Source organism: Echeneis naucrates, chromosome 17 (genome assembly GCF_900963305.1).
Source record: "Echeneis naucrates chromosome 17, fEcheNa1.1, whole genome shotgun sequence".
Lineage (NCBI taxonomy): Eukaryota > Metazoa > Chordata > Actinopteri > Carangiformes > Echeneidae > Echeneis > Echeneis naucrates.
The window spans coordinates 16,994,715-17,066,803 of record NC_042527.1 but is presented as its reverse complement, the minus strand read 5'-3'; the positions used below and the strand labels follow the sequence as shown (position 1 = coordinate 17,066,803).

Below are 72,089 nucleotides of genomic sequence, written 5' to 3'. Positions count from 1 at the left end.
TCTCACATCATGAATCAACATTTTATATATTTGTAAGGTTCTTTGGACTGAAATATGAACGAGAAATGCATTTTTCATAATATTAGACTATTCCAGCTCAAGTTTTCTTATTAATGGTTGTATATTCAACAACTGTAATCTGCATGCTGGCCTAAATTCACTGTTCAGCAATGTGAAGCACAAATCACCACATTCAGCAGCAGATATGCCTTACAAATAACCTCTATTTGTTAGTTTATACAAGATATTTGTATTTTATTGATCTTCACATACATTATACTTAAAATAATCCTGTTTTATTTGGTTTTAGCTTTAATTGCTTGTTGCAGCCTCTGCCTCTATTATCAATACGTTATTTTTATTTTTGAATTGAAGTGAAATTTAATGCTTACTCTGTTTGTTTTGTGCTTTCATTTTCCTTTGAATCTTTTTACAGACGACATTTAGTTGGATTCTTATTTCATGCCAGAACTTTGACAACACTGTTGTCTTTTTTGTGTTGCCACATATAAACTACAGGAATTGTCCGATTTTCCCACTTGGCAGGTTACCATCGCCTACCACTGTGTCACATCCGTGGAGTAAAAAAGAAACAGTTGAGAGCATGTCACTGTTGTTCCCCTGGTCAGTGCTCACACAGCTCACTGAAGGCAACGCGGCCAAAATATTCAAACTGCTGCCAAGACACCACATCAGTGGCAGGTCTACTGGTGGTGATGCACTTAGTCCCAAATCAGACAGACAAAGTGGATGATCCACATTGGAGGAAAAGGGGGTGCGGTTGGTTTGAGTCTGAAAATGTGATTCTTTGTTTTCCAGACCTTTTCCCTCCTCGTGTCACTAAAGAATAAAATGTAATTTGAAATATCAAGTGAGATTAGGCCGTAAGAACTTAGTGAAATCAACAAACAGAGAATCATAACTTTGCTCTACGTTTGCAGATGTGAGCAATGTAATTTCAGATCCTCGTGAACAAAGTCATCCACAGCTGAAAGCCTATCATGCCGTTCAAACATACAGCCAGGCTTTTCATGTGAAATGAAAAGGGTGGATCCTCATATCCGTCTATACCTGGCACTGCAGCTGCTCTCTACCTGCCAGCCTCTCTGAAGTAGGGGGAATATTACATGGCTCCTTTTTTAATGTTCTCTGTAAATCCGGCGGGGACATTACCCGAGCCCAGTCACCGCCGTTTGTGACAGATGGAAAACCTTTCCAAAGGGATTACGATGCCCTATCGTTCTCATTTCTTTTAAAGCCCAGGTATCAGTTATCTGTCAGCTGGGCTCTGGATTGCCTTGACAGAGATGCACGTCTCGGCTCGCCCCCTCGCAAGAGAACGGATGAAATTCCCTCTTATGACCACTCTGTCTCTGCCTTTCACAGCTGTCAGGAAACACAATGACAAGATGGCGACATTTGAAATGCACCCTAATAGTGCCCTGTTGAGCCTTGTTACCACCATCGCCCCTACCTAAGAAAGGGGTTTATAGTCTATCAACAGTGTGCCGCATTCACATTTGCCCCTCAAAATGGGATTAAATTTTAAGTACACAGCTGGCATGGCACAGCTTGAGGGGAAATTGATGGACTGGTCCATTAAGGAGGATATTGTTGACTTTTCTTTTATTGAGATATAATGTACAGTTGGTACTGGATGGATCCAGCCTGTGAATTCCAGCTGCAGTCTGGGGTGTTAGTTTATTGGCCTGCAAGGAATTCGGTGAAATAACGGGATACACAGAAAAGCACATTTAACAGCATGTTAGGTTTAGAGGCTTGAATATGATTTACATTTGTTTTGGCTTGGTTCGGTTTTATAGCGTCATAAATCGACAAACAACATACTCACAAAAATATGCACAAAAACAAACATGGAGACCGAAAAAATAGAAGAGAAGCAGCTAAAGACAATCAATCACTCAGCAGTGGAAAATAATGATGTACATCAACTCAAGCTGTATACTGAAGGAAATACCTGACTATTTACATTAAATGAAATTTGGAATTATTCCCCTCTATAATTAGTAAGATTTGACGGGAAATATGTTTGACTGATTTCTCCTTAGATGAAAATCTCATAAACATAAGGAAAGAGTTTGGTAGTTTTGCAGAAGACAAATGTAATAGCTAGCTCCTTCTGGGCCGACTACAGCAATAAAATGCTGCTTATAGATAAACACAAATACAAACCATCTAAAGCATTCCATAAAACATTAGACCAAAGAGTTTGTTTGTAGGGAATTTATTGTTTTTTGTTTTTTAAACTTTTAGATCGTTAAAGGACCAACACCTTTAATGGAATATGCAAAAGGGAGCTATGATAAAAGTTAACTGAATAAAATGAAATTGGCACATCGATCATTATAAAGCACTCAGTGTTGCAAAGACTACCTCTGCTGTCCTCATCTTTAATAGTTTGAATCAGGAAGCGTTTTCTCTCTTTTTTTTCTGTATAGAATTGTTGTTGACAGTTAATCAATATACAAATGTCCCTGCACACTGAAAATATCTTCTTGTTTCTGAAACACTTCGTCTGTTACTTCTGCCAGCTGTACGCCCACACTGTTGCACTGTATGCACACTGCGGTGTACCATACTATCCCCAAAGAATGTCCCGCTTATTAAATGTAGTGAACACTGAAAATGTGTTTTCTAGCATAAAATCTGACGTCTCAGTAGAAGTATGGAGAAAAAGCATTTCATTGTGCACCTAAGTTAAATATTCAAAGCCTGACGGGAACATCAGGTCATGGATTTTGCTCTTCTGTTATTAGAAACTTCGTAAACTTAATGTAACTTCATATTCTTCATTGTTATAAGTTATAAAACAATTTTTTGATGGTAATCAAAGCCGATTGAAAGTGTGGTTTACATTTAGACATAAAACTACACCCTGTGATAACATAAGGAACCCGCCCTCAAACCTTCTTGGGTGTGGGTGTGTGTGTGTGTGTGGTTTTTTCTTTTTTTTGTGTGTGTGTCTGTGTGTTTGTTTTGTTTCTTTTTTTAAGGAAGGTCTGAAAGGGAAGTCTGGAGGTTTTATCCAATGAGCACAACCCAGATAGCAAAATAAATCAAGTCTAGTGTGCCATTTGTGTTTCTTGTGGACTGGAGTTTCATATCTGGACCAACTCTATCACACACACAGAAAATCTTCCTGCTGCCAGCAAACACTGGACAATATCAGGGAGTCTGCCCAGATGTGGACATGTATGGGCCAGACTTACGCCAAAGACCTACACATTGTTGGGCCAGAAGTTTCAGCTAGATGAAGATAAATATCTGCAAAAACTTTCAATGGTTTAAAAAATATTTTAGCCTGGAAGAAAGTTCTGAGCCGACATTGCCATCTAAAACCACCATTCCTTATCCAGTGTAATGACTGTCTGCACAAAAGAATGAATGCATTTTTTAAGTGTTGACTTCATCAAGGTTAAGAAAAAAATCAATTATTTAACTTGCAGGGACACATAAGCAAAAAGGCAGTCGATATACTGAACAGCTAGAATAGTAAGCCTTTATACATGAGTTTAGGAAAGAAGTTCAATGCATAATTGAAAAAGATAAAAAAAGAAATTGTTCATTGAAGCCTGCATTTACTGTTCTATCAAGCTGGGGTTTTTTTTTGTGTGTGTGTGTGCATGTATGTGTGACATGATATGCCCACTTGTTGCCAGATACTAATTCCAGACTATCAACAACATTAGAAAGAAATAAAGCCAGAGGGAAGCTCATTTACATATGTTGCCCCCCTCATCCCTGCGCTGATTGAGAGTGGGGATCGTGTCTATATATATTCATTGTCGGCAGCTTCACCAGGGGTATGGATATACTGCCTTACATCTTTGACATTCATTGACATTCAGCTGCATCAAACCCCCAAGGTCCATTATTTTCTGCTCTCCCATTAGCTCCCACATAAGACAAAGAGAAATATCCACCAGGAGGTGTTTAAACAGCTCATTTAAAAAAAAAAAAAAAAGAACCGATTCAGTGCACAGGAGAGCATTTAGAAGTCTACTCTGCTGAACTGCATTAAGCAATAAATGTTCTAGTTTAAAACAGCAAAATCAAACCACCCTCTGCATGAAGGTGTCATCCAATACTTTACATCAGTGTTTCATTTATGCATTTTCACACATTATCCACATAAGGATCTACTGAGACCTTTCTTTTGACTGTGCATATCTGTCCATAGTTGACAGACATGCCAATTAGCATCAGTAAAGCTGGTGTAAAATAACCTGTTCTGTCTCACTTGGTTTATACAAAAAGGTAAAAGGTAAAAAGTTAATGGAGGAAAGCTTGTTGGTGAAGAAACGACACCTGAAGGTCACTTCATTTTGAATAATTTTAAACCCATTCATTATTAGTTTAACATTTCTGGTTCTTTTTGGATTAAACAAACAAGATACAGCCACTTTCTGAAGACGCTCTGGTAGTCTCATAGGTTTTTAATTCCTATAAATTTGGGCTTTTACTTTGGTGTCCTATTTCCCTCTCATGAGAAAAACAAAATTGTTCAAACTCTTCTTTCGGGCTGCTGGGTATTAAACTCTTTAATATTTAAATGATTAACTCTTGCTCTCATTTGAAGCTGCCATCAGGGGAAGATTTTGCTGTGCATGTTTAATTTATTCATTATGATTTATTAACTGTTTACAGCCATATATAACGAACATATATATGTGAATGCAATTTATTCTTGAAGAACTGGAAATGCTATTTTTCAAAATTTTCAGAGACACTTAATTGAAACTGAATGATCAAGATTAAAACACAGAAAAAAAAGATTATTTTACGAGTAGATCAAAACAAAACTGGTATGTTTTTTAAATTGACATCTAAAATTTAAGTCTTTTAACTGACCCAACTTCAGAAATAGTTGGAAAAAAGGAGTAACAGAAAGGGTAATCTTTGGAGACGGGGCAGTAATTTTGCTAAGTGAGTTATCAAAGATAGCCATTTAATCCCAGATCTGTCCCAGACAAGAACAGAGTACTCTTTTGATCAGGAAATGGGGCCAACACTGGGCCTTGAGAGAAATACCCAAATCCATTTTGGGGATTGGAGTCAATTTATGGAATGAAAAGATCAAAAACTATCTATTTGTCAAATGCATAGCTTGTGGTTATCTAATTCTGCAAGATATATGCATGAAAGAGACCATTGCTGCACCGTGGCCCTGACTCTGGGAGGATTTTTTTATGGTTCAAATTTTATTCACATTTTAGCCATCCCAAAAAAAAAAAAAAGCCCAACCTGCCAGCTTGTTCCTCGAGAGGCATTCGTGACACTAGGGAAATGTGGTGATTCAGTACAAGCACAAATTATTTTCTTTATTTCAACCACCAAAATCTTTGCCCTGATAATAACATAAACACAACTGGCTGTTTGTGTTTTTGTGTTTTCGTAAACATGCCTCACGCCATTCTCAGTTACGCAACCACCAGCCACAGAAATATCACAGCTTCAGCGGCTGCTCTCCATTATTGAAAAGAAAGGGAGAAAAACTGCAGGTGGTTGGCGTTTAATATTTAAGAGGTTTCACTGGATTCCAGCGCCTGCCTTGCATACTGAGGAGGGATTTCTGAGCAGACCTGGCCTGTGGACCCTGTGGCCTCCAAGCCGCTTCCGTCCCGCAGCACCACCCTCTCGGCAAACCAACACATCTTGCAAAACCAGTCCTGTCATCACCACCAAAGCCCGGTCTGCACCCAAACACTTGGCCTTCATGCTTTATTCATTTTCTATAACATGAACATTGTAAGTAAGTCTCTTGTCTGTCGGCCAAACCTTCCATTCTGGGATTAATGTAAAACCTGACAAACAAAGAGGATTCAGTAGTGGATGATAATGGATCAGTGCTATTTGCATTGTAATATGAATTCATTAGAGCTGACTACATCCAAGAGGCGGTTGCCTATTTCAGCACTGATGTGACGTTCGGTTTCCGGGGAAAACAATGCTTCCTCCTGATAAGGGATGGAGATGGAGGTGTCCTTGTTCATCTCAGGAGATGTTTATCATGGTTCCGGCACACTCCTCCTTTCTTTTCTGACAAATCAGCTCCACTTTTACACCAACATTTTATTTATTTTTTGAGGCTATGTGTCGGCACGCTCCCTAAGGACTCCTTATTCTGAAGGCACTCAGGTTTTGTCCTTTTCCGGAAGGGAAGATGGGATTTTTAATGTTAAAATGAAAAGAGATGTCACAAGGCGTTGCTAAACGCACTGGGACTGTATTTGATTGCTCTGCTCTGGCATGATGGGCTGTTCTCGTGTCTGTTTGGTGCCTATCACTTGATGCTGGTTTGCCTCATCATAAATAATGCAGTCTCCACCCTGCCCACCCAACAAACACCTAAATGAAGACGGTCTGCATTGCAGATTCGCAGAATGAGAAAGGTTACTTCAAGGAGCACGGCATGCCCAGAATGAGGAAACAACAGGAAACATTTGACGAGGACGTTTCCTTTTGAGGGCAGTGTTTACAAATATGTGTATTCTTGTTAGTATGATGTGTGTGCGTGCAAGTTTGTGTTGGTGTCAGCGTGCTAGTGTGCACATGTATCTGTTTGTGTGGGCGGAATAAATAAAGGTACCATACGTATCAGGGGTAGTATAGAGAGGGAGAGAACACAGAGCTTGATGGGTGAATATGTTAGTCTGTAAAATACAGTAGCTCTATCTCCCAAAATATCATGTTTTTCAGGGAGATGAGATTGACGGAAAAAAAATATGCAATGACAAGTTATCTTCCACATAAAAGTCAGCTCAAGCAATGCTCCAAAAAAATAATAAAAAAAAAAACTTGTGGCTGAGACATTCCAACAATCAAAAATCTGCTTCCCCTCTACTTTTAATCACCTGAGTTTCTGATGAAATATCGTAGCTGCAGGCGCGTCAATGCCTCTTAATACTGAGTAAAGACAAACCAACTGTTCTCTCGCTGCAGCAAAAAAGTGGGTGGCTGAATGTATAAACAGGTGCTGTAATAAATGTTGGTAATACATTTATAAATACTTGTGTGTGGGTCCATTTATAATAGATTATCCAGTCGGTTTTAAGTGTATTAATTAAACGGTAGCTATCATTGCTATTTAATAACCAATACATTTCTCAGTTATAAATGGTAATAAACTCATTAACAAAAGGTCAAAGTTGTCTCATTTTCTTAAAGATCATTAGTTAAAGTCATCAGCAATTTCCAGGAAAAAGGTCTTCCAAATATTATTTTATAAATGCAGTTCACAATAAAAGCACCGACGTTAAGTAGGTACATTCATTTGTCTATTAAACAACAGCTGAACAAATAATTCACAACCAGGGAAACCAGTCTAATCATAAATAACAACTGATCCATAAAGGAGCAATAAACAATTAATTAACGGGCATTAAAACCATTAGTTACGCCCTAAAGAGTGGCTTAGCAAAATTAAATTGTTCAGGGAGATAATGCAGATGATATGGAGGGTCGGTCACATGGACAAAATCTCCTGTCATGTACATTTTATTATGTGTTATAGTAAATCAAGATACATTGGGATTTAGTCCAGGCTCTGTAAAATCAATTCAGAAACAGTTTGAGGGTGATTTAATCACACATTCATGTCTGTTTTTAATAGTCCATTGAATTAAGGTATTTAATCACACTGGTGTCGAAGTCATTTAAAAATCTAATTTTCCCATAAAGCCACCCCGCTCATTCATTTGCATGGCACCACAATGGCCTCACATACCTGGAGATATGAAAGAGGGGGACAGCGGAGGAAATGTCTTAAATATCATCTCACAGAACAACAGGGTGAAGCTGCTTCACATTCTGCTGTGCATAAGGTCTCCACCCGCTGCTGCTCCTAATTTCCTTTTTGTAATTTGTGACAGAGAGATAAATGTTGACTTGACTGAAGCACATGAAAGATCTTCAGCTTTCCTTTTCACCCCCCCTCCCATGATTCAAACATTTCACTTTTAGAATCATTTTAGTTTTATTGGCATTGAAATCTATTTCATCGATTTGCCACTTCCTCTGCATTGATCTGTTGGAGGCAGAAGAACAGACCACGAGTGCTTCTCTGTTTATTGTTTTTAACTCAGTGTAATAAACTGGAATTGCTATGGACCAGATTTTTATCCTATAAATTGAAATAACGGGTATTGTGCTGGTCTTTGGACCTGGTCTTATCTGGACCTCAACTGGATTTCTTCAGAGAATCGACTGACTGGACCCCACCCCCGAGGCCTCAGAAACCACGCTGGGTATGTGGTAATGATTAGAAAATGTATTGTAAGCAAAAACCTCTTTAGGTTTATCCAGAAATAATGACGTCTAGCCACGTCTGGTGGCTAAAAATAAGTGGGATGATAATCTCTGACACAGCAGTGAGCCAATTTTTCTACTGTCATAATTTCAAGGAGAAATGAGCTGTTTAGAGGGAGGTGGTGGGAGCATGAGGCGTGTTATTTATTGAACTGGCTGGGGTTATTGAAGACGTGATCTCTCTCCCACTGATTCCACAAATTTTTAGGAACTGAGTTTCAGTTTGCCTAGGTTTGTTTTTTTTTTTTTTACCAGCCCGCAATGTTAACCTCAATGAAAAGTAGATTAGGCACAGGTGAGTAAGAGGACCTCATTTTACACTCTACACTAACCTACTGAGTCAATATTCTCTCAGTGCACCAAAACATTAATAAACGTGACTCCACATCAAAATATGTTACCCTCAATCAGGAGCACATTAAGTAGAGGTCAATGTCTACCGTGTCAGCTGCCAATGGTCCATGTTGGGAATAATGAACCGCTCCGAACATGACAGACACAAATAGCATGATGTATGAGCGGAACATGCTAAGCACACATTGTGGAGTCTTAATTGATATCTAGTTGATTAATAAGTCAGGACACAAGAGAACGCCAAATCAGTTAATAGTTTCATGTTTGTGGCACAACAGCCACGCGGCACTGCCTGTGAGATAGAGAGATGCCTGTATTGCCGAACAAAGAGTAATGAATGGCTGTGAGGATTTTTAATTAATGACGGTGGCAACATTTGTCTCTGCTGCACTGTGTTAACATGTGCCCAGTGTTGGTTGGTTACGCTCTGTTGCCCGTCTCCTGAGTGCCTTCACAAGACATAGTCAGCGCTACTGTTCTCTGTAATACAATCCAATTTATGGATAATTGATTCTGGGATATATTCCATCTAAGTCTTCCTTCTGGAGAGCAGGCTATGTGGTCACAACGACTGAAAACTCTTCAAGACATGAATTTCGAGCCAAGAAACAGTATCTTGGCCTGATTCATCCTATTGATTTTCTTTTTTATTCCCCCTGACGAAAAAAAAGAAAAAAGATATGATTTAGTAAACATTGCAATATGCTCCAACAACTGACACCACTGTTTCCAAGAAATGAAGCTTTAAACTCCACCAAATGTCATCTTGGCAAAGATCAAGACACACAGCAATTAAAGTGTTATGGACAGCCACATATTAGTATAAGCCCGTCGCACAGTTGGCTGGTGACTGTTGATCAACGCATCAATCCACCAGAAATCTTGCGAAGAAATCTCAGTTCTCCTCTGCAGCCACATAAAAGTCTAAACCTTGTCAAGACACAGCAAGAGAACCTCAGGGAATGTAGACCTTTAGGCATACTGTACCTAATAAATGTCAAGAGGGTCACATGGCTTTTTAGACATGAATCAAAACTAAGAGCAACCAAACCAAATGGTTTACTCTTTGCAAACAAGAGAAACTGCAGAAAGAAAAGTGTTTATTCTTCCTTTTCACCCTCACGGACATGCAGGTTTTTTTCTTACTTTCAAGATGAGCTTTTTTGATACCTCAAGCACTTTGATTCAATCATTGTGAAAACATTTTTAATCCAAGGTCATCATGTCACGAGCATTTCAGTAAGCCGGTAAAGAGTATGAGCTATCTGAAGTCCATAAAGCCACAATTAAACACTTAGCAGAATCATCTCATCTGTCTATTCAAGGCAGAGTGCAGGAAACAATCCTAATGTGTCAACTAGCCTATAGTTCAGGTGGGAATAGTTCACAGTTATCACCTCATTAGGGTTTTAATTTTGCCTTGATCCCAAAAGAAAGCTTTTATCCCCTCTCAAATATTCAGGAAGGCTGCTGATGAACTGATTTGTTGTCATGGTTAAAAATGACTTGTGCCATCCATCATATTGTGAAATGTAGCACAGCTCCCAGAGAGGTTGGCGCATTGCCCGCCGCTCTCAAGGCAAGGCATGCCAGGCTCCAGCTGCTTGTGTGCCCTGGTTTTCGGTGCAGCTGAGGTGCCACCCGCTTGCTCGCGTACCTGGCAAAGAATAGAAGTGAACCTCCCACGCAATAAGACTTTTGAGTCCAGATTCAAGGAGCACAGAGAGGGCAGTCTTTGGCAGTCTATGTATCTGAAAAAAGTAATACTACTTTTATGGAGTTTGGTGCAACTGAGATCGTTAGCGTTTTCCTGAACTAGATGTTAAGTTGCTTGCCAATTAGGGTTCAATAGGGTTATTACACCACACAAAACAGGAAGCGGGGGAACTGAGTAATCTGACACAGAACAGAGGCATTATGTATGTTATGGAAAGACCATTTATGGAAAGATCTGGCTACTAGTAAAAAGTAGAGGGAAGATAAGGAGACACAACAGGCTTCATGTTACCCAAGTGAGCCTAAAGAGTTCCTCCAGCAGCGCCACTTAAGCTATCCTGTTAATCAAATGGAATTGCCATCCCACTCCACTTCATTTGTCCAGCCTGATCTTGTGTTCATGTGTCTGGGCTTCATTACTTGAGGTGGACAGTGACTGCTTTCTCTAACTCTCTCTCAGACTGCTATGTGAGCCGCAGTGTCACGAACCACCCTAGCCTTTAACAATTTTGCTAACAAAGTCCAGCAAATTGAACTTGGCCCCTCAAACACACCAACCTCCACAACACTCCCAGGATCTTTGTTTGACAGAGCAATTACGGAAAGGCTTGTTGCCTCAGTCTGTCGCTCCAATCAGTCTGAAGCCAGTGAAGTGTCTGTCCCTCTGGCATCGCAAAAGCTTTGGCAACAGTTGAGGAGTTAATGTCAAATACCCCCGAAATTTTAATGTCGCTATTTCAGGACAGTGTCAATCGCATCCCCGTTTGTTATTAGTTTTCTGGCCATTTTGCTTTCCCTGATTTTCACAGATTTTGCTATGTAGCTAACAAGCAATTTGGAGGCATCATTGTTCTTGGTGCAGCTCAAATCAGTTGGCTGTTCCAAACCAGCAGTGCAAGGTCTGATGGTTTGGAACCAGACTACCAATTACCAAACACTCTAGTTTGATTTCTTTAAGACAATTATGCTGTAGTAGCACAGTTAAATGAACTCCCTGTGATGGTAACTATTAGAGGAAAGTAGTCATTTCACTAAGTTTTATCTGTTCCATTTCACCAGAGAAGTAAATAAGGATGTTTACAAGCTTAAATGTCTCAGAAGAGTACACACATCCAGAGAGAAACACACCCACGGACACACTGCTGTGGTTGAACTAATTCCAAAGTGTGTATCCTGACTCTCCCGTCTCCTTCCACACCCTGATCACTTCCTGTTCTTAGCTGCACTGCAGTGGCTTTGGCATACTCTCAAGAAAAGTATCGCACATTCCATGTAAACAGAGACTTTTATTTGCAGTAATAACCCACTCAAATCCACAACTATGCCCCTGTTGGTGAAAAGATACCCCGTCAGATGCCACTACAAGGTTGCTTGTCACTTTAAAGGGTGAAGTTCTGCTCCAAGGATCAATATGGCTTTTGGTGAAGCGGTTAGCATCAGTAAACATTACGTCACATGACTAACAACGCTCTCATCTTAACTCTCATCTTAACTCAACAATAGGTGAGTGATGTTTGTAGTAGTATGTGAATGTTGATTTAATTGTAGCCAGGAGCACTCTGAGATTCTTTATGTAAATCGCCAATACCTGGAAAAACAACTTTTGGGTTAACTTTCACTGGAAATTGGGAAGTTATCTAATATTTATATCCTCTCTAATTGCATGGCATAATTACAACCTTGGCCTTAAGAAAGGCTTTGGAATAAATTGAATTAATTTGGCAGCCATAAGTTGTGCCTGCATGCTGATTCACTCTGCTCCACCTCTGGAGGAAAAACTGATTAAATACACTAGTAACACATTTAAACCAGACAGAAATGCTTCATGAGAAACAGAAGCCCAAAGCCGGATGGAATAAAAAATAAAAAGTGTTATTCTGAATTCTTGTTGCAAGTGTGGAGAAAATCTCAACCCACACAACGTTTGATGGTAGCAGGGGTGAAAAGTGGTTTGACAGACGTATTCTTTCTCCCCATCTTATCTCTGCAGGTCTGAATGTTTCTTTATCCTCTCCCCATATCTGTCTCTCTGTCTTCTTTCCTCTTTCTTTTTACTGCTCACACACAAACACCCACGTACTGATCCTGCCCCCCTCCACGGGCTTCTTACATGCAGGTGGGGTCACGGATGATTAAAGCAGTGGTAGGTGGACTCCACTTTGAAACTATCAATAGACCCCCGGGAGCTGAATCAAACAGCAAACCCTCCATCTCCGTCAACCCGAGCTCTCGGCAGAACCAAGGGAGAGGACATGCAGAGGGTGAGAGGGCAGGTTCCACCTCTGTATCCTTGTTGTACCCTGAAGTGCACGGTCGAAAAAAAGCTATGGATAGATTCCTGACACTCCGATGTGGTTTTAAGTGGGCTTTGTGGATTCATTCAGCTGACCCTACAGCTTTTGAGCAGAGGGAGCCGAAGGAGAGTGGCGAGAACAGCCGTCTGCCACATTATTTTTTTTATTCCCACAACCCTGAACAACTGTTTACAGCAAGTGGCAATGTTCAATGAACCATGGTCTAATAGGCACTGCTGTACTGTTAATGCAATTAAAAAAATGGAGATAGAAAAGATGAAAACCTACAAGGTCACTGTCCACGGACAAATTGAGGCAAATGGCATTTGAGGTTGTTGAAATTTCTCATAACAGCGGTCTGAAGTTTTCCTGTTTGCACCAGGAGGTTTGTCAGCTGGCCAGGTGGTCTACAGTTTTCATCCAGACTGAAAGAGCCTAAGAGCTAGCCGATAGATTGCAGTTTTTCCAAAGACTGAGAACTCATTTTAATAACTGTGCTCTCGTGTCTCAATGAGGGAAAACACTTGTGTTTTTAAAAGAATTGCATTTGTTACTTGTGTGTAGATTGCAACAACACTAACAACATACCCTTCAGTCTTCACTGTATTCTGTGGCTTGAGCTAATCGGGACATTTTAGCATTCGGTATTGAACTCAGTACCACCTTAACACCAGCAGGTTAACATTGTCATTGTGAGCATGGAAAGCATGCCAATATTAGCATTTAGTTCAGAAATCTGCTGATCTTACAGCCTCACAGAGCTGCTGGTGGGGCTATCAGCTCTATTCCTCTGACTCACCTTCACTCAAAAAATTATTAAAATTATGAAAAGGCAATTTTATTGTTATTGAAACTGATCATTTTTATTGAAATATAATTGTTGGACTATAGGTCAAAGATCTATCTATCCATCTATCAACACAGCTTAGAATCACAACGAGAAGGCACAGTAATACATGTGATTGTCGGGGTGGTATGGTAGTATTTCCGGGAGGAATGATTTAATGGAAATGTCAAGAGCAGCAGTCGCTCCAAGCAAAGGCTGAACCCTCTGATACAATGTGAGCCACTCACCTCAGTGGGTATGAGAGACTTGTTGTCATTCAGCCCTGGTCCCGACCAAAATCTGCCTTTATTAGAACAGAAATAGCATCCTGATTTTTTTTCCCCCTCCAATGGGATTAGAGGTCTTTCATTGCATATTAATTTGCCAAAAATCAATAGGTTTGTGGTACTTTTCAGGAGCATTTTAAATACTTAGCTGCTCACAGCTTAGAGCCTCTGTAAAAAAAAAAAAAAAAAACTGAGGGAGAGCAGGTAAAAGAAGACTGGCGATGAGACTATTAGGCACTGAAGTATGGTTTCTGGAAGTAAGGAAAGAAATGAAAAATATAGACAGTCAAATTGACCTTTTCAAAACAAGATGATTCATTCTTACATTTTGAGATTATATGATTGTGGATGGATGAGAGGAAAGAACTTAATGAGAGCCACAAAGTGAAATGTTACTATAATAAACGTGCATTAGTCACAATCAACCGCCATAGAGTGCTTTTAATGAGTAACATCTTTTTTTTTACTGTCTTCACTAAAAATCCAGTGGAGCAGGTGGTGAAGTTGCCTGAGGGGCGCAGTGGCTGCCAAGGGCGCAGAAAAAAAAAAAAAAAAAGAGTGTGTTTCCCAACGCGTTAAAAAAAGCAGTTTAATGTGAGAAAACTGAGCAGGTCTCCAGAGCAGTTTGCACTTTTCTTTTTTTTTTTTTTTTGCATTCCTCGTTAAACGATTTACAAACAGCAGCAACTGGGAGATAGAAGGCAAAAAGAAAGAAAGAAAGAAATCTGGCTGTGCCTTTGACAGGACACACTCCCTCTGCACGCCCAAAGAAATATGAATGAAGGATTAAAAGAGTTTATTGCACCGACATGGGATACAGTCTACTCAATTACTGTGGTGACCTTCAGCTGGGCGCGGTTGCTTTTTTTTTTTTTTTTTTTTTTTTTTTTTTTTAATCGTGCAGTCCACACCAGTTGGCATTAGAGCACAATTACAATGCGTGTTCAAAGCGACCTGTCACCGCGGTTGTTCGCCGCGCCGCTTGGCACCCTGTAGTGGAGAGGGTGACATCTATGACTCCTCGCCAAGGGAGCCCGCAACACGCACCTAACTGTAGTTGTTCCTTCTGCTCTGCCTTCAAATTCCGCCCAATAATTATACCAACAAGTCCGGACTGAGGAGTTTTTTTTTTCCTCCCCTCTCTCTCCATCTCTCCCTCTCTCTCTTTTCCACGTCTTTCTCTTTTTTTTTTCTTTTGCAAGCGCATTTCCAGTCTCCCACATTGCTTAGATGGAAGGTAAGATCTTTATATTTATTTATTTTTTTCTGAAAGTGCGGACTCCTAAAGCGGTGTTGCGGTGGAAATAATCTGTCTATGACCTCTGGGCAGTTATCATCTTCCAGGAAAACAACCAAATTATAATGTGTTTTCAGACAGAGGGTGTTTTCGGTTTTTTGTTTTTTTTTTTCTCCCCTCCTATTCTTGTAACTTACGCTGCATCCTGATTGTGTTGTACAGTAGATTTCTGCCCCGAGGTCTTGCTTCTGTTAAGTTTCGGTGCGTTTTCATCCCACACGCAGCCTCCGTGTCTTTATTCTGGCTACAGGAATGTGATGATAAAAGCTTGCAGACTTTATCCTGATAGGTGTGATTTGCAGGGCATTAGGCAGCACTGGGGCTGGCCGCTGGATGCTGGAGACTGCTGCTGGAAGGCGAGGCTGAGGATTTATCAGGAAACTTCAACTAGAATATTTTAGTGTCCCTCCAAATGAGCCATTCCTTCGTTTACTGCAAGTTTTACCACGCAAGAGTCTAGAAATGTTCTCCCTCCATAAAGGCTAAATAACACACAGTGTATTTCTCAAGGTAAAATCACTTTTTACATTTCATTTCAACAGTGAATCGACCACAAACGGGAGGTGAAAAATGAGACCCTGTTAGAATAAAAGGCTCGGTTCGGTGCCGAAGCTGGAATTTAACAGCCGGGTGACAATGAAGCGGTGAAGTTGGGTTTTAACAGACTGTTGGTGTTATCTTTAGGACCCGGCGGAGCGCTAATATGTATCTGGACATCGTGGCTCCGTTTGAGGGAAGATCGTTTGTCTCTCCCCTCCTCTCCTGTCCACACCTCGGCTGAGCTGAGGAATCTATCCAACCTCTCCGAACCACCCGGAGTGGCCCCTCCGCCGGGACGACCCCCCCCCCCACCACCACCACCTTTTTTTTTTTTTTTTTCCAAAAAAAAGGGAATAAATAAATAAATAAATAAATACGCGCTGATGGACTCTAATGAATTTGGGGCCGCAGTTAATCCTCCCTGAAGCCTGACGCGCGTTCAGTGCTCGCCGCGCCGTACGCCATTCCGACGGAAGCCGCGCGCTGTGCAGCGCTGCGTAAAGCCGAGCGGCTCGCGCGGACACCAGACGACGCGCGACGGCGTTTTGTGAGCGCGGGCAGACCAGAGCAGATCGGAGACAGGAGAGTCCGCGTTTGTGTGTCCAAAGGGACAAAAAGTTGGAAGTGAAGTTGGCATTGAGAGAAAAAACCGACACGCACAAACTCCGCGTCGCCTGTTTATTGAACCGCCTGCTGGGAAATGAGAAGAATTTAGGAGAGGATCAGTAGAAGAAGAAGAGGAAGAAGCGGGAGAAGGCATGAGAAAGTGTTTCTGCAACTGCTCTGACAAATAACTTGTTGAGTGAGCAGTCCGTTCCAGGAGCTGCTGGAAATGTGAGTATTGTTGTTTTCAGCATCCGGATTGAGCGTTTTTCGCTCGATGATGATCGGGACTAAATGGGTTTATTAGAGAGGGCTGTTTGATGGGCGGATCAGGTCTGAGGTGGGTCAAAACCAGCCGATATACACAACACTGCAGGTTTATATCCACAGCGTTTTCCCATTTTTCCTCTTTGGGGAGTTTTACTCCGTTGAGGAGAATCTTCGATGTTTTGGGATATTTTAAATGTTAGAAATCTGAATTTGCATCGTGAACACTTTGTCTACAGCTGTGCCCCCGTTAACAAACCGCCGGTTTGTTCAATGAAATAATGTCACTTTAACCTGTTGCGCAGCAGGTCAGGTGTGCCTCGCCTCTGCGCAAAATGTGACCCAGAACATGCCGGGCACAGCCTCTATTAATTATCTGATCCACCGCAAGCTCCTGTCCAACGGTTGTTTTCTTTGCATTTCAATTAAAATTGAATCGGTTTCCGGAGGAAAACATGAGATTTGTGGGCTCTGACTCCATGAATGCTAGATTTCCTAGATATATATATATATATTAATATTTGCAACATGGTCTGCATTTTTGCATTTCAGTCGTTGAGGGGAAAGTCTTTGAATAATGCATGGCAGCAGATTTATGTGGCAGCGGTGTAGGCAGGCTGACTGGCTGGACTCCACACTGAGGGACCCTCACATTGTCACCACACCAACCACATCCTCTTCGGGAAAAAGGCTCTGTGAAGGGAAGCAGCATCTGCCTTCGTTGTAAATAGAAAAGGAGTAATGTGACTTCACTTGCAGAGGTTAAAGGTGCAGCCCGGAGACATTAACAGGATGCTTTATGTGTTCACAGATGAAGTATAGGAAGGCTGAGAGAGAGGGGGAGGGTGAGCAGGGCTAAGGCTGAAAGAGGGTCCCAGAGAGGGGGAACGATGGCGCAAAAAGACAATCGTATGCCAATACAGACATGTTTGTGTTTGCCAGTCGATCCCACTGTGATTCATATGGAAGGGCTGGTTCTTGGCTCATCAACACTGGAGGCATTACCCTGGTTATTGTTGCACTCATCAGCCAGCCACAAAGCATCAGTCTGCTCAAACTGGCCGTGGATCAGAAGTTATTGGTTGGAAGTCAGTAAAATCAATAAACACTAAACGAGGCGGCATTGTATGTGCACACATCCAAAATCCTGACCAGGTGCTCAACACACAAAGACAATACAGCAAAATAGAAATTGTGGAGGGACAAACCACAGTGGGATGATCAGTCCTGTCCTGTCATTGTTTCTTGATTGTTTGTTTGTTTTTAAAAACCAGCAGAAGTGCCATATTGTAATCACTGCTGCCAGTCCATGCAGTCAGCTCCCCTCCACACTGGCCCTGTGTAGGAGCGAAGAGGCAATCAAGACGCCGCACTCAGAGACAGAGAGCACTGCAACACTTTAGCGTGGATTACTATAAAATGAATAGAATACACTCGCCACGGTTTTTTAAGAGACTGGCTGGGAGTTCCTAACCAGAACAAGCCACGGGGCACGGCTGCCCGCTGACTTTTAAAAACACTCTGCCATGCATGAGCTGCCCAGGGGATGGAATGCAAACGGACACAAGGGGGTGTTTCAGAAGATTCAAAAACAAGTGAGGGTGAGGAGACAGAGAGACGGGGGGGGTAGAAGTGAGGTGGTCACCCTAAGCTCTAAGCTCTCTCTCTCTCTCCCTGCATATGAAGAGCTTCTCAAATATTGATGACTTCTAATATAGAATCTGACCTCATATTTTTCTCAGTGAAATTATGAGATTCTTGAGTTTTTCCTTGTGTCCTGAGTGCCCCTGAGTATCAGACAGGGAAAACAAGGGAGGAGAGGATTGTGCTCTATATTGCATTTTTAGCTTTGTGTTGTAAGAAATGAGCTGGTAACCACAACAGCACCAAGGAAGATTACAAATCTATTATTCTGTTGTTAACACACACTGGGACAGTTCTTTGAGTGATTTTCATCATTGAAAGTAGATGAATTGGCTTTTTAAATGGTGTCAGGACACTTATTGTATGCAGAAAGAATCTCTTCTACATAGTTGAGATTAAGAATATTTAATATTTTCTCCCCCCCCCTCCCCCTTTCCTTTCACCTCACTCTTGCTCTGGTGTTGAAAGATACCTGTTCTCGCAGATTCACAGAGCTTCCGACACCTTCCTTTCATCTGTATGGCTTTCATTACTCGAGGTGGCCACGAATTAAAACCAATGTGCCCATGGTTAGCTCTATTTAATGTCAGTTATTAGGTTCGAATGTTCCCTATTAAATAAAAATAAGATAGGCGACCTCCACCACCCTGCTGCTGGTACATAATTTGACTGTCCTTATAATGAAAGTCAACCTCAGTATTATGAAATGGAGTTTTATCTACGTGACATGTGCGTGGGTGTCTATGTGTGTGTGTGAGAGGAGAGCAGCACATCTCACTGTGCACTTCTGATCAGGAGTTAACTTATGTATATTTATGGCATTTCATTCATACATACCTATGAAATAAATGTCTTATTCATCACTCAGAGCTCCAGCCATATTATAAAAATTGTCATTTGTAATTTGGCCTTCTGAAATGATTGACATGACCACATTTAAAGAGCCAAAAATTCTTCCTTCTCACTAGTTTCTTTCCAACTCCCTCAAGAGGTCTGTCAAACGAAGCCTCCCATTCATACATCCTGACACAGCTCACTTTGAAGGCTCTGTCAGGTCGAAAAAGAAGCACATTTCATTTTTCTGACCAAGATGAACATCTCTCATTACAGTTGTGATCTATTCAGGCCTAGGGTAGTTTTATAAAAGGGGCATTAGGTTGGGAGAAGGAGAGCAGCGTAATGCCTCAGATTTGGTCAAACGGCATTCAATTTGCAGCGCAATCCTAAATTTTAAAGCATCCATGTGTCGGCAGGGAGCATAGAAGCCTGCCAACATGTGCGCGCACACATGCAGACCCAAGAACTCATTAAGAAGGGCTGATGTTTTCCAAACTGTGATCCAAATCTTTGCTATTTCGTATGATTAATTTTTTAAAATACCATCATTATTTCATTTGATTTGAATTGATAACTTCTCCGTAAAATTCTGTAATCTTATAAAATAACCACCCCCCCTCAAAAAAAAAACAAAAAAAAAAAAAAACTGTTCTTCTCTCTGAACATAAAGTTCTCTCCACATGCTCCAGACCGCAGGTTACCTGAACATTTTTCTTTCAGCAGAGACTGGAAGAAGAGAAAAGGGTAAAGAATAAAGCTACTGACCGGAAACTTGGTTTCGCTGCATTTATCAGTTTGGGTGGGGGGGTCTGGGTGTACAAATTGAATAACTAACACTTTCATCTCGATGAGTGCTGCTGAAGTGCCCTTGAGCAAAGCATTTAACCTCCTGCTGACATTCTGTGTGATCACAACAGTAGTGCCAGGCATTTCTTCAGGCAAATCTTGGTAGCCATTGGAATTAATAAGACATTTTTATTGCGGCAGGAAATGAAAATGGACCTGGACTTTAAACGTTATATCACATTCAAATTGCGCCCTAAACAGGCAGAAGGTTAAATTGTAATGTTTACGCATCCCTATGATAAGCTACTCCCACGGACATCAGATTATTTTCAAAAAGGTGAAACCTCAGGCCATTTCAGCACTCTATGAAGCAGCTCCATTTTATTTTCCTCACTAACACATACAATCTTTACCTGAGACACTGAGATCGTAGGGGTCTCTGCTGACTGCTGCCAGGCATCATTACCTGACAAGTTAGGCCATTTGACTGATGGCATGCGATAGCTCTGAGAAACATACAATCCCTCAAACAGACCATTTCTGTCTCCCAATTTTGCTTTAATATTTCCCAAATGCCTCTGATGGCGCCGGGACAAACACAGCTCCAGCTTCGGCTGCAAAGGCGCAAGAGTCGGAAAAGGCTATAACTTAAACGCAGTGACTTGACACATGGAAATGAGCCTTTTTGTATGAAAATCAAGTGGAGCTTAGGCTTCAGAGAACAAGCTTGATTTGATATGTATATAGTGATTTTGGCGAGGTTATTATCATGGCATTCATATAAACAGTGAGACCCTGCATTGTGTTTGTATGTACTTTGTGCATGTTTGTGGTAGTCAGTAGAAAGATCCACTACTTATCCACCTCAGTGCCCTTACTCCATGTTCGTGTCAATATTTCTGCTGGGTGCTTTAAATTTTTCCAGATGTTTATGTGATCTGTTTTATTCACCGCAGCGTTTTTTTCTTCTCTCCTTTAGGATGCTGCTTGTGGTCGAAAAATAAAAGCCCACAATTGACAGGCGATCAAGCGAAGACATCTGACAGCTACTGACTTATAAGGAGTGGCACTTCTCACTGTTCATCACGCCTGATCGTCAGTTGACCCTTACATCAACGTTCAACACTTCTGGAGAGGCTCAGTTTTTTTGAAACACCTCATCAGGCACAATCGGCGGCAATCAAAGACAAAATAAGAGAATGGGGGCTAATCACTGCCTGAAGCTTCCCGCAAAAAAGTAGCAACATGCTGCCACAGTTCCCAACTCCTCCACTTCACTGCTGAAAACTGCAGCCCATTTAGAAACATCTCGGTGATATTGCTGTCTTTGTGACAAAGCAGCAGCTATTAAGAAACAACAAAAAAACAAAAACAAAAGAAGAATTCCACAGAAAACGCACAAAACAAGATCAGCGATGCTCTGGCCTATATTGTTCATTTTGCAAACTGTCTGCACCAGCGTGGCACATGCCATGCAAAATTACCCAGCGGCCTGGGGACATTATGATGTGTGCAAGTCCCAGATCTACACAGAGGAGGGCCTAACATGGGACTACATGGCCTGTCAGCCGGAAGCCACCGACATGACAAAGTACCTGCGAGTGGCCCTCGACCCCCCAAATATCACGTGTGGAGATCCGCCAGAAACTTATTGCGCTTTGGTGAGTCGTAACCTCGCCTGTCCCCTGATGGAGACAAATGAGGCTGGAGACAAAATCTCACAGCATACTAGGTCAGGGATAGAGAGCAGTACATAACAAGGCAACGTGCTGCTGCTGAGATTAATGTACAGATAGATCCAGTGTGTATTAGGATACAAGCACTAACATGCAGCAGCACACACGCATGCTTGACACACACACATACTGCTGTTGACATGCATTTATATGCTCAGATCCTGAGGATGCATTTATACAAACATTAGGCAAGGAGACAGACAGGAGTACACCAGCACAAACATATATACACAAAGCTATCATTGTACACACTCATTGTAGAGGATGAGTTCAACTAAATTTTGACCATTCATGACTGGTCCAGCTGTTTTTGGGTTTGTTTTTTTTTTTTCCTGTTTTGCATACAACTCTAGACACTTAACCACATCCTCCTCTTGTGTAAAATATAACCCTGTCTCCCCCGAGGCTCTGGAGACAAAACACCCACTGTCAATACATCAATATTGAGGTTGGTCAAATGTACGGCAATGTTAAACTTGGAAAGCATGCAAAGTACAATGTATACATAAATATGCATGCATTTCAGTTACACCCTGACTCTTAGAAATCCCACAAATAGTTGCAAGCACATGCATGTTCACAAATGCCCTGGCACAGAGGAAGGATCAGTGTTGAGAGTGACATGGTAATTGTGCTGCCTCAGTTACTATGCACTGCATGTTCACTGCAGTGTTTTCAGCATTGTGTTTCATTGGCCCTTATCAACCGTTATCAGCAGTTCAACCCCAGGTTGCATTTGTTTAAAATGACACTCAAAGTAAGCAGCAAGAACCCACAGGCTTTACAGTGCTTTATTCGAAGTTGTGTGTGTGCCCGCTGAGAGCTCCTGCAAGTAAATATTTATCCAATTAAAATGGGCATCTTTAAAAGGAGAGGGGGTTTTTTTTCTACTTCTTCTCGTGGCTCCAGATGGCATTGAGACATTTAATGCCACTGTAGGATGAAAAAAGAGTCACAGTTGTCCCCAGTCTTGTGTGACATTCTGCAAAGCTTTATATCAAAACCAACTGTAAAACCTCGATCAGCCCAGCAGATTATCCTCAATACGCAACATTAACATAACACAGGGAGGCATAAAGAGCCAAACAGAGACGCAGAAAGGCAAAGTGCTTGGACAGATACGCCACTTTACTACAGTAATTGTTGGTAGTTAAAGATTCCATGTCCATATCCTGACCTTTTTTTTTTGGTTGTTTTATTTACAGTAAACAGCATATTTGAATTTTCATAATTAATCACCTATTTTATATGGACTTTCATAATGTTATGAGTATGTCATGTCATCATCATCACACTTCTGTAAGGTACATTTTTCATTTGTAAAATTACAAATAGTGAATTTTAAAACTCGATTACTATAGGTCTAAGGAGACCGAACGATCACTGGCTGGATTTAGCACTACTGCTGTTATATCAGGTGAAGCTTTTCACCTATAATACTGCTACACATGCGTACAATCATGCTGTAAATGTCTCTACATCTGACTGTCAGGATGTCTGCCACCTCTGACATGAATTCGAGGTCACCATTGTCCAGATGATGAAGAACATAGGCTCCTTCTGCACTCACTCAAACAAAATTGGGCGTTTGATCCGTTTACATTCTCGGCTGGCACACAGACAGAGTGACACCAGTGACCTTATCCACCAGTGCTTCCTGAGAGTTTGTTGGAGATGAGATGAGCATGCAAATGAGCTCTTTTAGCCAATCACAGAGTTGCCTGCAGTTGCGAGCCCGGTCTAATCAGTCTCCTCAGGAGTCGGTTTTCCTCAGAGTAGGTGGTCATAGTATCCAGGACGGCTCACCCCTGCCTTCTCATTACTGTCAATCAATGACTTTTTCTCTTCTGTGTCCAAACTGGGCTCTAGCAAACATAGTTTTGGCCGCATCTTCAAACATGAAAATGGCATTAATCTCTGAAGATTAGATATATCAGGTTTGAAGGGTTTTCTTTTGTTTATTTTTGGATGAAATATGATAAGATACTCTTTTGGTTTTGATTCAAATTTCATCCGTTTTCTCTTGAATTGAAGTGGTAGAGAGAGATCGGGATAAACAGTGCCCAGGACAGGTGTTCTGCATCAGGGAGTTAGCCCTGTTTTTATTTTTAGCTGCAGACCTTCAGAGGTTGTTGAAAATGTGTTGGTATTAAGGCTGCTGTCCTGCTGTGCACCGTGGTCTGTTGCTCACTATCATTCGACACCAGTTAAGGTTTTCTTCTAGCAGGCAGCATTCCAAGCTAAAGCATTTTAATATTTAATTCCATGGTTGAAATGTCTACAATATACATGATAATTGTGATAAGTGAGCAACGAGGAGGCTGTGTAAATTGATATAGTGGTTCTTGCTATTATTTTATAAATATCTCCTTCCTGCTTTAATTAACGAAAATAATACAATTTTAATATTTTGCATCAGTGCAAATTATCTAATTGACCCTTTTCAATGGTTGCAGACGAGATAATTATCTCACTAGTGCACCACACGGGCCCTAATGAACAATAGCTGTTAATGCAGAGGAACGCCTGCTGAAAGACATCTGCATCTAAAATCTCTCATAATCACTTTTGATATGGTTAACAGACATGAGAGTGCTTTTAATTACAGCACTTCGCTGACTCACTCAAGTCCAAATCAGGTTGGCTTTGGGGGATTTAACGGCAATTCATAAAAGTGGCAGGCCATTACATAGACTTCATTGAGAGAAGATGTTTAATTTTCATACACTTCAGAGTCAAACCGAATCATTTGTACTTGCCAAGTAATGGGCATGGACATGTTTATTATACAAAAAATAAATAAGCATTTGGCAGATGGCTGCCACAGTGTCTTAAAATTTTCACAATCTGAGTCTACTGGGTAAATAAATTCTGTTTTGTCAAGCAGACCACCTTGGCAAGCGACTTCCATGGTGGAGTAGTGTTTGAATTAGTGCCCTGCTGATTACTCAAACTTTTCACCTAGTGGGTAGTCGGTTTGAAACACTTTGGGGGGGAAATCTTTGAGGAAGAAGTTGAGAGAAACTCTGTTTTCCCACAGCATCTTCAGAGATCTGACTCTGGATCTACATGAATAAATGCAAGCTTTGAGTCAGGTATGATTTGCCCACCATCTCTACAGTATCTGCAGCCATGCTGATTCATCTGCGTCATGTTGGCAGTTGTATAATCTGTGAGAGTGATTTGGTAATGGCGTTTATTCCAGTTACTCAGAGTTTAACTGGGCATATTCTTGTAATTCCTCTGAACTTTACTCAGTTCTCTGAGAATGGATGAAAGGAGTTTTGGCTGCCAGTTCACCACACAGCCTTTTCGGAGGCTTAGGGAGGAAAGACGAGTTGAGAGCTCCCACTAAGCTGCTTGGAGACTGCCACGTTATTGACAGTCAGAGCAGCAGACTTATCTTTGCTGGCAATGATGGGAGCCATTGTGAACTTTGAATGTGTGACGTACACGGCAACAAGAACTGATGTAACAGACTTTGGAAAGAGAAATAGATTATAAAGTAGAGAAAGGGAAGTAACCTCTGCTGTACAGGCAGCAGAGGTCATTAACAGGAAGGGTGACTCTGCACAATGACTCGCACTTCAACTCCACAAAATGTGCTTTTGAACTATTGGCTCAGTTTGCTTGTGAAAGTTTGGAAGAAATGGATCAACTTCGAAGGAATATTTAGTTTCCTGGAAAGTGTTTGTTAGTGAGTGCAAAATGTAGGCAACTTTTTAAAAAAAATCAATGCTATTCTTTGTCGCAAATTGAGATTTTTTCAGCACAAAAAACCCCAAAACAAAACAGTGAAGCTATGCTATCAACAAAGCACCCAATGAGACACAAATAATCTGAATAGATCATTGTAGCAGCCAAACACACAAAGACATTTTGACGAAAGCAGAGCTACTCCCCCCACAAAACATGGCTACAATACCAATCAATCCATTCTGTGCAACATTAAATAGAAAAGCTGTATTTGCTGCTGCAGAACAGTTTCATGCATAACACGTCTTGATCAAATTAATAATCTATATTAATCAAATCTTCATCCAACTTCATGAGCCCAAGACCATGACGGCCTCATTCATTCATTCCAGTAGACTTCTGGTTTAAAAACCACTCAGTAAACAGAGGTTTGAGACAGTTATGAGTAATCACCATCTTGCTTCATCCATCATTTAATGTCTCATATTTGCAATTTTGGCATTTGATAAATTTGGACTGTTGAGTTTAAAGTATTTTCTTTGCCAAATTTCTATGTAAAATTGGAAGTAGAAATAAAATTAGTATCGAGGATTACGTAGAGACTATCCAGAAAATTGCTGCTGATTTCAGACAGAGCCCCTGTCTGTGCTGGAGCAGTTGGAGCATCAATGTCACGAGCAGAGTTTCAGTTTCTAGTTGCTGAAATAACCGAGCAGTTCAGGGGTCAAAGCTGAAACTGCCATTGCCCCTCTTTGATCTCTGCACTCTTCCGCCTCGGAGGACATGGGGAATTCACTCATCCATATATTTGTTTGGAGACAGGGAACAGTTGGAGTGCTTAGCTCCCCGTCACCCCGGTGCCCTTGACTCTGTTCTGAACTGGCCCTGCCCAGCACATCATCACCGCACCACTGCGTACTAAGACACCAAGATGACATGCAACATGTCCCCCGACTCCAGTAGAGGGGGGAAATCATCATTTATTCTTTCACTCGCCTGCCACCTCTTTTGTCTCCTGGCTTTTTAATTTCCCTGTCCCTTGTTTTCTGTCAGCTGATGATGCATAATATCCATGCTTTGTTTGAACATGTGGAGGCTGGATGCTCCTTATAAGGTGAGCGCTTGACAGATGGAGATATGTCGGCATTATTCCCTGGGAACTGTGACAGGTTAATTCTAAGAGGGTTGTAAATACAAAGATGGATGAATTATGCATAGCGATATGAAAGAAAGTGATGGGCTATGTGGTTTGGCTGTGCAGTGTCTCTGGACAGCTCAACATTTGAACACATGGTTACTGTTTGAAATAGAGTCTCTACAACTATGTACATAAGTACTTCAGTCGGTTTTTTTCCCCCAAGCAGACATAACAAGGGAAAAAACTGTTTTAAATGACTTTGTGTCGGCGTAGGGAGGATTCTTGCTTTCGTAAGAAAAATTACAAATAATTCCAGTTTTCTTTTGTTGCCTGTGACCTCATCTTACACAAACATCAGACTTTATAATGCAAATGTTTGAAATCCACTCTTGACTTATCGACTTGCCTATTGTCTGCCTCGAAAACAGAAAGCTGTATAAACAGCTCTCGTATTGTACAGTTCTCATATTACACATTCGCTCACATATGATGGAACCAAGCTGCTTGACATGACACACTGTCAAACCTTGATTTTCTGCCGGATTATGTTTGCCCTTGATAAGATGAAGTGAAAGTGTGACACACTTTTCCACTTAACTCAGTTGGGTTCAAGGCACGTGCAATTGAAACAACGCAGGGAGTAGATTCAGCAGAACTGTCAGAAGGCATGGCATAATGATTATTACATGACCAGGCAATGTCACAACCCAAAGACTTATTTTCAACCTTCTGGAAATGCTTACAACTTTGCTCACATTAGGTATGCCAGGCTGAGTTTTGTGAAATGATGTGTTTCATGGTACACAGGCCAACCAGTTGTTTTTCCACTGAGTTTTTATCAAAATACCAGAATTTTAGTCACAGCAGGTTGGTCCTCCACTTTGAAGTATCACTCCCTCCGTTGATTAATAAATCTGAAATCCTGTTCAATCAATAACTTAATGAGAATCTTCAGCACATATTCTAGGTTAATTACACACATTTTATTATATATATATGAGGAAAGGTACGCACAGCAAGTAGGAGTGCCGAAACTGTGTGCACCGTTAAAAGCATCAAATTAATATTTACATTGTTCTCAAGCTGGGAAGCACCTGATTCAGCTGCATGCTGCTAAAAGACGTGCAGAGAACCCTTTAGTGTTGGGTCAGCAACTATTTGCTGTATTGTTATGCAATATTGCTGAGACCTTTATGGTCCTCAGAGGATGAAGGCTGCTCATGTTGATAGCACAAACACGATACATTTATTTTATAAATCAATAGTGAGTCATTTATCTTATGACATACAATTAGAATATATTTGTTTGCAAGCCTTGCCTCAGGAGTATTTGCAATTTAAAAGCATTTCAGCTAATTTCAGCTAATTGTTATTCACACCTATAAAAAGCACCTGCAGCCAGAAAATTTGGATAATCTTCATGCGATCTGTATTTATTTATTTTTTTGCACAAAAACTTTTGCCTGACCTTGCTCCAGATACGAGTGCATTCTGGCTCCTGATCTTTTCAAATTCACCATCAACAAACATTATAGGCAATATTAAATCTTATTTATTTCCCCTTCCAGGTTTGACTTTAGAAGCAGAGTGACAAAGACGAATCTTATTAGCATTTCCTGGGCATTCCTTGAGGCTCCACATTTCAGGAGATAAGATGGTATTTTGGAAAGAGTCAAAGGAAATCCTATTACATCATGATATGACTCAGCTTCCCTCCTTGTGATAGTTCAGCCACATTTAACTAATTCGCTGCAGACTCTTACGGCAGTGCAATTTTAGCATTTCCCTGGAAAAGGCATCATACAAGCATGAAGGTGTCTCTTGTGAGTCATTGTGTTTGTCTCACAACTCACTACGAAGGAAGCCATTTGTCCTTACAGTGTGTGGTGCCTTTCTGTGAGAATGAGACAGTGGCTCTTGGAGAGCGACAGTTATGAGCTTTCAAGGAAGTACTTATTTAGAGATGACATTGTTGCAGTGCCCTGTGGACTTGAGCTACTTTTATTTTGAGCCCTTCATCAGAGATGCCTGTGTTTCGCGCTCTGCCGTGTCCATCTGAGCTTTTTTCAATAATCAAATAAGATGGTGGGCTGTTGGTATGTATGGGGACTGTGCACACCGTAATTTTGAAAATAAAAGGACATCACCATTAAATTCAATTATTTTTGCTCTCACAACCATCAGTGCTTGTATACCCATTCAGTTTCCTTTTATGCTTGACAAGTTCAATGGGATTCGTGTAAAAGATACAGTTAGTGAATTACCCAAAAGCAATTTGGCATGCTAGCTCTCTTTTGCGACCCAAAAATAAATAAATTCAACTTGGCTCACTGATCTGCCAAAACTTATTTTTTCTTTAGTAGCAAAGTGCCTGTGCATGTGAATTGCTTTCCCTCCCTCAAGACACTGTCTGTAATTTTAGCCAGACTGAGTAGTGTCAAGCAATCAAGCAGCACTCTCACGGGAAAGCGATGCTTTCAAAGCTTTGACCTCAAAAGTGCATGATGGTGGGAATACAGTACACTGTGCTTCAAATACAGACATGCTTAAAAGGTCCCACCATTTACCTATTTCACATAATGACACAACAAAAATCTATAAAAACAAACATTAAATAGATGTGCCTTCAAGGTGAAGTAGGTTGGTATGTTTGAATTTCATCTCAGCCAACAAGAAATTTCTCTTTCTCAAAAAGTTTTTATTCTTAATTCTTTGAGTTAAAAGATTTAAAAGCTAAAGCACATTTAGCACATAGCTTTGTTCAAATAAGCCCATCAACTCTTTTCAACTTGTATATATATAATTTATTAATTTAAATTTTGATTGTATTAATTTAAAAAAGCTTCTAAAAATAGTCATTTATAATGGTACCCTGTACCATGGCTCCACTGTCAGCATGTAATTTAGCAAGCGCTAACTAAGGTATACTTCAGTACTTACAAAAAAGAGGCAGGAGCAGAATTAATCTCCTAATATAAAAGGAAAAAGGAAAGTGTATCAAAACAACGGTGCTTTAAAAATGCTGGCAAGGGCATTTTCTTGCTGTTTCATCTTTCCTTCTGGCCTTTATGCTAAGCTAGGCTAAAATCTCTGTAGCTACGTCCTTGCAAAAGACAGAATGTGGCTGGTATTAATATCTTTTGGATTTAGGAAAAGACATCCATTGTATTTCTCCCTCCAGCACGCCAACTATCCATTGTCTTAAATCTGATGAAAATGCAGGCTGTGTATATATTTAACGGTCAAGCCTGAAAAAGGAAGGTTTTTTTTTTGTTTGTTTGTTTGTTGTTTTTTTTGTTTTTTTTGGGGAAAATTCATAAACGCTGAAGGGGCAAGAAATGAAATAGAGAAACAACAGCGAGATGACAGGCAACTGTTGCGACCAACCTCCCCTTAGGAAACCCAGCCATCATGTTGTCAGGCCATATCGATCTCGGAAAAAGAGTGAAAGAGACTGTGCTGTAGAGAGGCAGAAAGGAGGGCAGAATGGTAGGGGTGGAAGCACAGAAAGGAAGAATGGTCATTTACAAAAGTGGCTGGTGTGATTTTATCATGCTCAGTGAAAGGGTGACATTTCAGTAATGCTTTATTCCTCACTTTGGCATTTCAAATTAATAAAAGCCTCTAATAACTATGCAGATTGAAAAAGATGGAGGCGAAGTTGACACGCTATGAGCTAACACACTGATGAACAATACAGCAATTTCACTCTCGCTCTGTCATTCTTTTTTCTCCACTCTCTCAATTTCATCCCAGTTTCTATGAATTTCTCTGCTATGACCCCTGCATCTCATTTTAAATGGCTACACTGAGTCTGTGTCTTTAGAACCCTTGAAATCCCTCAGCAGCAGATTTTAATTCATTTTTGAAGCTGCTTATATGAAACTAATAAGAGTCTAAATCAATAAAGTGATGATTTCAGCATAGTTTATCAGTGTGTGGTTACGGTGGAAATGTGTAACAAATGAATAACAATTTCAATTTCAATTGTTTCAAAGTGAATAAATCAATAGGAATGGAAAAGATTTTTCCAGCTACATGGTGCAGGTGCCTAATCTGGAACCAGTTCCACAGATTTTCACAGAAAAAAGACACAAAATTGCTTTTCCAAATATTGTAATCATGTCAGTGGCCATGAGAGGGAAAAAACAGTAACAGCAACAATCGCATTGTCTCAGCCAAGATTTCTTTAATTTCCAAATTAAATGAGCAGACCTTGGAGATACCTAAGGCAACCGTGCCCCCCCCCAACGAAATAAAATTGCCTCCTGGCTCTAACTCTGTAATTAATGCACAGAAATGATATTCCCTTTTTCTTTTAGAAAGAAACTATAAAACGTTGGCAAATATATTAGCTAATAGTAATACATATATCAATTTAAATGTAGGTTTATTTAATTATAACTAATACCCAGGCTTTATATACAAGGTCATACAGCTTACGTCTTTTGTCGCAATTTCAGTTTGCACCTTTAACATTAAAGTTAATTCTAAGTTTAGAGCGTCACTTTTTGGTGCATGTTGACATTAAGAACATAAATGTGAGACTACAGCAGCATTTAAGAGCCCCTTATATCTTCCAGAATATGAATCCCATCGAACAAGTCAGATCAATTTTATCCAGACAGTATGTGAATATGTTTCACACAGCTAATGCCAGTGAGAATCAAGCCTATAACTCTGTTGGTGTTGGTGTCATGACCTGTTTGTACAGGATCAAAGGAAATGCCTATGAATTCATCTGGTACGTTTGTTTTACAAAAAACATACCTGGCTGTGTTGAGGAAGGAGAAGATATAAATTTTTAGCACATGGGCAGACAGTGTTTGATTCACTGGCCGCTTTGGAATACAGAGCACCACAAAGAGAGACAGAGAGATCCAGCAAAGAGAATTAAACATCCTCTCATTAAAGCAATGTAAAGCTTTTTAGTGAATACTGACATCAGAGGGAATGTAATCCCTCACAGCCATGCACGTGCACATACAAACAGAAAAATACACCGGTATACACAAATACAGGTAAACATACAAAAACAACAGGTATACATGGATAAATCCCTTTGATGCAATCCTGTATACATCCACACAGGGATTCATGCACTAAACCGAATATACAAGACTCACACCCCTCATCCCCCCATGATAATAAGGTGGTGTTAAATTTACCCCAGTGGGACTCAGCCACATGGGACAGATAATGAGGCCAGGTGTTAATTAATGTGGAGTGCATTTCCCCTCATCTGCCGACGCCTTCTGAATCCCAATCAAGGCTGCGTCCGTGGATCGCGGCGCATTTGATTTGCCAAGCAGTGTACTTCAAAAGGCCAGACTGGCTGTGCTGCAGTCCTCAAAGGGACTACTTTGGCAAGGGCCATGCTCCAAAGGGCGGAGTGCTTGGCATGTGGCAAATTGAAACACGAGCGTCGGGAGAAGTTGATGTTTTTGTTTTGACCAGATGTCAGTGCCAATAGCAAGTCACCTCCGCAACCCTCTGATGTGCTGTTCACTTCGCCACCTGATGTAAATGTTTTCATTTTGTTCACTGCGAGAAAGCTCACTCATGACACCAAAAAGGGAGATGCTGAAGTATTTGCAAGTTTTACCTCCTTAACTAAAAATCATGGATCCTCTATATTTAAGCAAAGCTATTTTTGGACACATTTGGTGCAGTTTTAGATTATACTGTGTGACATTTTCCCCCATGCCCAGCCCCCATTGGTCTGCGGTCATTTCTGTACAATTTGGAGCCCCACTTTCCCATCTAAACACTTATGCCAACTGTGTGCCTATAGTATCATGTGAAGTATTGCCCTTCAAACACAAAGCTAGTTCTTTGTCCAAAATAGCGATACCTAAGCTCCCTTTCCTAAATGTCTAGAACAGCAGAAGAAGTATTTCTCAATTTCTGAAGTACAATAGCATGAATATTGTGTCCATTATTTATTTTCAGGCTAGTGCTCACATGAAAATTTTGGTTGTTGAGATATCATCTGTGGTGATGCTTATTGGACATGCATGATGTTGAATTGCCATTATCTGTTGTTAAGCCTCTGACGTTCATAACCCTTTAACCTCAGATATGATATGATTTAGAAATCACGGGTTAGACGGGCAATCCTTGTGTCCTTCATTCCACTGAAGGTCAGAGGAATAAAATGCCGGGCTCTGTTGTGAACCACTTCTGGCCCTGACTGCAGGTCATTAAAGCTCTATTGAGTTTCTGCCAAAGCTCTGACTCTCCCAATATCTCAGCATGGCTCATCTGAGCTGTCCCTTCCGTCAGGGTTTATACCGAGCCCTGAAAAGATCAACCCCCAGTCTGAGTCTTCACTATACACTCGAGCCTACCTAGATCTACTTTGATATCATCCATTTTGACCCATCCTCAGAGTATCACAACAAAGTATCATCCCTGTTATATCAAGGTGCTGCACCAGTGCAAGGTTAGGAGAACTTGCTTTTTACACCGAAGGGAAGCGAGGTATTTATTGTGGTCTTTGATGGGCATCATGGGATTCTGTAAAGTACTGCTTCAGCTCAAATTATTGTCATTTTTGCTGTCCGAGAGCAACTATCTGAGCACTGAATCCCAGCCAAGTGATATCACCAAGCTGCCATTTATCAATTTTCTCCTCCTCTTGTGCACCACGTGAATGAGTATGGCCATCCGGAGGTGTGACAGACGGGCTTGGGCCAGCGACAGGTCTGCTGGTGTGATGCGAATGGTTTTTGAGGTGTAAGGCCAAGCAGGAACATGGGCTGATTAATCCAGCAACACCTCAGGTCCAGTGGGAATGACTTCTCTCTGAGCCAAAGAGGCTCTGCAGCCAGGTAGCTACTGAAGGCTCAGCAGAAAACTGCCATACGCAGGTCACAGACTGATTAATGTTGTATTACTGTATGTTTTACATCATAGCTTTACTTTAAATAATTCAAGGTATCTTTGTTTTTACCAAAGTAATAAAATGACTATAAGTAACAAAATTCAAAATAATCATTTAACCAAGAGGCTAATTTAACTTATTTGGAAGAGAAAATGGAGGTAATTGGGAGAAGAAATTTTTAAACACTTTGGGTGCCCTCACATTTGTGCATGCCTCCAAAAATGGTTTTGATAAAAGTGGTAAAGAACATTTGTCACCTGTCCAGTCCAACTTTGTCGTTCCAACATCAAATTCATTCATAGAGCTCAGCAAAAAAAAAATAAAATAAAATAAAATATCCATGTTGTACACAACTGAGATTATTCTTCAAAGGCAATTAAAATCATACTTATAATTTTAAAAAATTTATCTTTTGCATGAAAGAAATGTTATGCAGTATAACAATGTCAAATAAAAGCATTATGTGGAAAATATGCACCATTATTTCCAATCTTAAGCATCAATCTATATGGTAGGTTGGAAGGTTTGATGAGGCTGGTTAAAAACAAAAAATAATAATAATCCAAATTAAATGAGTCATTAATTTATTGTCTCATAGTTTGATTTAGTATAATTGGTGTAGCTAACTGAGAATATAAATATTATTATACCCTTCTAGTTTTGTGGCATATGACTGAACTGCTTTGCAATTTATGTAGAGAATTATCTCTTTATATGGGGTGGGTCCCTGTTCGCATCCACTAATAAATGAAATAAATTACTTCCAGGATAGTTTGGTAATTGATAGCAATATGTTGTCTTTATATATATACAAAAAAAGGGGGTCATCATTCAAATGAAGTCATTTCAAATTAGTTTAGTTAGCATATTTAGTTAACTTTGCAAAGGTCTCTCACAGCAACTTTAGACACGCATTTATCTGAAACTAAACTCCAATAGACAACAGGCTTTGTTGGAAACAAATTGGAACTGTATTGTGTTTTCTACTAACGTAATGAGAAATAATAACAAGCGTGAATTAAAGGAGGTGGCTGGAGTGAGAGAGCGGGGTGTCTTCAGTCTGTGATCTGAGCTGTGACTCCAGGAATCTGTCAGCTAAACTGATTGGTTGGATTGCCTGCACCCATCTTTCAACTGCAGCTGTCACTGGCCTGAGAATTTATCTGCTCAGCTACCTCTTGTGTCAAAAGGCGCATCAACAGGAGGATGTGTTTGTCAGTCTTATAGGCTGTATGTCACTCATTTAAACATCTTCCTCACATCACATCATCATGTGCCTTAGTGCTTGTGTGTGTTTTGTATTTGCATTCGTTTTTATATAATGTGTGCATTTCCACACACATTTCTTCTGTGCCGAAGATTTCATTGATTTAATTAGCATATAGTCGATATATCTACGTTGTGTTGTACGTGCTGCCACGACTGCCTGGTTCCTACAAACTATTAAACGTGCCTATGAATTAACATGCAAGTATCAGCTGAGCCTCCATGGTGGGTTGAGGAGTCAGGTGTCCAGATTACATTATATTACAGTGAACGACATTTGAATTCACATTCCCAGCTCATGTCTTTCACTGTCTCCCTCGTCCTCCTGTTCTCCTACACTGTGTGTGACACCCTGATATTGGATTGACCTTACAGGCTGCAGAGATTGGGACATCATTAGCTGCGAACAGCCTCAGACTTGCTGCTCAGGCCTCCTGCACTAAGCTACTGCACCCCAGACAGATCATATAGCATTGATAGAAACCAGCTGGGCTTGGTTACACAGCAGCTATGGTGGCAAATGAGATGTCAGCCGGACCAATAATAGACAGGCCCATTAGAGGCCCGAGATTCCCTGAAGGAAGACAACATGACAGTTGGCCCATTAACTATCTATTAAATTATCTTTTAAGGATACAAATAAATTCACAAAAGTAATGATAAATAAACTATATGACACACGCGTTGTGTGATTACACTGTATTTTATTACAGTTCTGTGAAAGTCTTTTTTTGGGGGGGTGGTGGAGGGGTAATCTGGGAGTAATTGCATGAAAGATAGGTAACTTCATTTATTAATTTAGCTTTGTTTTTGGTTTTCCATTTTGTTATGCTTCATATAAAATATTACCAGAGACTTTGTTTCTCACTTGTACACAAATTTCACAATTGTGCAGATTTAGCTAACCTGCTGCACACTGACCAAAAGTCTGAAGGTTTTGTTAGCTGTGATTTGGAAGTACTGCAACATCCAAACACAGCATTTCACCAATTATCATCGAATTTCCATTTTCAGAAAACGTCTGTGTTTGGAAAGTAGAAATAGACCAAAAGTTACTTCATTGTATTCAGTGTATGTATTCAGAATACTGTATATAAGAGGGGGGTGGGTGGCTGAAGCATGAGAGGCCATGATATCTTGACTTTTAGTCCCAATTATGGGTCCAGCTCTAAAAAATCCAAGCTCCGACAACCCCAATAATGCTACTCTAACTGATCGGTAGAATATCAGTGCCTGTTAACCGCCATTGGCATTCAGTCTCTGTAAACTTTAAGTCCAAATTGAGGGGACCCTGGTGACACCACCATGACATCTGCACTGTTGTGTTCCATGACTCAATGTGTGAAATAACACTGACATATTTCATGCAATTCATGTCTAAATATGTATCTACTAATCTAATCTAATCTAATAAATAAAATAACAGAACTGAATACCGTAGCATTGAATAATTAATAATGACACATACTAATTTATATCATTGCACATTTAGCTAATTGTAGTAATGCAGTGATGTGATATTTTACATTATTGATGAGAATAAGTAAAATGAAAAGATCCAATTGTTTTCATTACAACAAGAATTCAAGTTCCTCAATGTTAACATGGTACATTTCGGTTGGATGTGACATTACAATAGCGAACATTTTCAAGGTGGCAAGTCTTCTTTAACCATGGGTTAACATTTTTCAGTCGGTCAATATCTCATTTTGGTATAAAAAAAAAAAAACCCTCTTGTTTCTTTCTAATTCTCTGCTGACTATCTCCCTCTCCCACAGCCATGATTGCAGGTAAAGGATCAAGCTGAGCGGGCTTATTGTTTTTCAATAGCTTCCCCCTGGCATAGAACTGAAGCCCTGGGTCTTAAATGACCACACAAGGTATTGATCTTCATAAGGCACTGTTTTTGTTGTTAAATAACCACCACAGGAAATCCGATGAAAGGTCCTGACCTTTTTCCATCATTTCACCTTCACTGGGCTGTATGTGTGTATGTGTGGTGGGGGAGGGGTTACTATGCGAAAGTAAACATTACTGTGCGACTGGAAAAGTACCCTCGCATTATTGAGCATTATTAACTATGGAGGGGTCAGCCAGCCAGCTCCCATACGTGAGCAGGCTCCTCGGTTAGAATGATCAGTTCCCTGAAGGCCTGAAGTCGGCGTTGGCAGCCAGAGAATGATTATGGATTGAATTTATGACTGCTTTCCACCGGTCTCTGAACACTCCTTCTGCTGGCGGCATGAAGCAAATTTCTCTCTCTTTAAAGCTTCTATTTACTCCACTTCTCTCTGTTCAGCGGGGAAATCGTTTTTCTCATTAGCCACGGATGCTGCGGTCTGAGTTCTTTATATTGTCTGTGAATAAGGCTCCCATTTCGGAAGATGCAGAGGCAGCCACCCCACAGCTCCTCTGAACCTAACCGTGAAAACAAACGAAACAAATATAAGTGAAAATTCATGCTCTTGAATGACAACAGGGAAATCACTCTCTCTCTCTCTCTCTCACTCTCAACGTCTGTCGCCCTACCTCTCTTTCCATGTACTGTCAAGGTTTGAGCTCAGAGCAGACCTCCAAGGCTGTTCCAGCACATAGAGGGAATATAACGAGCCTCAGCACACATCATTGGTAAACAGTTGACACAAGTACAATGTATTGCCCCTGCGGCCATGCTGCCACCATCCTCCCGATTACTCCTTAACTCTCTGCTTCACATCTCTCTCTCACTTTCTCTGTGTCTTTCTCTCTTTCTCCATCTTTCTCTCGCTGTTTCACTTTTCAGGCTACAGTGAGGCCTTTCAAGCATAGTGTTGGCTCTGCATGTGTGTGGGTGTGTATGGGCATGAGAGGAGAATACTGCAACTGAAATCTTCCTTTAAAAAAAAAAACAAAAAAAAAACACATAAACAAGATCCATTTATTTTACACTGTCTCCCGCTCACTATCTTCTTCTCCCACTCTCTGTCTTAGCAGCATAACCCTTATTACCCTCCTAATTGGATAATGCCAGACTCCTTTGAGTCGGGCCTAGTGACCCACAATCCCTCAGTCTTGTTCTACCACATCGCACAGTTATCTCTTATAGCGCAGGAGAAGGTTGCTGATAGCATATCAAAATCCCACAGGAAATAAAATAGACTGCGGAGATCTGTATCTGAAAACAGGGAAGTCATACATCTTCCCACGTAGAAGATAAAGCATCAAATACATTTTCTTCTTTGGGCAAGTGAAATTTAGGGGGTCCTTACTCACAAAGACAAAAAGCAGCTATTGGTCTTTTCGAATAAAATTTAATGGCGTCTGCTTATCAGTATTCCTGACAGTGATCTTCCCTTGGCAAAGTGGCAGTCTGGGTTGAATGCACTGCAATACTGGAGAGATAAGCGGCTAATGTTGCAGATAGCGCCGTTCTCACCTTTAGATAATTTTGCGTGTAGAGTGTCGGATGATTGCTGATTATCGAACCGCTTTACAGTTGATCTGAATCTCATCAGCACTTAACCTCATTGTTCCTGGAGCAGAGGTGAGAGGAATGTCAATTTGAGAGTGTCTTGTGCTCTCTGGCTCTGTTTCAGCTCCCTCTCTGTCTTGCTTTTCTCTCTTCCTCTCTTTTCTATTCACTCGCACAAAAACACACACACACACACACACACGCTGATACATACTGCATGTGCACACACAGGCAAACGCAGTAAGAGCTCTCTACCCTTTCCCTCTCACAAACAAACACAAATGCATCAAGTGCTCCTCTTTCTCCCCACAAACACGCTCACACACGCATCCACACTCTGTGGATGTCTACGGTACAGAGCAGACACAGGCCCATGAAAAATGCATGTCCCTTTGCGTGTTTCATAAGAAATGCTCATCGAGATGCCATTCCCATCTTGAAATACCACACAGGAATATCAATTACGTTGGCAATTTGGGTGGTAGTGCAGACAGGAATGGCTCTGGACGAGAATATGGGATTCACAGAGTCATCTTAATGAGAGGGTCACTGTCTCACGCAGCTCCGGGGTCAACGTTTCTTGCACAAATAATAAAAATACACATTGGCATGAATGCGGAAGAAATCCTATTGAGTACGGTGATGGAATCGTGATAGGGTGGCAAGCCAACAAGGCACTGGAGAGGTACATGACCATTCAAATCAAAGGAGATCAACAACCAATCTGGGATGTGCTCTAGGTTTGAAACTGTGAGGCTTGGACTCTGTTTTTTCCTCGATATTTTTTTTTTTTTTTTTTTACATTTTAATCAGTCAACTTCTCCAGAAACAAGACAGTGCTGCTTTTTTGTTTTCAGTGTTATTGTACACAACTCATCATGCACAAAGGTAAACAGATTGATTAAACGTGATATATTTTCAGCCAGGGCCTTGATCCCCAAAACTAATCACTTGGTTTGTCATTTACTTCCCTACTCATCAGTTAGCTGGCAAATCGTCTGACACAATTTACCAGGATCCAATATGAATGAATTCAAATCATGCCCCAACACATCTCTAAGCAATGTGTGAAAGTTTAATTTAATAATCTGGCTCTCAAATATAATTACTCTATGTGCAACTTTTATAATTTGTACTTTTTCAATCTCAGTGACAGATAATACCATTATATTTGCTTATGTATTACACTGCACACACGACACACATTTGATTGCTAAAAGAATAAATGCACGATTGAGAGCACCATCTGCACAGGAAAATAGTCAGAGGACAAGAAAATAAAATATATGTTGGTGTTACTATATTAAGAAAATTATGGGAATCTTCTTTTCTCTCATGGTGTGATATTGCGTTGTTTCTAAGATATAAAATGCACCAAAATGACTACAGTTCAAAAAGTAACAAATGTAATCAAATATTATGAAGATATAATCGTTCTTAGTGGTGTACTACCACACTGGGGATGCTCCCTTTAATCACATTTTTACTCTCATAATTGTTAAGTTCTTGATGTAGTATAAAGCACTTTACATACTGAATTAATAAATTTTCTGGAAAAAATTGAATGTTATGATATGAGCATTTGACCAATTAAACCCTAATTGCGATGTGCACTTACATGTTTACGTGTGTTTGTTTTTCTAATAGGAAAATCCTTATATGTGCAACAATGAATGTGACGCCACCACCGAGGAGCTGGCTCATCCTCCTGAACTGATGTTTGACTTTGAAGGTCGTAATCCAACAACTTTTTGGCAGTCCACCTCTTGGAAGAAATACCCAAAGCCCCTGCAGGTCAACATCACGCTGTCATGGAACAAGACCATTGAGCTGACTGACGACATCGTTCTGACCTTTGAGTCTGGTCGGCCAGAGCAGATGGTCCTGGAAAAGTCGCTTGACTACGGCCGTACCTGGACCCCATACCAGTTCTACGCCACTGACTGCTTAGACGCCTTCACCATGGAGCCCAAGACAGTGAACGATCTCACCCAGCGCACTCTGCTGGATATCATCTGCACTGAGGACTACTCCAGGGGCTACGTGTGGAAGAACGACAAGACGGTACGCTTTGAGATAAAGGACCGCTTCGCCCTGTTTGCCGGGCCTCGACTACACAACATGGCCTCACTGTACGGCCAGCTGGATACCACCAAGAACTTGAGGGACTTCTTCACCATCACCGATCTGAGGATTAGGCTGCTGAAGCCAGCCACTGGGGCCACCATGGTGGATGAGAACAACCTGTCCAGATATTTTTATGCCATCTCTGACATCAAGGTGCAGGGCAGGTAAGAGTCATTTACAGTTGTTGGTGGCTTTTGCGGTTTGTCATTTTTCATATTCTTAAAAACAACCACAGGAAATGTGGCTGGTTTCACTGTGTGCTTTGCTCAGTTGTGGGTCTCCATGGATGCTTGTGTTTTTTGGCTGACTGCTGAGCTCATGAGCTCACAGATGCCTCCTAAAACAGCTGGAGCTCTGTGATGAGACAGCGCCGCGTGTCAATTCCTATCCTTCTCTGTAACATTAAATATGCCACATTGGTAGAATTTTTGTAGATTGTTAAAATTACAACACAACATCAGTATAAGCCAGGATTGGCTGACTGCATGCCATGAAGAGCCAACAGTCTGCAGGTCGTTAATACAAAGAGAGCACACACTGATTAGCTGATCTTTGATTCTTTGAGAGGGAGGACTTAAGAGACATCACCTGCTGAGGGAGCTCAGTAGGAATTAAAAATCTACCCACCTTCCATGGCATTTGGTTGGCCAACCCAGTTCTGCCAAACAAATGAATAACAGCACAGATCCATCAAAATTAGACTTTTTGACTGTCTTGCTTGGACAAAGAGAAACCAAAAATGCTGTAGATACACTAAACTGAATTGTAACTGAAAAGAACAAGAGCCACAACCAAAACTTTATGTTGCTTACTAAGAGAAATGCTTAGGTGGCCTAAACTAAAATCTTACTGAATTTAGCGGGGAAAGGGAGCAACCTGAGCAGAGACTGAACTATGGTATCCTAAATAAGTTATTATAACCCGAACCTGACAATGGCAGTGGGCTGAAATAGGCTCCTATGAGCTGTGGTTTTAATTCATCTCTCGGTATTTTTTTTACTGCAGACACACATTAGGATTTCACAGACATCTCCTAATCTCATAATATGATATAATGATTACAGGCTCAGTTAGCACATAAATTTTCAAGAGCTGAAATTAATTTGGTTAAACATTTTTGCTTTAAACTGACAGTTCACTTAAATTGAGATCTCTTCACTATCAAATTTGATTACTTGATTATTATTATATAAAACTTGATGTGATTACTATAGCGTGGTGCAATAATGAATTCAGTTTTACCGGATGTGTTAGACAGATAAAGAGAGAAACACATTTTCATTTGCCATGAGCACAAGCAACGGCCCTGCTCCTGTCGCTCTCTATGCCATCAGGCAGTTCCCCTTACTAATGACAACACAGACAGTTGTAAACAGAAATATTACAATGAAAATGTAAATTAAACTTGGTTAGCTGAGCTTACTGTTTTATGAAATGTTAATGGAGACTGATAGCAGATGAAATGTAGTCGGGATACAATACATGGACAGGAGAGAAATGGATGATTAATTGAAAGCATGGTGTATATAACGTTAATTTCATTAAAGCAGAATTATCTGACTTTCTAGCCATTCACAGCAGCAAAACATTTTAATTCCAAGTGACACACTTAATAACAGTTGCTTATTACACTTGATGTTTAGGATAAGGATTTCACCATCACCCTGATTAAATAAAATTTTCCCTTACCTAATGGCTCCTGTATGGTCTTCAGTAACCACGTAGGGACAAAGCTGACTTTATAGCAGCAAATTACCTTACTATGTTCAGCTAGAGGCAAAGTGCATTGGCTTTATCAGAGTTTTTTCACTAGAAGCAAAGGTGAGAAAAGCATAGGTTTGCAGACCAGAAAACCAAAAATATATCTAATAAAACACTTTATAGAGCTGTGGGGGCCTGCAGAGTTGGATAAGTCTGTGTGGGTTCATTACTTCAAAAAGCAGCCCCCACATTACACATACTTATTCGATCCATTGCTTTTATTTAAAAAAAAATATATATATATATATATATTCAACTAAACCTTTAAAAGAGAGCCATATCATCTTAAATTTACTGATTAAATTCAAATTAAGAATACTTCTAAAGCATGTGCCATAGACCCGGTGCGCTGTTGCACCATAAAGCTTCAGTGAGCTGAGGTGTCTGCAATTTTCAGGGAGTGGAAACATTGTTGTTTCATGACACATGGAAACAGCCCACACGGTGGTCGTAAAGCCTCTGCAGCTGCTCGGCAAATGGCACCCGTGTCGCTTGCTGCAGTTGGTTTATATGAGGATAACTAGGTTGGTAATGACCCATCAGATGGGTCCTAGGTGAATTGAAACAGTTAGTCCCTAATTAGAAATCATTCGACTTCAATGGAAGATTAGAACCATTAGCATGTTGGGTAATTGGTAGCAGACTAATCTTGTAATTAAGAGCATTTGCAGCTGATTAAATGGTAATCATCAGGGACACATCAGTGAAATGTGGAGACATTCAAAATTGCTGGGCTTTGGTTCCAAATTTAGACTTGCCCTGTTTAATAATGAGTGGATTTATGGTTTAATCTATGAGGTTTCCTCTCTGAGTAAGCTACCAGTTTTTGCTTTAAATAACTCACATTTTCAGAGATATCTAGGGCGTTTTTCTTTTTTTTTTTTTATTAATCATCTTTGACTGCCGGTTGCAGTCACTGAGCGTGAGCTGTTACAGCTGGAAACATTTTAAAACATGATGTGTGATGTCTTTGATCACATGCCACAACAAGTTTTTCATAATGGCGGTGTGTGATATTCCCAATTAAGCCCCATCAGAGGTGCACATGCTCAGCAACCAGACACACTCTGCCAATATCCACACTCATACTGTAAACATGAACTGATAAGTTCTAAATTGCAAGACCAGCTACCCAGCAGAGACCAGTATCTCCCACGGATATCTTACTTTGTCACTCATTAAAAAAAGTCGCAAAAGGTTGGACAGGAAAATAAGCTATTTTGCCCAATTTTCCATCCTGCCCCCAGGCATCAAATTCAATTCTCCACCAGAAATTTGCAGTGACAAAGAAAAGAAAATAAACATACGATTTCAGTCCAGAGTGGATCAGTAACTCACTTGGAAGGGGGTGATGGAAGCAGGTGGGGAGAGACTGATTGGGGTTCCCGCCAGCTTTACCAGCCTCCTGGCTACAACCAAATGTGAAAGCCTTATCACAGAATGGCCATCCTGTCTGAGAATACCCTGAGTGCTTCATAAATGCTGATAGAGTTTCACTCACGCACAGCTGACTATTTGCAATGTCAGGTAATCTCCAGATATGTTCATGAATGTCAGAGCTCTGAATAGATACCAGAACTCTGCAGAAATATTGTCTGTCTTATTTTCCACTTGTATTCTAGAAATGTTGTGAAGTTATCGCATTCGTGTCACTACAATTTCACAACCAAAGCTGAATGATTTTGCAAAGATATTTAATAAATCCTAATGAGATTATACAAAACTATAAATCAGCACTGTGTAGTGGCTGTGTCGTGAATCTGACTTTAATGCAGGAAATTCAACCTTTTTCATTTTCTATAACTAAGCTTTCTCTAACTTCAACAAAGGGTTAAGTATTCATTTCACTTCTCTCAATTCCAATGCTGTTCCTACACATTGGATTGGTCAGACTGGGCTCTTGCCATTTCCCCATTTTTTGTTTCATTTGTCTTCCACTATTTAAGTAACACATTGTAAGAAATAAATAGACCGTTCTCACTCTGCCCCTGCTGTCTATCACGGTTACTAAAGCAACATAAATACAGTGGGTCATTTCTCACCCTTGTGTTTCAATAACATTGAGTCTCTGTCCTAGAATTAACCATCTATAGCAGAGCGTTTGAAAAAAATACTACTACTTGTCAACACTATGTCATCACCATCCCACATAGGACTGTGAATTAGTTGCAATGTGTGGAAGTAAATTCAACAGCATTGTGATTGAAGTTCATTGGAGGGTTGTGTTGCGTGTAGAAATACTGAATGAGGCTCATTATTTGTAGACTTATGGAAGTCTTTAGAGAAATACAAAATGGGTCTGTGGCAGGTTGAAACACCAATAAAAGTAAATAACATTTATTCAGAAATAAATCCTGGGAAGCTTCAGACGCTGCACAAGACAATATAAAAGAACCAGAATAGACTTCTCTTTTAATAATCTAAGCATTGTCAGAGAACATGAGTTTGTAAAACTGGCGTTACAAAGCTGACAATCAGATTTCATCAAAAAATAAAAAATAAAAACTGTGACAAATCTACCTGCGCAATGATCTTGTGTGAGAGAAAAAAATCACTGGCAAAAGAAACCCTAAGAAAAGAAAGAAAGAGGATTTATTCTTTCAACTCTCCAGAGTCCGAGTGTGCAGCGGGGCCAGCCATGCTATTGATTTTTAATGTTATTCCGCATCAACGGGAAACAAAAACCTTGAACTGTGCAGGCTGTCCCACCTTTCACGTCTCCCTCTCCATCGTTCCTCACTTATTGATCAGATGTCTGCTTGTTAATTAAGACATGACCGCTACTGCTCAGTCAGAGCTGCACATCTGCAGGGCCGCAGCAGGGCCTGGGAATGAAAGGCAGCTAATCCATAAGTGCTAATGTGCTATTTCTCTCATCTCCCATGTCATTCTCTATTTTTCTCTAACCTTTCCTCGTTTCCTGTTTTATTTTATCACGTCACCTTTTACCTAGTGTTATGCATGTGTCAAAGTAACCTTAAAACTATCCTCCTACGTCCTTCATGTTGTGGACTGGCCAATTCCAATTCTATTCTTTGAAATACAGTAGAGAGTTCATAGGTAAAGAAACTATGCATATTTGATATAATGTAATAGGGATTTGGGAGGGAAATGTGAAATGATAAATCCTTATAATTGGGTTGGTGATCTGAACCCAAGTCCAAATGTCACTGGGACATTGACCCATTTTTGTTCATAATGGCCAATGGCACCTCCACTATACAGGTTTTTGTGAGGCATATTGTGAAACGATGTATGCAAAATTGACTTATTCATCATAGGCATGTAAATATGTTAAGGATGTAACCCATTAAACTGCTTTGCAAATTCAAACACAGACGTTTTTTGTTTTTTTTTCAGGCTAAATAAATTCATGCTCAAGGACACTTTGACAGACCTCAGACGTTACATTATGACCTCTTCTTCTGCTTGAAATCATGTACGAGTGCCCTTTTCGTTTATAAAGATGATTGGTAGCATTGCATTGCATAGCACGCGAGTATCTGCTGTGATGCATGGTCCTAATTTATTCCATCATGCCCTCGTGCTTTGATTGAAAACCCTTTGATGATACCCAGATGGTTTACAGCAGCTCTTCATGAATCTATTTACCAGTTCATGTGCTATGTCCCTCCCAGGTCCCTGATATCCAGGCAGATTTTTTTCTTGTCATATGGTAGCTAGTTGCTAGAAATCTGTTACTTAACAAATGCATTTGTTTCCTTTTGGGGCTTTTTTTTTTTTGGGTGGGTGGGGGGGGGGGGTTCCTTTATGACTCCTTTGACCCTTGTTTTTTTATACATATACGGCAAAATGTGTTTTCAGTTAAATTAAGTTTAATTCAAAATTATTTACAATAAATGTGAATTTAATACTATAACTGTTATAGATTTACATGATTGATGTTACATTCTGCAATTTGCAGGCATGTTGTGTTTTTTTAATGATGTTAATTTAAAATAATGCATTTAAATAATCTAATTGGGGTCAAGGGCAAGCTGAGCTCATTTGCATAGCACCTTTGAAACAAAAAAGCATATATTTTAATGAGGCAAAGTATAAATTTAAGAACAGATGGTGCAAATAGCTGCAAGAATATTACTGACAAAAACAGATGTAGAGGATCAGAAGCTGGACTTATGTAATTTAGAGTCTATATAGGGAGCAAGTGTAGGACTTAGCATCCTGAGATGAGGCCTGATCTATCATTGATCGCAGTATTGGGTCCAAAATGAAATATAGTCAAGGTATTGTTATATATTGAAGAAAAGGAGCAGCAAACTAAAATCTGTTATTTATATTAATTTCTTTCACTACTCTGAGTAATTCATAGAAAATAGCCAGCAGAAACATTATAATTTAAAGAGGAATCATTTTGTGTTTGCCTGGCCCTCCTCCCTTTGAGTCAGAGCTGCTACATGCAGTGATTTAAGAGGTGATTAATGATACCTGGGGGGGACTCTGGTAAGATTGGTAGATCGCCAAATCATTAATTTATTTCGTTATTTAAAATTCTGAGTATTTATCGCATTAACCAAGCTTTGTTAATAAACATCTAAGTTGATCAGCGGCTGTCTTTTGTTTTGATCGAGTGTTGCTCAGTAGTGGTTCCATAAAGTTCTTTGGATGAAGCCGTAACAACAGCATAAGAACATTTAATCATTATGTCATTTTTCATCAGTAAAACAAGCTTGCTTTGTAACACAAAAGGAATTTGAATTGTCTAACATGAACATGACTCCTTATGGAAATAATGTGTGAGGTGTTTCATTCTCTGCTGACTCTCTATGTGTTAAAACAAAAACATATTCCTAAACATTTTATCCCCAACGTTCCCTCTGAGGTATACATGAGAATTATGCAAAGGCAATTTGGATAGAAAAGAATGATAGTTTTGGATAAGGTATGAAAGACTGTACGCTTATTTTAAGCTCCCCAGTGGTTCCCTGGAGCCACAGGCAAACTCTGTATCTTCATCTCTCGGTGGGAATCCTGTGCTCATAAAAGTGCCATATCGCACACTTCAACTGTATCTCGCACTTGAAAGGAGTCTAAATTTGTAGCTTCTCCACAGTGCACTCACACGACGGGCACTGCACCCTTCTGGTTCACACACAAAAGAGGTAAACCCGGAGGATAGCTGGAGTATGTGGAGTCATCACACACTTAAATTGAAGAAAAAAGGAATGATGTTATACACCACATCCTTGGCTGTGTAATTTGCCGGGATGATTTCCGATTCTCTCCCTCATTTGAACTACCGGCCTTTAAATGTCCATCTGTCCTGAAGACAGAGTCTTGTCAATGTCTCTCTCCCTTTTTCTCTCTTGCCTGTAACTTTATAAGGCAGGACAGATTGCAGCAGGAGGAAAAATCAATATTCCTCCAGAGTGTTTGAGTAAAGGATGTTGTTGCATAAATGGATGGAATTTGTTGGTGATTCTAACTTCAGCAGTTGCAAAAGTCAAATAATTTCCAAAGTAAAAATGTTTAAAATCAGCATGATTATTTCTAAATTACAAAGCTTAAACACATGCACCAGTCTGAGCAGAAATCTGCCGTTTCTATGAAAAAAAGCAATCAAATGTTACCAATGGATTTTCCCTTGGTGTCACACCCACAGTTTTCCAGTGTGAACTAAATGGTACATCAGGTGGCAAAATGATACTGCACCTTTTCATACCCAGTCACAGCTCATTCTACTTCCACAAATAGCTAACAAGGAACATTCATTCATTCATCTGCTACCACTCGACTACCACCCCCGTGCTGGAGCCAACACACACAGAGACAGACAGAGACCAACAACCACTCACACTCACTCACAGTCAGACCTACAGACAGTTTAGAGTCACCAGTTAACCTAAACATGATGTCGTTGGACGGTGGGAGGAAATGCAGACACGGGGAGAACATGCAAACTCTGCACAGAAAGGACCCAGGAACTGAACCAACAACTTTCTTGTTGTGGGGCAACAGTGCTAACCACTATGTCGTCGTGCTGCCCTTTATTAGGAACAGTTTATGGGAAAGTGGGAGTTTAACTACATGAGGAGTTTACATTCCAAATTTACATGATGAATGAAAAAAATAGCGTTAATATTTTTTAAAATAAATACAACTTTAAGAGTAAAGCTTGCCAAATTAGTTTTTAAGAGGATTTTTCTATTCATCAGAGGCCTCTGGAACTACTTTTGGATCACCACTTTCTGAGATAAGACAAACAGAAAAATGTTAATTGAAGCATTTCTAAAATCCAGTTGAGATCTAATAGAATTATTTACTGCGGAAGACATTTTACAGCGTTTACTTCTCAATACGTGGAAAACGGGACTAGTTAGGAAGATGCATCCATATGGCAGGAAGCCAAAGTAAACACTGAGTCAAGCCCAGTTATTTTTCAGCGTGGGACTCTTTCTTGTTGCCCCTTTAAATGGCTACACTGCAGTATTGCCCTTCATATAACTACACAAGCCAAAACAAACTGCACACACACATGCACTCACAAGCTGACTGGCTCTTGTCCAGGCTCTCGCTCGCTCGCTCACACTCACACACACACACACACGCACGCACACACACACACTTGCAATACACCAAGCCTGTGCCCTGTGAACCATGACAGCTGTATCCAGCTTGATTGACAGAGTTAGAAAGTCAGATTCAAGTGCAGGTTCACACGACCCCCAGCGTTACTCTGCTACCACGGTAAGGTTCTCCAACGGCTCTGCCAACGTCTGCTCACTTATCTTCCACCAGATGTCTGTCACATGCTGCGATGTTTTCTGCCAGTCATCTCCCAGTCTCTGGCGTTTAATTAGTGCTCATTATGGCCTAGGCTTTCTTTGTAAATAATATATGGCTGCCAGAGAAAGCACATCAACACAAGCTCTCTCTGGAGGAGTGGCAGTAAAACTCATTAACATGTTCTTTTGTTACACCCACTGTATGATCGGGTTTTACTAGGAGTAAAAAAGACGAGGTTGCTGTGACTTTGTGTGTTTAAATGGTCTATAGGTTTGTTGTGGTGAGTGCATGTCCTCAACTGGAAAATATAGTCGCAAAGCATGCGTTTGTCCTCTCACTACAGTATATTGTTAATACTTTTCGAAACTTTGTGTTTATTTGTACATTCACCATTTATACTGTACTACATGAGAACCAGAAGTAGGAAACACTTGAATGCTTTTGTGTTGTCTTTCTCACAAAGACACACACATACACACGGGCATGTACGCACACACACACACACACGAAACATGTAGTCAGCCTTGAATTTCCATATTAATATGTCCTTCTATTGGTGATTTCTTCACGACTTCCTCCTTGTCTCTGCGGTTTACATCACATGAATGAGACAGCTCTCCACCATGAGAGCTGAGGTGGGAATGGGGGGGGGGTCCGCATTACCATACTGTATGCCTACATCAATGCACAACCTCAATAATAGCCCCTGTCATTGAAACAAATCACAGGCCTTCAGTGGCAGTGGTCCAAGCCACGCAAATTCAAATTTCATTTCACCTCAGCAGAAAATTGGAGCAAGGGGAATTAACTTGTGATCCATTCCTAATATTTCTCCAACAATTTGGGGAGCCCTGGCGGGGCTGCTTTATATTTTGATAGGGGACGCAAACAATTTGCTTGAGATGTATTACATTACACCCCGAAGAATGACAAAATTGGCCACAGCACATAGCGACAAAAACAAGCCTAATCGGACTCTTCAATTTCACGGTGACACAGCCTGGTGTAATGAGGTGACTCTCCTCTTTCCTCATGGAAAGGTTCAACACCAGCTGACATGTAAAACATGGCAACACAAAGAAGGGTTGTCAATCTCATTATATAAGCTTGATTTGCTTTATCCCTGCACAAATGAGTGGTGCTGCAATGTTTTCTCTGCATTGTTTGCTAAAGGCAGACAAGTCAGGTTGCATATTGCAGAGAACATTCCTTTGCTCCATTAAAGTCTTTATTTTTTAGATAGAAGTTATATTATTCATTTGATACATATGAATCATTCTGTTTTTCAAAGTGGTACTATACTTACTAAACTATAAAATTACACATTTTTCTACATTAATGTTTACTGAAGGCAAGCCAAGGACAATGAGCCCAAGATTTTTTTTTAATTTCTCTAAATGTTCCTCGAAGCTGTATCAACACTCCCACGAATACAATTCTGGATGAAAAATATAAAATTTTTGGTCTACTCGTCAAATTTAAAGATGCTGCCTCATTGCTCAAGGACAAGCTTGTTCTTTTTTTCTTGATCAAAGAGGAGTATATAAATAACTGGTCAAAGTACAGTACATTAATTAATAAAAGATTAAAACATCAGTCTATTTAAAATTTAAGCATGTGAGAAACAGGACACGATCTTATTTTAGCAGTAGCTTTAAACTTTTTAAAAAGCTCTTTAAATAGATAAACTTACGGTGATTAAGTCAGTTAGTTGTCTTATAAGGGTGGTAGGATCATTTCAATGGGTTTAGCCTGTACCATGTTACACCTTCAAGCTCGTTTTATGTGTTTATACTTTAGACAATCCATTTGACCATGAATCTGAATAATAGTTTGACGCCAAAAGAAAGATTTTTGGACTTTTCTTCTCCACGAAAGGTTGCAAAAGTGTATAACCCCTCCCAAAAGAACCTGCAATCATTAGAAAAACAATAACTGAAGGGCAGTCCAGACAGGAAAAAAATATATGACCAAATGCTTTGATCCCCCCATGTAAAAGAACCAAACATCCACAATGATGGCAGGGTATTCCGGTTTAGTCAGGTAATGTGTTGACATTCATCAAAAATTTTCAGTAAGGCAAAAGTTTTCCTCTACAACCTTGATCTCTCCGTATCTGTCACTGGTATCACCAGTCAAGATATGTGAGCCCCTCGAAGTGTCTTGTCAAGAAAAGTTTCAGGAAACCTCAGTATGTATTTATACAGCACGGATGCACATTACTGCGTTTGACCATGGCTAACTTGTGTGAGGAACAGGTGACTACAGCGCTGAGGGAGACAGGCTTGCTCAGTCAAACAGAGCAGCAGGCGCAGTTTAGAGAAAAAAAAAAGAAAGAAAAGGAGGCTAACATTTTGCAGTTGTCCAAAGGAGAAGCTGAATTTTCATTTCAGAAACCAATTCATAAAAGTTGCTCTCTGTACTTACCCAATCTTCACAGCAGCAGAATAATTCAGTGGCAAAAAGTTTAGCAGCCAGCCTTTCATCGGCGTGTGGCCCGGCCCTGGGGAGGTCGCAGCATTAAAGGCTTTCCTGTCACAGGTGCAGAAAATCTGGTCAATTACATCTTGCCTTCACTAAAAAAAACAACTCAAGAAGCTAAACTAAAGGAGAAATGCACCACAGCAGGGCCATCTAATGGAATTTGCAAATCAGAATCAGCATGTACAGTTCCAATGAATAGATTTTTATAAACAGTATGTCAAAACAACTTTTCATCTAACATTGGAACAGTTTTAACTGAAGAAGTTATATTGAAAGTCCTGCTCACCCACAATTGATAGGTGGGGTAAGGTTGAAGTTAGGTAAATCCATGCTGACAGTTGTAAAAGGTCACCACTTTCACTGCATACGGCTTTTTCACAGAAGACAGTTTTGACAATGCACCATAGCAGAAACACTAAACCTTTAACAAATACGTCATACTATTCAAGTGTCCCTGTAGGGAATGATAGCCGACAAGTTTCTATGTGTTCAAATGTAGTGCATTTACTCAATATACAGAAAATAGGATTCATTGGATGTTTACATCTGATAACATAATACTTGCTAATAACATGCAAATATCAGGATTATTGTCCAGTCACGCACCATGAAACCTCTGGAGAACAAGTAAGCTGACATTAGTAAGAGAGTCACAATGAAAAGTCAAACAGTGGTTAAGAGTGTGCAAAATGTGACTGAAAAAACTTCAGTTTGATATATTACTTGGAGGTACACTGCAGGTAATTGGTCCACGCTAATGTGATGCCATTTTTCTATATCTCTTTAGTGATGTTAAAGCCATGAAAATAATGGTTTATTCAATTCAGCCTTGACCTGGAGATGAATCATATAATCGCATCACATAAATCACATAAAATATAATGTAGCGATGCCATAGTAATGGTTTAGTGCAATTTAGACTCAGTTTTACAGAGTGGCAATGGTTTGATGCATTTTTTTTTACCATGAACAACATCATGATTGCAATAATTAATGTATTGGTGTTGTGGAACAAACATCAAAAAGATGCAATGTTGACCAAAAAACCATGGCCAATAGCGAGTTTGGTAAGACATACATATATATATACTGTAATATAACCTAAAGTATTTTTTTGGACTCTTGGTGATAAGACTGACTATTGCGCTGCTGGCTGAAGGTGTTTGATAATAAAAACAATAATAAACTGCACAAACAGCCTAAGATGTCATTGTTATCGGAGGACGGTACCATAAAAACTGGTGGATGGTAATGAATTAAGTGACAGTGAGCCGGCATGCCCAAGGCTAAGACCCTGAAAATAAAGCAGCTAAATGTAATTCAGCCATCATGAGCTCTATTATTCAAACCTGTGGCACATTGAAATATTATAAATGAAAAGGGTTCATACAAACAAAAACAATGTGATTTGTTCAACCTTAGAAGTGGAGAGTAAGCAGCGTGTCAATCAAACACACCTATATCATTTGAGAGGTCTCATTAAAGCAAATAAATTAGTGGACTTACATGTTTGTTTGTTTGTTTGTTTTTTTGAAACGATAAAGATAGGTACTTAAATAAACAGGTTTAAAATGCAAATCTCTCCTTACTGTTTTAAGGCGGATTTCCCTTCAATGATTTCTCTAATGAATGACCGCATTTAACAGGACATCACATTTTTAACTTTAATTCTATTACATTTCTTATCTGCTCTTCCAGCTCATTATGATTTTCATTACCATAATTTCTCACCACTCAAACATTAATACCACTAGATATAAGTTCACTGCAATTTGGTGGCCAAGAACTAGTCCAAGAGGCAATGCATCACTCTTTTTGTTCTTGTCCAATCACATCTGATGTATAAATCTGATGTGTAAAGTTGATTGCACTGCAAAAAAAATAAAAAATAAATAAATATATATATATATATATATATATATATATATATATATATATATATATATATATATATTTCTTGAACGTAAGGTCGAACTTGAAAATTAGCAAATGAAAGTTTTTCACAATGGAAAGTTTTCCTAACCTGTCAGCTCAGGCTCCTGCACTTTGAGGTTCTTATTTAACAATTTTTGTGCATCTCTCTTGTATTGAATCAGAGATGCCAGGAGCTGTCACAAAGAAGAAAAGCTGTGTTAGACACAGTGAGCCTGTCAACACAGTGCCAAGCAGCCAGGAGAAACCAGGATTCAGCAGCAGCCAGAGTAGAAGACATAGGGCACTGCAGTTGTCGACTCCAGAAAATAAACATATTTGCCTCCTGTAACTCAAAGCATGAAATAGACCAATCCGATCCTTTGTGTTTTATTTTGCAGACTAGTCATAGAAGACATTAGCTGCCTTACACAGATTGATCACGACATTAAAAAAAAAAACAGTTAAATAGTCTGGAATCTATCTGAGCTGTCCATAATGTAAGCATGTGTATCTATGTGTGTTGCCTGGTTGCCAGCAACCAAGAGAAGATAGCAACCGTGGCAGCTGGTAGATGGAGCCATCACATCATGTCCTTGGGTTGGTGCCACTCTAAGAGTCTCCTTTTTAAATAACATGTATTTTTGAAACTTTCTGACTGCAGGTACCAGTTTTGTTGATGTGTTCCTTAAAAGACACACATAATTGCCACTCAGCCTACTTTAGAGTAATTTTTGACCTGGGAATGGATGATGATTGTATCTTTTCCCATTGCAGAGTGACCCCATACTGCTGGCTTTCTGTAGAAGTTTCATCAGAAAGACAGCAGCTCAGACTGTTTGTTGAATGAATCTTAAATATCAAAGAAATACTTCCTATAGAAACTGAAATAAAAATATTTAATGTATTCCAAGGTGTTTTCTTTTTGAGGCATGAATGTTACTGCTGACTTTTAAAAATACAGTCTTCAATATTATTTGCATCACAAAGTAATTCCTTTCAAAAATATATGGATAGTACAAGTGATTTGAGTCTTAACTCAATTATAATTCACAATAAAGCCATTCTTGCTCATAGATGAAACGTCTTATGCCATCATGAGATTAATTTCATTTTCTCTTTGTGCATTTTACCTCCATCTGAAGGAGAGCAGTTAGTAAGAAGGACAGAGTTTGATGATTTTCAGTGTCTCCAAGGGGAGACACTAGATGTCACTTGTTTGGATAATGGATAATACCAATTGCTGTTGGGCTGAACACAGGATAAAAAGTCGATAAAACTTCATAAAATGTCTCTTTGTAATGGCGCCAGTTCAAAAGGCTGGACATACAGCGGCTCTCTTTCCTCATGTGACCAAAACCAGGTAGAGAGAACCTCTCTGATTTCAATATGACAATGCCAGCGGCAAAAGCATCGCATCCCAGCACTCCCCAGAGTCCACATCCTCCACTCTATTGGTGTGCTACCCACACCAGTTGGGCCCGATGATCCAGATTTTGCTGGTTTTTAATTAAGTGGAAGGTCAAATCTCATCGCTCTTGACTTCAGGGAGCCTGTGCTGTCTGCATGGCAAAAGCACTACCCCCAGTCATTAATTTTATGGAGCAGGGACTTAAATTGATTAAAAAGTTAAAGACTATGGGGAATGAGTGGGAAAAAATGCACCACGATTTAGCTGCTGTGATGTGGTTGCTAATATTGTTCAGGCAGCAACCAACCTGAGGAATTATGTTGATTTTGGTTTTACACTTTTTATAAATTTTGAAATTTCTGCTGCTTATAAAATCCACTTTTATGAACTTCGAGGGACTGAAAATAGTAAAAATCCTGTTGTGTAATTACCAAGATCCATGACCATTACCTATTCACCGACAGGTTTTGCTATTGTGTTATTTTAGGCACTTCTGTTGAGTACCTTGGTTTCACAACATTTTGTTCAAAACAAGAAAATATGGATTACCATTTCACCAATTTTCCTTTTGGACCAAAACTTTTTAAACTATTTAGAATTTCTATTCTGCACTATACATTTACATGTTAATACCATACCAATACCAAAGCTGGACAGATACAATATTTATGATGTAATGTTATTTATCTATTAAGAACTCTTATTTGTGCTTGCAGTTTCACTTTTAGCCTAATTGGGATATTCAAGTGTTTAATACACCAATTTCACAGCAGAAAGGTTGTGTACATTACTTGAATGCATTTTTGTGTAATCAGAAAATAAATGTTTAAAATTGGAGTAGAATAATATTAAGTAGGAATGATAGTGATGATTTAAATAATTATATTCATATTATTAAAAATTTTGGATGAGCCATTTTTGCAATATAACAACACTCAAACATTTTACAATTGTGTGTATAGTATTAATATTATAATTTCTAAATGGGAGGGAGTAAAACAAAAGTTACTTCAGACCTTATTCCATGACTTTCTACAGCTACTGATCAGCTATGCAGAGCAAGGTACGGTTTCCTTGTTTCCCGCAGTTATCCATCATTAATGTGCGATGTCACTGTAAGGCCAGGAAGTCAATTAGAATGGATGTATTAGTGACTGCTCCTGTCATTTCTCTGTCTCATGTTCACTGGTGATTATAGGCAACAGATATCCAGCTCCTCGGCCGAAAATGGGAGAAATCTTCCTTCGGAAGCACTTTGTAAAAACAAACATAGGGAAGATGCGAAATCATGAGCTACCCAAACCTCAGGAGAGGTCTCGTGTGTCAGATCCTCTCAATGGCTCCCTATACCCTGACTGTGCGTGAATCACCCCCCCAACCCCAGCCTCCTGAGAAGCTGAGGTCACTGGTTGTAACCTTTTACCCTCTCAGGAATAAAATCAAAGATGGAGAATTATATTTGGAATACAACTGCAATATGAAACTGTAATATCTCATGTGACAGCAAACATAGCCTGTTCCTCCTCTGATAGAGCTTCTCGCTGGGAGCAAACAACTCTCGTTGAAAAAGAAAAGATCTCATTCTGCAAGCATGCAGCTGACTCGCTGCTGCTTCAGGTTATTAGACCCACAAGTCTGACTCAAACTGCTACCAATTTGTTCTTTTTCCACAGGCTTGGAAATACAAGCACGTTTGTTCCATGTGGTCAAACGGGGGGTGGGTTTGGCTGAGTGTTGACAGCCGTCAGGCCTTCTCTCCTCTCCTGTCAGGAGCATCTGTCAACCTTGCCACAGTTCTGTCTAATAAACCAGCTCCGCCAACCAGTAGGGTTTCCTGCCTGAAGGCTCCCTCGCCAAATAACAAAGTAACTTTGAAGAAAAAGAAAAAAGAGAATTCTCCTGCTACAGTGCATCTCTCTGTGCTATCATCTCTCTATCAGATCCCTGTTTTGCACTCAATTAGCAGATCTTACAGAGTGCCATTCATTTAGCTCTTGGAGCTGCAAAAGTGACCTTGTTCACTGTTTTCTCCTGATGGGAAATGACAATTTTTTTTGTTTGTTCTTTTGTTTATTTTTTAGGGGGTGTGGACGTAGTTCTTTTAGTTGTTTGTTTTTGTTTTTTTTTTTAAGAAGAGCCTAACAAACCTTTGTGGAGGCTTAATCCGAGTCAGATAACCCACCAGGATTTCAATTTACCTCTGTGAAAAAAAGCCCCCCCAAAAAAGGCCCAAATAAACATCGCAGCAAGGGTTAGGCTTTGTGTAATCCCCCCAGAAGGTATTGATTCACTGGGTTCAGAATGATGCCTATTCATGTCTCCGTCTTTTGTTGTTATCTTTCTGTCTCAGGTGCAAGTGCAACCTGCATGCCAACAGCTGTGTGTTTGACAAGGGGAAGCTGGGCTGTGAGTGCGAACACAACACCACAGGGCCAGACTGCAGCCGCTGCAAGAGGCACTACCACGGACGAGCATGGAGCGTGGGCTCTTACCTCCCTATACCGAAAGGAACTGCAAATATATGTGAGTATATCACTATTTCTGTTATTTGATACATTATGCAAGTAAAATGAGTGGTGTGTTTGTTGCTGGTAGTGACACACAATTCCTGTGTGGTTACAGCAGTATTTGATAAAGACTGACACACCATGCCTCTTTTTTTCCCCTGCTTTTGATTATTTATTTAAGTTTTGTTTGCCCTTGAGGGATTATTGAACCACTGGTTGGTGTTCTGGCGCAGCCGAGACTGTTAAATATGTGTTATGGTATTAACAAATATGTAAGTATATAGCAATACCACTTATGAATCTACTTAAAAAGACTTAATCAGGCAAAAAATTCATGTAATCTACCGGTGTCTATTAAACATCATGTAATTATAACAAAAATTATTGTTGTCCAAATTTTCAAGAACATGTCCAAGACTTCTTCAGAGTCACTCAGCTTCCCAGCTAGGTGTTACCAAACAAATTAAAAATACATTTTCAGTGAAAGCTTTGAAAAAAATTAGGAATGTGGACATTGTATTGAGATTTTTTTTTTCTTTTCCAATTGTGGATCTTTAGAAAACTAAATTTATCACTAATACAGCTCAAAATGGCCAAATGATTTATTTTAATAACGCTAACCCTGTGTTTTTGCACCACTGGTCAGTCATTTCGTGTTTTGGTTTTCTTTTTATTTAGTATTAGATTATAGTGATACTTTGGGATTCCTGCGTCAACTTCACAACAATTGTGTTCTAATGCTGAATATTTCTCTGCTTGTTCACATCGTTGAGGCAGAAGGTGCTCTTTTGCATTATCCCCATTATAATCTTGGACAGGAGTTGAGTCACATTCATCAAATCCCATGCCTGAGGCAGGGGGCTCATTGCCTCAATAAATCTAATACAGCCACGCAGGGATGTGGTGGTGGACAGCCAGGCAAGGCCAGATGGTGGAAGATCTAGCCCTCTGGTTCTCCTTTCTCACTGATTCAGCCTTGAAGTCGGGAGCTATCATGGGATTGACAGCAGGTTTTTCAGATGCTTGGTTTGATTGTCTGACTTGAATTCTCAGACGTGCCGTTTTTTTTTATTAGATGTGTACAAAGATATGATATTGCGATTGATCCACTGATTTTGTGAGTAAATCTGTGCAGTAACAGCGCTTTTTCATGCTTTTCTTTGGGCTGTTTGTTCGACGATGAATTGGCTGATTGCAGCCATCGGCATGGATTTGTCTCCCATGAGTCGGTGCCTGTGTATGCATGTATGTGCACTGACGAGTTTTGTGTCTGCCTCTGTGCACATGCAACATATTTGATTGCATAGGAGGAGGGCGGGGGGAGGGGTGTTGTTTGTGGGAGCTTTTTTGAACTCTAAGGAGATATTGCTGGATTTACCCTTGCACCTCTCCTGTGTTATGAGCCTCCATGTAATGTGGTGCTCAACGTCAGATTGACAGGCCGTTATTAAAAAATCCAACACTTGGCCGCATCTGCAGTGAACCGATGAAACCAGGGTCTAGCCATATCCAAAGCAATATTAGCACTTGTTTGGGAGTGGCATAAAATGCAATAATGTTGCACATGGAAATGACGTAAGAATATTGGTCCCCCAGGTGTTGAATGAGCACACTTTTGTCTTGAATTATTCTTATTTCTCTCATAAGTAAAGCCCAGGCCTTGTAACATGCCTTTATCCATTATGTGAAGCTCATTTTTCCTGTGAGGATATTAAACATACAGCCCTCATATCAAGACAAATATGCTGAACGTGCAAAATGTAATTATGGTTTAATAGCTTTCATCTGTCATCAAGTCTTCCTCTTTAATCATGAAAGTAATTTATCTCATAGGTAGGAACAGGGAAAGGTCTATTACATATTCAAATCCCCACACATGTAGATATATGGACATACGTGACCCCTCATTCAATAAATTAGAGCCAAAAATGGAGCCCTGCGTTTCTATGGGCCAGAGCTGTCAGCGGCAGAGTGAGTGAGAGTGACTCAAATCCATGGCTTCCGTAAAAAAATAAAAAAATAAAAAAAGAGGTGTGTAATCTGTAAGTTGCCCGTAGAGAAGAAGAGGAATCACTTGGAGAATTATGTTGACAGTCCACTTTGCAGGGAACACAACTCATCTTGTGTTCCAAAGCAGGTTCACAGGTTAAGAGGAGTTAGGGCTGAGAGTTTGATCAGACTGAAGAATGTGTTTTGGCTTCAAAGGGCAATATTGTTTGCCCTCCATTTCTCACACAGAACAGCTATTGGTTAAGAATTGCAGCTTGCTTGGGTTCTTGCAAATTGAGGCTTAAAATCTGTGCTTTTCCTGCTGCTGCAGTGTTGTGCTCTTGCCAGCAGTTGCTGTGACAGCCCCCAAACTGGTAATGAAGTGATGAATGGGTTGCAAACAATATGAAAGGCCCACAGAAACATAATCACAGAAGGCCAACGCGATAAAGCTTATGAAAAGGATCAGAAATCACTCTAATTATGGGGTAGGATTTGCCTGCTGATGACATTAACATTACACAAAGATGGTGGATCCACAGCCAGATACTGATAATATGTGGTGCAGACAAAGGCTGCATCAGGCAGCTCCTGGGCACAGCCAAGGTTTGACTCTTTGAAAATGCACATACTTGTTTTTTCCTTCCTTTTAAATCAAGCATTCAGTCTAATGACAGTTGAGTTCCAGGCGCTTCAGTCTGACACAATCAAAATAAACACTAAGGTAGCTTCAGATGCTATCTGATTTGTTGATAGACACATTTGCTGATTTAAAAGACAAAGAGAAGCCAAAAGCAGCTATAAAACAAACAAACTGGAGACAACATCGTTATTCCAAACGGTGAATACACTGACAACAAAAGGTTTTCCCACATGTTGAATATTGATTGTTTCGACATTTCATCACCGGCAAATCTGTTATTATCATCAGTGGGAGGTGGGTGTTGGACCAGGCATTGGTCCGGTTCTCTGGGAAGCCATGGCAGTTGTTAATCAGTGGACATAGTGGAGACCAATTGGATAAGTGTTGGTTGGCTTTCATTACTCAAGGAGAACAACACAAAGATGTTTTTTTAATAACTTTTTCATGCATAAAGTTTCAAGAGCTGGAATTATAAATTTCACGTTTTAATGAGACATTGTGTCTTTGCTCTTTTTGCAGGTATCCCCAGTAATCACGGACCAGTGCGTAAGTTGATCACACTTTGTAAATTGGCATGCTAATGAATGGTTTCTTTCCTCAGTAATGACTAACTGTTGTTTCACTGTTGGTGGTGTGAAAAATCATGCCAAACATTGCCATTATTGGCCATTAGTATGTTTTGGGGGGAAAGAAAGGTCTTTGTTTTGATCTTGATACACAATTAGTAACAGAACTGAACCAATCCATTTCTAACAGTGAAAATTCTTGAAACAAGACAAAATGTCTATCGGGTTTTGGGAAATAAACTACATTTATAAAAAGCTAGGCTGCTAACTTCAAATGATTAAAATCAATATATATTTTATTTTCCGCCTAATAGTTTTACAATTCTTCTGGTGCTGTTTTATATTGTCCTAAATTTTTGGCAAATAAATGGAAACCAATCGCTACCTCGAAAGACCTCCATCCAGCTCAATTTTCAGCAGGAAATTGAAATTAAGTGGCCGGTGATTTAATCACAGTGAACCTTTAGTAATTTAAAGGATAGATGGTTTGTAAATAATGAGCTGATGAGTTTTCAAATGAAATGACTTGCTACTTTATAACAAATTTCAGTAGTGTCCTTCATGTCTTGCCAGTGTATCCGCAGGCAGTCTGGAGAATGATTTCTCGCCTCCATGCTTGAATATTTGCTTTAAGCACACAGACAGATATTTGCCCTAAGACAGAAGCTGGAAAAACCCATCTTTTATGAAGATTTACTTCCCACTATGCATCTTTTCGCATGCTGATGTCTGAAGGTGACTTCTCGTGCTGGATAACAAAAGCAGTTACCACGTGTACATGTCTCTGCTTTTGTCTTGTAAAAAAAATAAATAAAAAAAATCACTTATTTAAGCTGCATGCGCACGATTCTACATGGGTCCATTTTATAATAAGAACTCAGTACCCGTAAAATTGTAGTGAGGCAATCAGCCCTGATAAAAAAAAAAAAAAAAACTAGTTATTGTGAAAAACAAGCATCTATGCATGCTGTCCCTGTGCTTTAACAAGATAACAGCATGAATTTTTGACAACTCAGTGTAATATATAACCTCTCCCATTTTTACACAGATCGAGCAAATGCCTCATCTCTTGGTGTTGCAAATCGTAACCAAGGTAGGCTTATAGGCTTTGTAACTTCAGCATGACGTTAACGCTACAAAGAAAAAATTGATTGCTTATTGATTGGCCATTTGGGGGGGGGGCATATGTAATGCAGTATATGCAAATACAGTGTGCGGTAGGTTGCTTTCACGAAGCCTTGATGCTTTTATCCAACACGCACACAAACACACGCTGGTCCTCACCAGGCGGACCTTTTGTTGTGGGAACACTGTAGGGAACGGACCACATGCTTCGCGATCGAGGAGTCCACAGCCTCCTGACCTCTTTGATCATGCCCTCTTTTTAATTACCCAGAATGCTCTCTGGGGGTCCACCCTTTTTGCCATGTTCAGAGGAGAGAAAAAAAAAGCAAAGACAAGGAGAGAGAAGGAGAAAAGAGACCCGGGGGGTGGTATGTAGATTGATCTCCAGCTATCTTCAGCTAATCCTCAGGCCCAGATATCCTGTGTAGTGAGTGTTAAGTCACAGAAAGAGGACTTTCAGGATTTCCACGATCAAGCGAAGGTGCTTCCCTCTCTTTCCTTGCATACAAAACGCAGAGACAATGCGTCTATGGAAATAATCCAGTGTTTGCACAAGTCAGAAGGGAAAAGAAAGCCGGTAACGATCTGTCTAATCTAAACCAACCTCGTGAATGCTTTCTAAATGCCATATGTGAACAGAAGTTTTCAGAGGCAAAATGCCACAGACCGGGAGAGAAAAGGAAACTATGAAACAGAAAATAGTAGTAATGTCAACCAATCACAGAGAGAACCATCAGCTTCAAGTTAATTACTAAGCCTCAGGGTTTATGTCCACACGGCGATCCAAAGAGAATTGAGTCGAGAGTGACTGGACTTGGTTCTATATCCTTGAAGATGTTTTACCCCTCATCCAAGTGGCTTCCTCAGTTCGTGCCTTCTGACTCAGTAAAGGTAGTCTGACTGGCTGGTGATGAAACTCAGATATATAGCCTCAGAGGAGTCGTTATCCACGCTATTGAATGTCAATAGCTCGTTAGAGCTCGGATGTTTTAGTTTTAAATCTCATCTCTTTTGGCCTGCCACCCACACTATTCCAGGATTTTTTTTTAACTTACTTTTGAAAATACTGCTGGACTTGCTTTATTTTGAAAACTCATTACTTTGTTGTCTGAATGGACAAAAATTGAGGCTTTTGGAAACAAAGGCATAAACACTCACTCAAGGTGTTATGCTTCCTGTTTATCCCCCACATGTGTACATGTATGCAGGCGTCACGTATGTATACCTTCAGGTGTGACAGTATTTACTGACATTGTTTCCGATTTGTTTGAAAACTGTTTTTTTGTTGTTGTTTTTTTTTGTTTCTTTATTTAGTCATTTGAACGTGGCCTTACTGGTGTAGCTGTTTAATATTTTGAACAGTTTCTCACCTTTTCAGGACTTTTTGCAAAGACAATATTTATCTAACATTTAATCTTGACTTCATAAGCAGATCCTGGCACAGCATTGAGAAAGAGTAAGCAGTTTCTGTCCTCAGATCCAGACATACTTTCTGCCACTGTCTAGTGCTACTACACAGCTGATAATTTATACTGAACTTTAGAGCTGTGAGACATGACTAATGATGAAGCCTTCATGCTAATATGATAACAGGAGGCATCGCTGAACGCTGGTTTCAGTTTACCCTGACTTCATGACAAAAGGTATTGATCTAGTGTAATTGAAGCAACACTATTCTCTCTCATATCTTATAATTAGCAGATCCTGTATCTGAAAACTGTCTCCATTTATACTTAATCGCTCAGGTGAATCTATAGTTATAAAGGCCCTTTAGATATATTAAATAATTTAAAGAAAACATAATTTTTTCCCCTGTATGTAATTGAATAAAGTACTGTGCCTCTGTGTGGTCTCTTATTTCCTCTGTAGCATAACCGATCATATCACATCTGTTAACCAACCGAGGTATTTAAAAAAAGTTGGCTGTTCAGCGACTTCTTTTCTGTCCATCATAAAATCCAGATATTGCACAAAAAGCTAAGATGTAGAACATCGATTTGTGACTGTCACCTTGTTATCATGGTGTGATTTTTTTATCTATGGGACTTCAGTTGCAGAATATATAAGGCATTCAAGAGGCATCGGTGTATGGACAACCTTTCATCTGAGATGAAAGGATGAGGCAGTGTACGTATGTTTAGGATATAAACAGATCTACAAAAGTAACAATACTAACAACTCCATGTCAAATATTTCTGAAGGTAGGAAGCTGAATGTGTCCTAACGAACACACAATCAAATCTATAATATCCAACAATTTGTGGTTCAGTATGTCAGGACAAAATTGTACTTCAAAATCACAGGATTCTAAAAAGAAGGGTGAAATACACAATTGTATCTTGTTTCCAGTGCCACAAGCAGTATTGTGAAATTTAATTCAGTGCTTTGTCCTCAGTGCCTCTCACTGTTATTCTGTTGTGGTGAAGAATTTCCCTCACGTTGCTTCATCCAACACCCAGACCCAAGCCTAGATCTGTCACAGCAGTTGCCAAATGTAACACATCTGACAGAGGTGTGAGGTGCACATATGTCTCAGAGAGAGTAAGAGAAGCAGCCAGGGCTTGAATAGGTGATGTCATTCAAAGCAAATTCATATTTCATCTGTTTATTATATATTTTTGGACGCAAGTCTGTGTTTTCGGACCCATCGCTTATTAGTCTTCAAATTTTGGTGCAATGGACACCTCAGATACCATAAACTCTCTGATAGGAATTTAATTTTATAATTCACAGTTACAATTAAATCACAATGTACACATTTCATTTAGCTCCTCTAATTAAATATAAATGTATATTATAGCATAAATCACAAAGTTTTACCAACATGTTCAAAATATCCTTAAAAGATGGAAATGGAAATTTCGCTCACATCCAATGCCTTCGTGAATTCTTTTTTTCTGATTTGCAGAGAAAGATTGATTTATCCGAAACTATATTTTGCAAGGGCAGTTGAACCTGTGGCTCCTGTTGAACCTCTGCATAAGCAAACTAATTGGGCTACAGATGCTTTTAGAGAGACACTGGTCCTGAGGGTCCACAGATTATCCTTGAGCCACAGGCATAAATTTAATGTGTAGGCCAGACAACAGAGACTTGTTGATCCCATGGAAATGGTTACAAAAGTACACAGAACAGGTGTTTTCCATTAGCTGTAAAATAAGAAACCTGATTTTTGGAGGCATAGCCAGGAGGCAATATTTATGTTTGAACCCATTAAGGACAAGTCAGCGGAGATTCACATTCATTCCCTTCTGAATTTAGCCCTGAATTACAACTGCACAACTTTTGGCCATGTTACCAAGCAAACGTACCACTTTTGACAAAGAAGTCAGAGACTTCTGCACCCCGATATATAGTTACCTCCAAGGAAGCAACGTTTGACCTGTGTCTTTCTATTTCACAGCAGGATTCAAACTGGATCAGATATCAGATTTGCACCGTACCCGATGGTGGGATGGGAGACTGGACAGGGAGGAACTCATCAAATTCAAAAGCAGATGGAGATCATTAATATGAATTAGATTTCTTTTTTTTCCCCTCAAATCTTTTTGTTATTGGACCTTTGATCTGGACCTCTCTAGTTAGATTGCACTAACAGATTTTTAGGAGCCAGCAGAAATATCCTGAATAACAACAGCACCTCTGATAGGAGCTATTTCTAAGTTTTTCTTTTGCTGCACATAACCTTATTCATTGCAGCATCTAGTCCAGGGCTGTCTAAACGTTTTTCATTGAGATTTGATGAGGGGCAACCATTCTTTATAAATAAAATAACAATCTTTCTCACCGGTTTCAAAACATGATCATATCTGAGATGTTTTTTTAACTCGCAGAAGTTGTTGGTGAATGAACATAACGCAGGTTAATATCTTTACCTTCTCCTTCTTGGCTGGCTTTCTTACAGATGAAGGTTGATAATCCACTTCTTTCTCCAGCCATGGCAGATGATCCATCCGTAATAATCCCGCTGACTTTATTCCACCGAGGTTTCTTGTCATCCACAAACAAAAACAAATAAATCCGGTTTCTTCTGTTAGCTCCTCAAGTCACGATCACTTCATCGTCCACTCCTGTTTAATATCTAAAAACCAGTAATTTAGCGGTGCTTTCATGGCAGACTAACGGGGAAAAAGGGGTCTAACTCCAGCCAGCTGTCTCTGATTCTCTGCTGAAATACCTCCACCTCTCCTGGGTTCTTCTCCGCCATCGGCTCAACACAGTCTCTGATAAATTCACCCTCGGTGAAAGGTTTGCAGTATTTAGCACTTAGCGACACATTGTAGCTCACTTTTGTGGTATTTTAGTTGTAATAAAGCTGCTGTGAAGTTAAAAAATAAAATAAAATAAAATAAAAAAATAAACATCTTCCAGTTGCGTCGGTCTTTCGCTCCGTGTTAGCTGTTAGCTTGTCGTGTTGTTAGCATGTTTTCACCGGTGGTGTCTCTTGAAATTGAACTCCTCATGAACAGACACAATCTTTTAACTACTTGGGCTTAGACAGGGGTGAATTTACATTTCCAACCGCCCTGTCCTGGAAACGGCGGCCCTGGCAGTCAACCTTTACTGTTTGTTTGTTTGACTCACAGCCGCCATTTTAGAAGGTGTCTGTAAGGGTCACGGTGAGGGTCAAAACAGCTGGAGGGCGGCAGCGCTGCAGGTTTCTTTTGGTGAAAAATGAAATTGGATTTTTTTTTTTTTTATGGTTGTATGTATTTTACATCTGATAGGACAAAAATAATACAATTTAAGACAGAGGCTGTGGGTCGCCTAAAGCCAGACTGGACATGTCTGATCTCGCCCTGAATAAGGTCCATAAAAATATCAACCCAGCATCACTGAAACTCTTGTCAGGACTGGAAAGTAAACAGCAGCCAATGTTGTATTACAAATAGTTATTTCGAGTTGATAGGTCATGCAGGTGTTAAATCACACGTCCAGCAGTTATGAAGCACTCCTGCTGCCACTGGAAACAGCGCTGTGATGGAAATCGGCAGACATGCACCAAAGCAGCACCTTTTCCTGCCACAAAACTAAAACCGTGATATGAAAGATGGTTAAATGCTTCTTAGAAATAAGGATAGCTGCAGAGATTTTCTGTTCAGCTCCTTATTCATCTAAAAAGAAATCACTTATTGCTTATTCTCACTCTCAATTGCAGAACATGTACAAAAGATGTGCTTTCTGCAAACCCTCAAAATATAAAGCACAGTGATCATGACAGAAAGGACGCTGCCTTTCAAGGTTGTTGTTGGTGTTTTTATTAATGATTGATACCAGCCTCTTTTACAGCCAATAATAGTATACTCATTCTAATCCAACCGCTTTTACAGCACGACAGCCTTCGTGAACATGATCAAAAATCTGTTCCTCACTCTCAAGTACATCTGCACCACAATAATTTATTTTTTTGTTCAGTATTGATTTGCCCTTTAAACAAGAATGAATATAAACAAACAGTTTATTCATAATATAATTTGCATAGCAGAATCGCGTATGTGTGTGTGTGTGTGTATCGGTGTACTTTAGCTAAATATAAACATCACAATATTACATTCCCAGCATTGATTCGAGAAAGTTTTGTGGCAGAAAATTTCAATCTATCTAAAACATCAGTGGTAAATGTCAGGTTTCAATGTCAGTCTCTGAATCAAAGAGCAGTGGCTCCTGGCCAGACTCATTATTTTTGCACTAGTGTTCTAGAGTCATACAGGGAGAAATCTATTGTGAAGCACACTTGCATTTTAAGTAAAGGAGCAATATTTGCTCTTATAGTCCAATTACTGTTGATCTCTCCTTCAACACATAAAGATTGTTGAGCACATCAAACAAAGGCAGACAAGAGGCATTGAGGATGAGGAAGCGGATTCACAAGAACAGTAAATTACAGTAAGACATAAAATTATTGAAAATCCTTAACTGATGATCAAAACGGAATATCCATTTAAAGCAGCAGTGGTGTCTTTGTGAAGAAGGTGGGAATATTATGAAGTTAAATGTAATACCAACGCATTTTTAATCAGTTTTGGCGGCAGCACTGATTATTTGTAGAGTTTATTCTGATGCATGAGCCACATTACGGTAAACCAAGAATGTGATTACTATTTATGCAGGGAGAGATATCCAATTACACTGAAATCTCTTGGCAAATATTACCTCTTCCAGGATTTCATCTCTGCCAGTAGAGAGGCTTCCTGGGATAATTGAGTCTTGAGTTTTTGTCTGGAAATGTGAATATTAGCTTATGTAGTCTTAATCAGTCCATATCAAAACAAAGAAATGTTCTGTGGGCACTCAAACAGCCCTGGTTATTACATCCATTTCTTCTGACAGTCTTGTATTGTTCTCTGTAATGTTAACTGCACAGAAGAAAATAACAGCAGTTGTCAAAATACCTGGAAATGCTTATTTGCATATCAAAGGTAGTGTTGGTGCGGGGGGGAGCCAGGTATCCATCCCACGTCTTCACCTCATCCTGTTTTGAAAGAACAGAATGAAGGGACTGTTTTTTTGTTGTTGTTTTTTTTTTCAGTTCTTTCTGTCATTGTGCCAGAGGGGAACAAAATTTAATTCTACTGTCCAGCTCATAGGGCTGTTTCATAATACTCTGGCATCCTTTGATTCACTAATCATTAATTTCGCCTCATCACTGCCATGGTGTTTGTTTGCTCTTTTGTTTTGCCAGGATTATTTGCTCTGAAGTCCCTTCAGTGCGCCTAAAAATATCCATAAATCCATAAAATGTCTGTGTTCTTTTGTCATAAACAATCATACACAGAAATGGTTTTCACAGGCTGTTGGCTGCGTTTTAGTATTCATACTGTATGTGTCCTGGTTATCTGCCTCCTCTTTCTCTCTGCACTTGTTCACAAAAGTCCTTGGCTTCACCCTTCCTAATATGTCAGCTGTGCTCTAAGGACACAGAGCGATGCAGACAGGACAAGAAGAGGCAGCTTGTGCCCTGTGAACCTGCCCGTTGATGTTCTCTGCCGCCCTATCACTGAGTGATCTATTAATCACCCCCTCCTGTCTCCCCTGCCCTCTCTGCTTTGTCTCCGCAGCTCGAATCTGTGACAACACGATGCTGCGCTGTCAGAACGGTGGCACGTGCCACCACCATCAGCGGTGCCATTGTTCCCCTGGCTTCACAGGCGTCTTGTGTGAGAGAGCTCGCTGCCAGGGCCCAGGGGAGTGCGATGACCAATTGTCTGGACGGGCCTCTTTCTATCATCCCCCGATAGGCTGCCAGCTCGCCCTCACCCTCGTGGTGACCTCGCTGCTGACTGTCTCCCTTTGCTGAGAGACCTTAACAGCCTCCCATCCTCAACCGAACCCCGAAAACCCCCGTACGATGAGACTGAATTGTCAACCTTAAAGACATGAAAGACAAAGGGCATGGATAATGTGCTCAATATACAATATACGCAACTCTTTTGTATATCCAAGGCCACAGTGGTGGGTGACAGTTACTGACAGGTTGTGCGCTGATCTGTTGTACACTGAATGAGAGGATTTATGGTGAAGTCACTGCTGTCTCATAATGTCACAGAGGAAATGGTTGGAGCCGTCACTTTGTGGTTGTGTCATTGGCTGATACTTCATTAAAGGCAGACTGCAGACTCAGAGAGAGTTCTGAGAGCCAACTGTACAAAACTAGACACATGATTTCTAAGTTATCATCTGAAGCTATTAAAAAATAATAGTGTGGATGGGGACATCTTGAAACATCTTGCCTCACTGCCTCCTTCCTTACTTGTTATCTTCTTCTTCGTCTCCCCTCTCTCCTCTCTCCTCACCTTTCCCTTTCCCCCATCCTCACTTTCTCCTTCCTGTGCTTTGGTGACTCTGGTGATTTTCCTTTGCTCTGAAGGGTGTCTGTTGTTTTTTGCCAAAATGCTGCACATGTATTATTATCAAGCCCCTCGACAAGTACCAATCTAGTACTTTTTTTTTTCCTCAGAGGCTTTGTAGTCATGCTTGAGCTCACCTGTATGGGAAAAAAAGGTGTAACATACTGTAACTTAATTTAATTTTTGTATAAAAACAGATATTTTCATGACTACGCAAAACAGAAAGATGTATTACTTGTTTTCTATTGCTGCCGAGCCGTCCTAGATGTGGACTCTGAGTGCGCAAGGAGTTCGGTTGTATTATTTCTTTGCTTGTGTGGCACATGGTTCTCTTCGTTTGAGAGCTGCTGTCAAAACTATGTTTACATACACACCTACACAATACACTTTCACCAAAGGGAAAAAGAAAACCATGTCTTTGTCTTGTTGTTGAATAGTAGTAAGTTTATTATGTAGTTACATGGCATTTGAGACAAGATGTGTAGAGTGAAGCAGTGTATTGTTCGTAGATAGGTATAAGCCAATGACAATACATGAATGTCATTTAAAAAGATTTATGAACGCTATCAATGCCAATATTTGACCAACTCACTAAAGCAACAGTTGGTGGTAACAATATATCAGTCCGCAAATAACTACCTGGTGCAATGACTAAGGTTTTTTTTTTTTGGTTTGGGGTTTTTTGTGCTGTAACCCGTCCTTCTTGTGCTCATGCAATGTTGGAGAACCAGAAGAGCCTCAAGCCAAAATCCCATCAGCTTTATGTAAATTTCACAAGAAGATGACTTGGGGAGGGAAAAGGAGATTGAGCGGCAGTCACAGAGGTTGTCCAGCTCAAATCTGTAATCAGATCTAATCCCTGATCAAACGGGAAGAGGGGAAGGTTTTCTGAGCTGGTACGGTTGAAAGCCTGCATCCTGCTGTGAGAGCCTCAGCGAAGCGACACATTCAGGAAATGAGCTTTAATTCATGGAGGGTCAATGAATAGAAATGAAGTCACATCCCACTGGGTGACATATTGAGCACTGAGACCAATTTCATTTGAGAGATAAATTTTCCTCCCGAGGTTGTCATGAGTCTACTGTAAGTGCCTCTCATTAAACGACACTGTCAATGAAAAAAGTAGCAAATGGCTTTTTTGGGAGAGACTATTGTCTTGTCAGACAATGTTTTGAAATTGAGTTAAACAGGTAACTTCATATTATTTGTTCAGCAGATTTTTGGCAGAAAGAAAAAGATCGAAAGAATCTAAATGATAAATTATATCAATTGGAAAGCAAGTTGCAGTAAGTGAGTAAATCCTAAAAATTTTTTTAGCTGCTCCCCCAAACTGGAGGCCCACAAGTTAATAATTTCACACTTAAATTGTGTGCAGTCAAAAATCAGAAAGTACCACGTCCAGCTGACAGTAGTGATCCTGACTAGACCGGGGAAAATTTCATACTTGGAGGTGTTGCAGGTTTCCAAATACTTATAAAATCCAGATAAATCCACATTTTCCATTCCCTGCTGCGTAAACTACTGTCCTGGATCAGAGTTTAGAGTAGCATTGGTGGCGCTCACTTGCATTTGTCTGTTACACACCAGCACCCCCCATCCCAGGCAATTATCCAAAATAGCTTGAGGCTCACATTCAGTCAGTCTTGTAATATTTTAAGTGTCACAAACTGTTTGAAAATAACAATATAGAAGCTTTTGACCTCTGTGTTGCAATCAGCTACTGTAAATCTACTGTATCCACCGTCACTGTCTAATGGGGGGTGGGGAAGGTCAAAAGGTCAGTTGACCCTGAAAGATTACAGCTATGACAAAAAACTGTCATATGATCACACCCAAATCCACGAGCATTATATCTATCCAGCCCTGCACATTTCCGCCTTCTGTGATTTCATAGCTTTGTTCAAGGCTAAGCTCTCCCTGAACTTGCTCAGCAGAATGTAAAGTGGTGCACTTGAGACTGTTTGTAGTGACAGTTGAACTAAAACAAATTTTAGAGCAGTGGTTTAGGCCCTATGTTTGCCTGTGTGCGTGCTTGCGCGCGTGTGTGTGTGTGCGTGTGTGAAGACAATTACCTTTATGACATGTTGGTGCAATAAAATTGGTGTTTTATGACACTTCCTCCTGGCTTTGGGCTGTATTTAGCCATCAGCAAAAAAAAAAAAAAAAGTTTGAAGGTTAAATCCAAGTCTTTTGCACTAAAATGCAGATTATGGCACAAAAGGTTGATGAACAACTCAATGGAGACCATGGCTCTGCCTCCAGAGCAGATGCAATGCCCTGGCAACATCGACATTCTCATCCACGGAGGGAAAATGAGCGCCATAATTCCTCTACATGGCCTGCTAACAGTGGGAATATGGTCATGGTAATATTTAACTTGCCTTTTTCCTGCACCGCAGAGACAGAAAAAGTAAATGTGGCGTCTACGTACACAGCAGAATTGAACACATGCTTGAATGCATTTTGCAATGCATCAATAGCTGGCTAGAAATGCTTATATTTAAACCTACACATGGCAGCGGTGGAACATTTTGTGAAAATGATTTTTTTTCTGATTGATTGCACAAAGAAAGAAAAAACAACTATGGATTTTGTTCCTTAGTTGCTCTCCCTGCTGTTATGTGTTGCAGCCACTCCTTGTCCTTTCTCCTTTCACTTCTAAGACTCGAGTGTAGCGGTGGTGGTGGTGGGGGGTATTAGGAGGACATTTTTAGACATGAGCGCTCCTTCTGTTCTGCCACTGTCAGCACTGGTGGCACCAACAGAAAGTTACATAAGCCAAAGGGTATTCAGTATCGAGGAAAGAAGTGGCTCAGCAGCATGACTGGAGCCCTCATCTTATTAGAAATCCAATATCTATATTCAGCTCATCAATAGACGCTTTTTGAAATGCCCAGAACTCAAAACACAACCCAGCGGTGTTGAGGGACAGGAAGCTTAACTTTTCTGTCAGTCAGCCTTATGAATAGAATAATACAAGTGCAGTGCATATATGTTTATATGATGAGTGTTGTTGGAT

At 40.1% G+C, this 72,089-nt stretch overlaps 1 protein-coding gene across 1 annotated transcript; it reads left to right on the top strand.

Moving 5' to 3' along the window:
• Window positions 1–16,202: 16,202 nt before the first annotated feature.
• LOC115058031 (netrin-G1-like) lies at window positions 16,203–69,588 on the top strand. Its single transcript, XM_029525322.1, has 6 exons — window positions 16,203–16,476; window positions 20,759–21,440; window positions 39,600–40,243; window positions 56,744–56,920; window positions 60,492–60,514; window positions 68,282–69,588. The coding sequence occupies exons 2-6, from the start codon at window positions 21,195–21,197 to the stop codon at window positions 68,518–68,520; spliced, it is 1,329 nt and encodes a 442-aa protein (XP_029381182.1). The 5' UTR covers window positions 16,203–16,476; window positions 20,759–21,194; the 3' UTR covers window positions 68,521–69,588.
• The last annotated feature ends 2,501 nt before the right edge of the window (window positions 69,589–72,089 follow it).

Bases quoted from the DNA above. Each gene is read 5' to 3' on its own strand.
- LOC115058031 (XM_029525322.1), top strand. From the start codon at position 21,195: ATGCTCTGGCCTATATTGTTCATTTTGCAAACTGTCTGCACCAGCGTG. The intron at 40,244-56,743 runs GTAAGAGTCATT...TTTCTGTCTCAG, and splicing joins GACATCAAGGTGCAGGGCAG to GTGCAAGTGCAACCTGCATG. The intron at 60,515-68,281 runs GCAGGAAATTGA...TTGTCTCCGCAG, and splicing joins TCCATCCAGCTCAATTTTCA to CTCGAATCTGTGACAACACG.